At 41.5% G+C, this 72,089-nt stretch overlaps 1 protein-coding gene across 2 annotated transcripts; it reads right to left on the bottom strand.

The window, feature by feature from the left end:
- Positions 1-30,144: 30,144 nt before the first annotated feature.
- LOC141511139 (uncharacterized) lies at positions 30,145-47,556 on the bottom strand. Of its 2 annotated transcripts, XM_074220421.1 has the most exons (5): positions 47,495-47,556; positions 45,235-45,314; positions 40,247-40,373; positions 39,809-39,904; positions 30,145-34,841 (listed from the first exon to the last, which is right to left on the bottom strand). In XM_074220421.1, the coding sequence occupies exons 1-5, from the start codon at positions 47,496-47,498 to the stop codon at positions 33,289-33,291; spliced, it is 1,860 nt and encodes a 619-aa protein (XP_074076522.1). In that variant the 5' UTR covers positions 47,499-47,556; the 3' UTR covers positions 30,145-33,288. The 2 variants fall into 2 exon arrangements, with proteins under 2 accessions (XP_074076522.1, XP_074076527.1); XM_074220426.1 differs by lacking the exon at positions 39,809-39,904.
- Positions 47,557-72,089: the final 24,533 nt, after the last annotated feature.

The following is a 72,089-nucleotide window of genomic DNA, read 5'->3' on the forward strand; positions in this document are numbered from 1 at the left end:
TGTCCTGCCAGGAAGAGACAACAGGAGTTCAGATGGTATTGTTCCAAGGATGACAGTCTTTGAGGAGCGCTTTGGCTTAAGGAGCATTTAATTAATTAATTAATGAGTACTTATTGGGCAACTTTCATGATCAGACCACAAAAGGAAATACTTTTCCCTATTCTTTATTTCCTGTGTAAAACTCAACTCTTTCCCAGTTGAAGGTATGGTCATTTTTCCCAATGGCCCCCATCTATACGTTTAAAGGTATGACCTAAGAGAAGAAAACTTAAAAAGTGTCTAACCTATATTTTCCGTGATCTTATTTAAACCCTATATTTTTAAGGTTTTTACAGTTTGAGGGTTAACAACACATGCAGACTGCTACAATCCTACGGCAAGCCTGAGATTTTCCAGTTGTGTTTTTCCCTAAGTAGTTAATTTGCTGAGGACAGGTGTTTTTATTTTTTCTCTTTTCATAATTGTTCCTTTCTAAACTTGTAACTTTCTTCTTTGCTCTGGAGTCACTTCATTCTCTGCTTTTCACTGAGTAAAACAGTTGGAACACTGGCCTAAGGTCATCACCTCTAATTCTTTCATTTTAGAGATAAGGGTGGAGTGTCTGAGAGGAAAAGGATAAAGCTACTGGCCCAAAGTCATCCAACCCCTGTGTCTTTTCCATGTCTCTTCTTTAACTTCCTTTTCATTCGTGAGCTTGCTTCTAGTGTTACAAATATCCAGATGCAGGAGTGTTTTTCTATGATAAAGTCAACATGGCCTCCTGAGACCAAGTGTCCCCTAACCACATCCTTGTATTCTGCCTGAAGCTCCCTCAGGTCTCTTAAGGTCAAAGCCTTCCTAACCACATCCTTGCAACTGTGGAAATCATTTTGTTTCCCCCATCTTATGTAGGGACCCTTAATTATTAAATAAAAAGGAAAAATAAATGCAAAATAATAATTAAATTAAATTTAAGACCCCAAACCCTCATAGCTAGAGCCTTTTCCCAGCCTAATCTACAGCAGTTCAGTGTCCAACCTAGCTCTAACCCTCAGGGCTTGATTCCCTCCCTAAGCCCCTTGGCCCCAACTGCCTGCAATCAAACCTGTCAATCCTGAAACTGTAAAAACCCTTCAAAGTATAGGGTCAAAATAAAATGACAGTGTGAATGGATCCAACCTTGCTAGAGAGCAATATGAAACTATGCCCAAAGAGCAATAAAACTGTTCATGCCCTTTGACCCAACAATTCCAATTCTAGGTCTATATAGAGAAGAAATTGTAAAAAATGGGGAAAGTCCTACATGTTCCACAGTATTATTAGCAGCTCTCTTTGTATTGGCAGCTAATTGGAAATAGAGGGGATGCCCATCAATTGGGGAATAGCAAGAAAAGTTATAGGACTTGAAGTCTATGGAATATTACTGTTCTATAAGAAACCATAAAGGTTCAGACTCAAGAGAAGCAGGGAATGAGTAAGGGGATCTGATGCTGAGCAAAGGGCCTACAACCAAGAGAACAGTGTACACAGCAAACACAACATTATGAGATGAACAACCTTGATGGAAGCAGCTCCTCTCAGCAATACAGAGAGCTAGGACAGCCACATTAGACTGGCTATGGACTATGCTATCCCCATCCAGAGTCAGAAAAACAAAAGAAAACAAAACACACAGAAAAAAGCATAGCTCTTCCAAATCGGATGAACACTTTATAAGAATTATCTCTTATGTATCTCTTTCCCTTAATCCTAATTCCTCATGACAAAATTACTAATTTATAAACATATCCAATAAAGTATGTATGTACAATGCTAACCTGACCCTTCCCTGCTGAGGGGAGGGAGGGTGGAGAGAGATTTTGTAACTTGGAAATATGCATGTACATTTCGATGAAAATAAATAATTTTTAAAACATAAAATAAAGAAAATGACAGGAAATATGGATTAGACATTTTTAAGTTTTATTCTCTAAGACCATCCCTTGGACAAGGAAAGTGTTGATTTTTATACAGAGAACAGAGAAAATTATTACCTCTTTTCGTGGTCTGATCATAAAAGTTGTACAATATTACCATGCCCAAACTGCTCCTCAAAGACTATCCTGCCTGTACAAACCATCTGATCTCCTTTTATCTCTTCCTGGAAGGATAGGGCCCATGATCATTGTCCTCCTGATTTTGTAGTTAACAAAGGGAGAAAAGACCCAGGAATTTTAATTCCTTACCAAGTTTGGCAAGGTGACTGATCTGAAGGTTGAATAGTCTCTACAGAAATCAATCTTTACCAGGATTTTAGTATTGAGAATCTTATACTTTGACAAGGTTTCCTTGGCTGAGAGTCTATCTGAGTCTGTGAACCTTCCCAAGGTACCTCTGCCCTATTCCTCTATCAATAAGACCACTGGTCCTACCTGTCCAATATGTAAAGCTGGGAAATTTCCCCTCTCCTTCCTAAGACCTTTGAAACTGATTGGTAAGTTTATTTCCTGAACCACTGACTCCTGAGGGGGTCAGAGATGTTCTATTATTATTCTATTTCCTCTCTTGCCTCCACTCCCAGTCAACTCATGAAGATTTTATTTTTCTTATCATTATCAAAAGTGAATGAGTTTTAAATTTATATCTATGTAACAAGTAACTGTAAATTCCCCCAGTTCAGAAAGCCTCCGTTTGAAGGGGTTGGATTAGATAACAGAGAAGGATGGAGGAGGTCCAGTCAGAGATGCCAAAGTACCTCTTTGTGCTTGGAGATGACTCCCTAAAATTAAGAACAAAACAAGGACTTGCCTTCTTCTTCCCCTCAGAAGCCCCTCTAGTCTAGATTGTTCTTGCAGGTCTCCTAGAAGGCCAGGAGATAACATGAGTCTGCTGGTAGATCTGCTGCCACAAGTCTCTCCTCACTCTAGTCCTTCCTCCCCTCACTGTTTCTTCAGCCAGCTTTGAGCAGGTCACTCCTCCATTCCATAAATTCCACTGGCTCCTTATCACCTCCAAGATTAATAGAAAAACATCTGGCTCCCACCCTTCATAAGCCATCCTCAGTCACCATTCTCCTTGCATTTTTCCCTTCCCCCACCCTCACCATGCCACCTGGGGATCCAGTGACTTTGACTTCCTTGCTGTTCCTCTAAGGAAACACTACGTTTCCCCAAGAAATGTTCAGCCTCCTCATCCATATTTCCTGGTTTCCAGTACCACAACCAGGTAGCAACAGGTAAACCAGGTCAATGCTTTAAGCCTTCTTGCCAGTACTAATCCATACATGGGGACAATTTTTCTGTTTTTTGGAAACCTAGCCCATCCTGCACGAAAGGGACTCAAATAGACATTTCCCTGTCCACACTGATGAAGGCTAGACTACTAATGTCATTCTGGATCTCTTCAAACTGAGGCCTGACATTGTTCAGGGAGCAGCACAGGGCCAGGAGTCTCCCCTGTGGAGTAGCTGAGGTGGATAGGGAGCTCCCCCTCCCAGGGATCTTTCCTTGTGTGTGGGAAAGGGGGGGTTAGTAAGGAGAGGCATCACCACAAGTTGTTGCCTTCTGGGTCCCTTGAGGCCTGGGGTCTGATTTCAGGCCAGCAAGTTTCTTAAACATTTCTTAAACACTTGCTTTGTGGCAGGGAATCTATTGAATGGTGGTGGCAGAAATATGCAAATAAAGACTGACAGTTCCTCCCCTCTAATGGTTTGCAGTCTAGTGTGAGACGATACTACTCAACAGAAAGCCAAATGCAACAGGGTGTGTATGAAAGGAAGGGGCAGAGGGGAAGGTGCCCAGTGAGGGGCAGGATAGAGAGGTCCAAAAGAAGGGGAGCTGGTGGTCAATGGGGAGAAGACTGGACTGAGCCCCTCAAAAGAAACCCTGGAGTTGATGACTCTGCTCTCTAGCCAGAGGGTCCAATCCTAAGGACAGAGGGTCCTGAGAAGAGGCCAGATAGAAAGTCCAGAGAAGCCCAGTAGCAGTGTGACTGAGAGAAAATGAGAAGACTCTGCTGAGGCCACTCATGAACTAGAGGCCCAGGGTGGTCATTTTGGATAGAAGCAGTGTGTCTAGACTGCCAGAGCAACCACGACTATAGGGGAGCTCACACTGGCGTAATCCAGATAGGGACCAAGTTTGTCAACTAGTCCAAGTCTCGGTCCTAACAGCTCTGATAAAATGATGGGAGTTTGTTGGGAACCCTCAGAAATCAGAGAGAAGGCATTCTCAGAGGTTGAACAGATCCCTTTTGTCAACCTGTGGCCACTGTTTAAAGGTCAAAAGGCAGCATTCGGAGTGTTTCAGCTTGGATTGTAGCTGGTCCCTGCTGCCTCTCAGGCTTTCTCCCTTTTCAGGCCCAGCAGATACCTGCCTCCATAGGGTAGGGTTCTGGGGGAGTCTCCAGGGACAGCAGGTAATGGAGAGACAGCAAGGCGGGAAACTTACCAAGGGGCGCTCAAGAGGTTCACAGAATGATTTGAAACAATAAACTATAAAGTTCTTCAACCCAGAACCAAGTTTTGTTATTCTGTATCTCCCCAGGCCTTGGGATAATTCCTGGACACATGGCAGGTAGTTATTGATTGACTGACTGCTAGGGAGTAGAAGATGATGTCAGCGAGATGCTTGTTCCTTTGCCCAAGAGAATTCGAAATGACTTGAAGGGTTGGACCTCAGTTGAAGGCACCCCCTCCAATATCTTCCCATGGATCTGTAAAAAAAATCAGTTGCAGGAGAGAGGGGGGATGGAGAAGAAAACAAGGTCCAAAGGGGCTGCTGTCCACCTGGATGTCTGACCAGATGTTCATTGTCTTTTCCTTCATTTTAGTAAAAATGCATCATTTCTTAATGAGTCATTCTTTGAGATCAAAATAAGAAGGGAAGAGAGATCTGAGAAACACATGAGATGAGGGCAATGAGCTGCCAGGCTACAAAGTAATAGGAAAATATGAAAATTTACAGAGTTTAACACTGGAGTCAACCAGGGAGTGATAGAGACCAGGGGCAGATATCCAGGGACTGGGGCAACCAAGGGCATTCTCTCAGGGCTGGAGTAATGGGACTATATGGTTGTAGCCTAGCTTCCCCCCTTGTGGCTATGTAAGACATAGCATCCTGAGTAGCTATTCCAACTGCCTCCTCAGCCCCCAACTCAGACTCCAGGCAGGTGGCTCCCAAGCCCTTCTTGTCTCTGTGTGTGTATCACAACTATAAGATTAGGAAGTGGAAGGGACCTTTGAGAGCCCCCCCACCCAGTACAACTCTCTTATTTTACAAATGAAGAAACTAAAGCAAAGAATTTGTCAATGACTTGCCCAGATAATACAATCAGGACTTGATTTCTATCCTATGCTTGAACTGTCAATCCAGGCAGTTTGTCAGTAAGCCAATACCCAGCACCTAATATGCTCAAGACATTATGCTATGTAATAGAGATATAAAGCAAGGCAAAACCAGTCCCTGCCCTCAAGCAGCTCCCAGTCTGATGACAAAGTCAATATGGAAACCACTATGGGCATCAAAGATATAAACAGGACCAGTAGAAGGTCATCTTCTGGATGGGTAGGATACCAAGAGAGGTCTCTTGCCGAAGATGAGGTCTGAGCTAGGTCTAGAAGGGTCTTTGGGGATTTCTTTCTATAAAACTCCTCCTGCTTGCTCCCCACTTGTCTAAAGGGACAATCTGCCTTCATGTCCCTATACCAAAAATTGCCCCATAGATACTTTGGTTGAAGTTAGGGAATGGGCAAACACCATCTGGTTTTGAGAAAGTAGGCAAGTCAAGGCATTTATCACTTCCCAAACTCACTTCCCATATTTCAATAAGAGTGACTTCTTTAAGGTAAGGGGAGGACACTTTTAATCCAACATTTTTTTTTTATTTTTAGAAATGAGAACCTCAAGGTCCATATGATCAGGCCACTAATAGTGAGTTAGTGGTAAAAAAGGGACTGTTTCTTCTTTCATGTTTGTCTATCTTTCAATAACTCTACCATAGACCTCCCTCTAGTTCTCTTAACATCTTGATAATAATGTTCACCCATCTGTTATTTCTCATTTTCACTGCATTATTGGCCATGTTCCTTCTCTTCTCTCTGTCTGTCTGTCTGCCTCTGTCTGTCTCTGTCTGTCTCTATGTCTCTCTCTCCCTCTCCCTCTCCCTCTCTCTTATTTCAGTCAGAGGAAATGGTCTTTAGCCTGGCAGGTATGATTCTGATGTTAAGGCTGATAGCACAGAATCATAGACTGGAGAACTCTAAGGTAGTTTAGGCACCTCCTCCAGCTCCTACCTGAACAATAACCCCTTCTACATCTTAACCACATGGTCATCTAGTCTCTTCTTGGAGACATCTAAGGAGAAGCAAGGAAGATGTTACTTCCAGAGGCACCATTGCCCTTCTCCATAAATCTAATTCTTTTGGAGTGAAATCAGCCTGTCTACAATTTTCACTCAGCTTCTAGTTATATCCAATTGGCTTCTTCTCAGTCTGTTTCCAAACATTCCTTCAAATACTTGAACACAATCATCTTATTCCCTCAATATGTCTCCTCTCCTAGGGAAACATCCCCAATTCTTTTCATCAGTCTTCTATAGAAAGCTTTCTGGTGCCCTCACCATTTGGGTCCTTATCTTCTAGACACATTGTTCACACCTTTTCTAGAATATAGTGCTCCAGGCTGAACAGAATTCTCCAGCTGTGACCTAACCAAGAGAGAGTATTTTGGATCTATAACCTAGGGGAGTCTGGGGAAGGGGGGTAGAGAACAAGGCAGATTCCCAGGAAGAACAGTGTTAACAACTGAGGAAGAGAAAGGCAGAGGAGACTCAGCAGAGCTGAGATGGCACTGCAAGATGTAAAAATTTAAGGAGTTGGATACATTTTCTTTTTTTAATACATATATGTTTATTTTTATTCATTTGTACATGCATATTTCCAAGTTACAAAATTTCCCTCCACCTTCCCTTCCCACGCTCCTCCCCTCAACAGGGAGCAGTTCAGTTAGCATTTTACATACATATTTTGTTAAATTTATTTACAAATTAGTAATTTTTGGTATGAGGAATTAGGATTAAGGGAAAGAGATACATAACAGATAATTTTTGCTCATCAGATTCAGAAGGGTTTTTTTGCTTTGTTTTGTTTTTCTTCCTCTATTTGGGAATAATATATTCCATAACCAGTCAAATACAGTTATCCTAAACCTCTGGACTGTCCAGAGGAGCTACTTCCATCAGGCTTGTTCATCTCATAATGTTGTTTATGTGCACATTGTTTTCTTAGCTCTACTCCCTTCACTCCATATTAGATCCCATAAGTCATTCCTTGCTTCTCTAGAGTCTGCCCATTTATGGTTTCTTATAGAACCATAAAATTCCATAGTATTCATATACCATAACTTGTTTAGCTATTCCCCAATTGATGGGCATCCCCTCAATTTCCAATTCTTTGCCACTACAAAAAGAGCTGCCATGAGTACTTTGGAACATGTAGACTTTTCCTATTTTTTACAATTTCTTCTGAATATAGCCCTAGAATTAGAATTGCTGGGTTCAAGGATTGGACATGCTCTTTGATCATAGTTCCATATTACTCTCCAGAAAGGTTGGATCTGTTCACAATTCCACCAGCAATGCATCAATGTCCCATTCCACACACAACCTCTCCAACATTTATCATTTTCCCTTTTTTTCTCATCTTGTCCAATCTAATAGATGTGAGATGACACCTCATTGTTGTTTTAATTTGCATTTTTCAGATCAATAGTCATTTAGACCATTTTTCATATGATTATATCTATAACTTTAATTTCTTCATTTGAAAACTAAATGTTCATATCCTTTAATCATTTATCAAATAGGGAATGACTTGTGATCTTATAAATTTGATACAATTCTCTATATATTTTAGAAATGCAACCTTCATCAGAACTCCTGGTTGTGAAAATTGTTTCTCAGCTTTCTGCTTTCCTTCTAATTTTGGCAGCATTGATTTTATTAGTGCAATTTTTTTAAATTTAATATGCTCAAAAAAACCTTTAAATTTGCAATTTAAAGTTTGCTTTAATAATGTTTGGTCATAAGTTTATCCCTTTTCCATAGATCTGTTAGAGTAATTTTTGATTTATTAATTTACCTATAGCATCGCTCTTATGTTAAAATCCTGTACCCATTTTGACTTTATTTTGGTATAGGGTGTGAGATGGGGATCTAGGCCTAGTTTTTGCCATACTGTTTTGCAGTTTTCCCAACAATTTTTGTCAAATAGTAGCTCTTATCTCAGAGGCTGATATCTTTGGGTTTGTCAAATGGCAGATTGCTGTAGTCATTTACTGCAGTTTCTTTTGAACCCATCTTAATCGACTGATCCATTATTACTCTATTTCTTAACCAGTACGGGCAGTTTTGATGACTGCTGCATTATAGTATAATTTTAGATCGAGTAGAGCTAGGTCACCTTCCTTTACATTTTTTTCTCATTGGCTCCCTTTCTATTCTTGCCTTTTTCTGGCTCCAGATGAATTTTATTAATGTTTTTTTCTAGCTCAGTAAAGTAATTATTTGGTAGTTTGATGATTATGGCACTGAATAAGTAATTTAATTTGCATAGAATTGTCATTTTCATGATATAAGCTCAACCTAACCATGAGCATTTGACCTTTTTTCCAGTTATGTAGATCTGAGTTTATTTGGATGAAGAGTGCTTTATAATTGTGTTCATACAGTTCCTGGGTTTGTCTTAGGAGGTAGATTCCCAAATATTTATTGCTGTCTACAGTTATTTTAAATGGAATTTCTCTTTATATCTCTTTCTCTTGGACTTTGTTGTTCATATATAGAAATGCTGATGATTTATGTGGGATTATTTTATATTCTGCTATTTTGCTGAATTTGTTCATTGTTTCAAGGAGTTTTTTATATGATTTTCTCAGTTTCTATAGGTATACCATCATGTCATCTGCAAAGAGTGAAAGTTTTGTTTCATCATTGCCAATTCTGATTCCTTCAATTTCTTTTTCTTCTCTTATTGTTACTGCTAGCATTTCTAATACTATATTAAATAGAAATGGTGATAATGGGCATCTTTGTTTCACCCCTGACATTACTGAAAATGCTCCTAGTTTATTCTCATTAAATATAATAATTGCTGATGGCTTTAGATAGATACTATTTATAATTTTAAAGAAAACTCCATTTACTCCTAAACTTTCTAGTGTTTTTAATAGCAATGAAGTTGTATTTTATCAAAGGCTTTTCTAGCATCTATTGAGATAATCATATGGTGTCTATTGGTTTTACTGTTGGTATGTTTAATTATATTGAGTGTTTTCCTAATGTTGAACCATCCTTGCCTGCCTGGTATAAATTCAATCTGATCATGGTGTATTATCCTGGTAATAATTTACTGTAGTCACATTGCTAAAATTTTATTTAATATTTTTGCATCAATATTCATTAGGGAAATTGGTCTATAATTTTCTTTGTCTGTTTTGGTTCTTCCTGGTTTAGGTATCAGCACCATGTTGGTGTCATAAAAAGAGTTTGGCAGAATTCCTTCCTCTCCTATTTTAAAAAATATTTTATGTAGAATAGGAATTAATTGTCCCTTAAATGTTTGGTAAAATTCACTTGTAAATCCATCTGGACCTGAAGAGCTTTTCTTAAGGAGTTTATTGATGGTTTCTTCAAAATTTTTTTTTCTGAAATGGGGTTAAGTACTGTATTTCCTCTTCTGTTAATCTGGGCAGTTTGAATTTTTGGAAACATTAATCCATTTCACTCAAGTTATCCAATTTATTAGCATACAGGTCAACAAAGTAACTCCAAATTATCTCTTTGGTTTCCTCCTCATTAGTGGTTAGCTCACCCTATTCATTTTTGATACTGGTAATTTGATTTTCTTCTTTTTTTTCAATCAGATTAACCAGAGGTTTCTCTATATTATTGTGTTTTTTTCATAAAACTAATTCTTAGGGGTTTTTTTAGATCAATGGTTTTCTTGCTTTCAATTTTATTACTCTCTCCCTTTACTTTTCAGAATTTCTAATTACATATTTAATTGGGGGTGTTTAATTTTGTTTTTTTCCTAGCTTTTTTAGTTGCATACCCAATTCATTGATCTCTTCTCAATCTATTTTATTCATATAAACATTTAGAGATAGAAAGTTTCCCCTCAAAATTGGCTTGCCTGCATCCCATAAATTTTGGTATGATGTCTCATTATTATCATTTTCTTGAATATAATTTTGGTTATTTCTATTGTTTGCTGTTAGAGCTATCCATTATTTAAGGCAAAGTTATTTAATTTCCAATTAGCTCTTGGTTTATCTTTCCCTGACCCTTTAATACATGTAATTTTTAATTGCATCATGGTCTAAGAAGTGTGTATTTATTATTTCTACCTTTCTGCATTTGATTATAAAGTTTTTTTGCCTGAGTGCATAGTCAGTGTTAGTAAAAATTGCCATGTACTGTCAAGAAAAAGGTATACTCTTTCCTATCCCCATTAAGTTTTCTCCAGAGGTCTAAATTTTCTAAGATTTCCTTCACCATCTTAATTTCCTTCTTGTTTATTTTGTTGTTGGCTTTATCTAGTTCTCAGAGAGGGATATTGAGGTCTTCCGTTATAAAAATTTTGTTTTCTATTTCTTCTTGTAATTCACTCAGTTTTTCCTTTAGGAATCTGGATGCCATGCCACTAGGTGCATACATGTTTAGTAATAACATAGCTTCGCTACTAATGGTGCCTTTTAAGAAGATGTAGTTTCCTTCCTAATCCCTTTTAAGAAGTTTGATTTTTAGGGGTGGCTAGGTGACATAGTGGATAAAGCACCGGCCCTGGAGTCAGGAGTAACTGGGTTCAAATACCATCTCAGACACTTAATAATGACCTAGCTGTGTGGCCTTGGGCAAGCCACTTAACCCCATTTGCCTTGCAAAAACCTAAAAAAAAAAGAAGTTTGATTTTTGTTTTTACTTTGTCTGAGATTAGCATTGTTATCCCAGATTTTTTTAGTTCAGTTGAGGCATAATATATTTTGCTCCAGTCTTTTACCTTTACCCTGTGTGTATCTTTCTGCTTCAAATGTGTTTCTTATAAATAACATATTGTATTCTGGTTTTTAATCCATTCTGCTATCCATTTCCATTTTATGGGACAGTTCATCCCATTCACATTTACAATTAAGATTACTAATTCTTTATTTCCTTCCATGCTCTCTTTCTCCATTTATATATAACGCCTTCCTTTTCTCTTATTCCTACTCACCAAAATTTTACTAACTTTTCCCTTTGATTTTTCTTTTAAAAAGTTAACTTTAGTTTATTTTCACTTATACCTTATACTCCTTTTTATCAGTCTTTTCATCCCTTATCTTTTCCTTTGCCAGTCACCCCCCCACCTTGCCTGTAGATTGTTAGATTTTTAAACCCAAGTGGGAATGTATCTTATTTCCTCACTGGACTAAATCTATTGAATCGAATTTACTTAGCATTCATATTCTCCCTTCTTTCCCTCTGAAATTATAAATCTTTGTGTCTCTCTTCCCTAGTGTTATTTATTGCCTTAATATTATTAATCAGGTATCATCAATCACAGTTTGATCATTTGATTGCTTGATAAGCTCCTATTGTTATCAAGATATCATCACAGATTGATGACTTGATTCCTTGAGAAGCAGCATTGACATACATTGCATCAAATTATAATTATAATCATTTTTACCTTAGCCCATTTTAAGTATCTTTCAAGCATATAAAATCCTCCTCATGAGCCAAAGTATCATCCAAAGTCATTTCTTGAACCATTTGTGTCCCTCCCCCAGACCTACTTTCTTTCACACTTTATTTCCTACCCTCCCCATCCAGGGTACTTAACACCTTGATATGTGAAGCAAGGCCTATTGTCTCTACGCTTTACCTCTTCCTCCCCACCCAGGGTGCTTAACCCCTTGTTAAGTGAAGCACCAGTTAACGCAAACCCTGATCTCATTAATTGAAAGCATCTTGAAGGTCTCTAAGTAGTTGAAGATCTCTAAGTACTGGAAATACTGATGCTCTGGAGGTCTCACCTGAGAACTTTACAAATGATTGGGGCTAACAGAGACACTGACTCAGGTCCTTGGATTTTATGATGCCCTCATTGGACAAGGTGCTTAGCACCTTGTGATGAAAGTAAGTCAAAGGATAATGAGATACTTAAGTTAAAGATAACAACCCTGCTTTTTTTCAGGGTTTTTTGTCCCAAACATAGTGATGTTGTCTTGGACCTCTTCAACTGAGAGCCAAGACCCAATTATAACCATATCCTTTAGGGTCATTCTCTTCAATTATATTCTACATTCTATCCTTAGAGAAGTAAAATTCTAAAGAATTAGAAGTGTTATTATCTTCCCTTTTATGCTCGTATACAATCTGATATTTGACCAACATTTGTTTAAAACAGTTTTGTTTTTTCCATTCCCTTTTCATTTACTTTATTTTATGCAACTCTTCAATCCTGTATTTGCCAAGTGAATTCGCTGTTTATCTCTGATCTTTGTGTCAGGAAATTTTGGAAGTTCTGTATTTCAAAGAACATCCATCTTTTCCCCCTGACAGTATATGCTGAATTTTTCCAGGTAGTACATTCTGGATTGTAATCCCAGGTCTTTAGCGCACCAATATATACCATTCCAGTTCTTCTGATACTTCAGTGTTGAGGCTGATAGGTCCTGTGTTGGTCAGATTGTGTTCCCTTTGTATTCGAATTGTTTTCTTTTGGCTGCTTGCAATATTCTCTCGTTTATTTGAGGATTCAGGAATTTGGCTATTACAACATTTGGAGTTTTAATCCTGGAATCTCTTTCTGGTGGGATTCTGTGGATTCTTTCAGTGGTCATATTGTTATCTTGTAGTAGATTTGGGCAGTTTTCCCCTCATAATTTCTTGCATGATGTTTTCCAGGTTCTTTTGTTGGTCCAGGCTTTCTAGTAGTCCAATGATTGATAGATTGTCTCCCCTGGATCTATTTTCCAGGTCATCCATTTTCCCTAGAAGATTCTTCATATTTTCTTCAATTTTTTTCAACCTTTTAATTTTTTTGATGGAATCTTGTAGTCTTATAGATTCCTTGATTTCTAATTGTTGAATTCTAACTTTTAGGATTTTATTTTCTTCAGTTAGCATCTGTGCTTCCTTTTCCAATTGGTTATTTTTTCTTTTTTTAAGGTTTTTACAAGGCAATGGGGTTAAGTGACTTGCCCAAGGCCACATAGCTAGGTCATTATGAAGTGTCTGAGACAAGATTTGAACTCAGGTACTCCTGACTCCAGAGCTGGTGCTCTATCCACTGTGCAACAGAGCCACCCCTTATTTTTGCTTTTAAAGGAGTTGATTTCTTTGGTCAATTTTCACAATTTTCCTGCATGATTTTCATTTCTTTTTTCCATTTTTTTCTTCCTCTCTTCTTTGGTTTTTAAATTCTCTTTTAAACTATTCAATGAGCTTTTGTATTTGAGTCCAATTTATAGACTCTTTTGATACTTCCCCTGTGAGTGATTTTTCACTGCTTTCTTATTCAGACATGGCATTGCTGTCATGTTCATCTGTAAAGTGGTTTTCTTTACTGAGCAGTCTTTCAGCCTTTTTGTTCATCTTTGTTGCTTTAGTTCAGCTCCCGGGACATATGGAGTATAGATCCAAGATTTTGGTTTACTGGGGCTGGGGTCTGATCCCTGGCTTGTTGGCGGCCAAGATCTTTCCCATGCAGTCCAGGCCTTGCCTTTCCAGAGTATTTTTTCCTCCTTTAAGTCCAGATTCTGACTTAACAGTGGATTACTCCTGACCCAGCCCTGTCTTTTACCCTGGTGCTCTCAGGGTTCAGATTTTGTTTGGGGTTGGGATCCTCCCTGCTGGATTGCTAGCTAGCTGCCAGGACTTCTTATTATTAAGCTGTCAGGACCTGGATTGCACTGTGGTTAAAAGCCTCCCGCTGGCTTTCCAGGTCTCCCACCTCCTGGACTTTATTTCCCCTTTTCCCCCAAAGAGACAGACCTTCACTGAAGATCCTCCATGATGTCTCCAGTTGAAAACTTCTTTGAGACTTCTCTTTTTCTTGGTGGGATCTGTAGTGTAAATGTTAGAGTAGAGGCTCCATTTATCTTCGGTAGCAAAAAGCTCCTGGAGCGTGTTAGGTTCTTGCTGCCATCTTGGCTCTGCCCCAGAAGTCCTCACTTGTATGTATTTTCCCTAGCAAAGTGGTGTACCAGTATGGGGAAAGGAAGCACATTGAAAACTGACAAGAGTTGGTGCTTTTTAAGGAGAATTTGTTTTAAAGCTCTATTGGAATCAGAAGAAAGGTGACACAGGACTTGATCTGAATAGTCTGATAGCAGAAAACAGTAAGAAACTGAATTCCTCAAGTCTTTCCCTGCCTTTCCACAGAATGCTGACTTCAACAAGATTGGAAGGCTGGTGTGTGTCCTGCACTAGAGGAGACTTCAGGACCCTCTCTAGACTAGTAGGGCATTGTGGGAAAAAACTGCTGGAAGGTCAAATCTCCATTTTTCTACTTTCTGTCTTTATTACCTTAGACAAATCTCTTCAGATTGCTGGCATTCACATCCCTAATCTGTAACATAAAGGAGATGATCTTCAGATGTTTTTCCCATAAAATTGAAGTTTAATTGTTTCCTATTTGGGAATGAGACAAGAAAGAGGGAAAATTCACACAAATGGACCCTGGTTCCCTGTTTCTGAAAAAAAATTACAGACCTTCAGATTTCAGGGAGTTCGGAACCAATCTTAGGCTGACATAGTCCTCCTCTCCATTTTCATAATTAAGCTCTTTCCTTTTGTTGCAATTGAGTTGTATCTGACTCTTTGTGACTCATTTGGGGGATTGTTACTTTTTTGTCAAAGAAATTGAGGAAGTTTGCCATTTCCTTTTCCAGTTCAATTTTTAGATAAGCAAATTGCCACAAAGAGGGAGAAGCAACTTGCCCAGTGTCACAGAGCTAGTAAGTGTCTGGGGCCTGGTTATGAATTCAGGTCTTCTTGACTGCAGGTCCTGGACTCTAACCACTGTGCCACCGACCTGCCCCATTAATGATGAGGTAAAGGCTTCTGCTCAGATTCCACTCCCTTTCCTTGACTCTGATGGCCCCTTTGTTCTGGAATCCCTAGTCTAGTCATCTAGGAGGCCTGGAGGTTACAAGACTTGCCTGAGTCACGTCTGAGATGGATGAGGTGGGAACCCCCCCTCCACAAATTAGTCTGCAGGTTGCTTCAGCCCTCAGACCAAAACCCTCCAATTGGGGGGGGGGGAGGAGTTTCTCCATAATTTCTAAAGGGAAAAGATCCACAGAAGGCTGGAACGTGGAGGTTGCAGAGGAATGGGGAGGCTGGGACCTTCCTTTGCCCTGGTTCAGACCGGGAGCCCCAGATCGGAGTGTTCCTGGAGTAGTGAGGGCGGGAGGGAGGGTGGATGCCCCTGGTGCGGGGCTGCTCCAGGACCAACACAGGTTTCTTAGGAAACTTTTAGTTCAGGTCCCTGAACCTGTGCCGGGCCACTCTGCCTGCCCGGTTACCAGCGACGTTTGGTGTTTTCCCCTTGCTATTGGTCGGTAGAGACCCGATGCAGCCAATCAAAGGTTAAGGATGGGCCCGGCGTAAACAGACTGCCCTGCTCTTGGACCTGCCTGCCAGAGGCCGTGCAGCACTATGGACAGCTCCCTGCCCCCTCCCCTCCCCCGGGGCCCCTGGCCCTGCTGGAGCCCTGGGCGGCTGCGGAGAAAACAGGATTAAAGGGGCTCCTGCCACTGGACAGCGGGCATCTGGGAGGGGGAAGGGGCTTTGCCCCCGAAAGCTCTGCCAGCCCCGGCCTAGGGCGAGTTTCCAAGGACCGGCCCCGCGCTCCGGGGATGCTGGAGGGAGAAGGCCGGAAGTTATCTGGGGGGGATGGGGGGCGTCCGAGTGGGGGCCGCAGCCTGCCCGTCCCCTCCGGGGCTTTGGCTCGGTGAGGGGGAGACTTGGAGTGGGTCCCTTCGTTTGGGGGGGGGGGGGCTTGGCGGGTGCGTGCAAGGCCAGGGGGTGTGGAGGCAGAGGTGCAGGGGGAGGAGCAGAGCTGCCCGGGACCCCCCCCACCACCACCACCCAGGGGCGAGGATAAAGCCCCGGGGGCAGAGGAGCCGGGGGGAGTGGGGGAGGGCGGGGACCTCAGGTGAGGCCCCTGGGTGAGCCCCGGAGCAGGGCACGGGCTGGGGGAGAGGGGCAGCGTCGAGGCGAAGCGGCTCTGGGACCTGTCTGGGGCACTAGCCGCGAGGGTGGTTTTCGGATCTCAAAGCGCTTTTAGGAAGGAGAATTGGCCCGGCCCGCACCTGCACACTGGGGGTCGGGAGGAGGGGCCTTCGGAGTCCGGGGTGCCACTGTGTCCCCTCCGGACTTGGCCGCAGATGCCTCCCCTGGGCCCCATCTCAGGCTCTCATACCCTGAGGTATTTCCACGCCGCCTGGACCCGGCCCGAGCTCGGGGAGCCCCGCTTCGTGGCCGTGGGCTACGTGGACGATGTGGAGTTCGTGCGCTTCGCCAGCGACGGCTCCAATCCGAGGGCGGAGCCGCGGGCGGCGTGGATGGAGCCGGTGGTCCTGGTGGCCCCCGAGTACTGGGAGCGCAACACGCGGGTCGGGAGGGGCAACGCGCGGACGTTCCGAGTGAACCTGGAGACCCTGCGGGGCTACTACAACCAGAGCCAGCGTGGTGCGTGGCCACCCCAAACTGAATCAAATTAAAAAAAAACCCAAGCCATTTCCCCAATTGACAAATGGTCAAAGGATATGCAAAGGCAATTTACAGATGAGGAGATTAAAGTGATCACAGTCATATGAAAAATTGCTCTAAATCACTATTAGAGAAATGCAAATTAAAGCATCACTGAGATACCACCTCACACCTCTCAAACTGACCAATAATGGCCAGAAAGGACAATGATCAGTGTTGGAAGAGATGTGAGAAATCTGGGACACTAATACATTTCTGGAGAGAAATTGAGAATTTCACCCAAAGGGCAACAAAAATGTGCATATCCTTTGATCCAGCAATACCACTACTGGGTCTATACCCTGAAGAGATGATGTAATAGGGTAAAAACATCCCTTGTACAAAAATATTCATAGCAGCCCTGCTTGTGGTGGCAAAGAATTGGAAATTAAGTGAATGTCCTTCAATCGGGAATGACATCAAATATAAGGTCACAGGTCATTCCCCAGTGGATATATGGTCAAAGGATATGAACAGACAGTTTTCAAATGAAGAAATTAAAGTTATATATAATCATGTGAAAAAATGCTCCACATCATTATTAATTAGAGAAATGAAATTAAAATACCAATGAGGTATCAATCACATCCATCAGACTGGCTAAGATGAGAAAAAGGGAAAATGACTGGGAGGTTGTGGGAGGATTGGGACATTGACACATTGCTGTTGGAGTTGTGAACAGATCCATGCATTCTGGAGAGCAATAGGGAATTATGCCTATACATACCCTTTGACCCATCAATTCCAATTCTAGGCCTATATCCAGAAGAAAGTATAAAAAAAGGGCCAAGTCCTACATGTTCCAAAATATTCAGAGCACCTCTTTTTGTAGACATGGCAAAGAATTACAAATTAAGCAGACATCTGTCGATTAGGGAATGGCTAAACAAGTTTTGATATATGAATACCATGGACTACTATTGTTCTATAAGAAACCATAAATGGTCAGAATCTAAAGAAACATGGAATGCTTACAGGATCTGATGCTGAGAGAAGGGAGTAGAAACGAGAACAAAGTCCACGTTAACAACAACATTGTGGGGGAAGCTAGGTGGCGCAGTGGAGTCAGGAGTACCTGAGTTCAAATTTGACCTCAGACACTTAATAACGGCCTAGCTGTGAGGCCTTGGGCAAGTCACTTAACCCCATTGCCTTGCAAAAAAAAAAACCCCTCAAAACAAAACAAAACAAAACAAAACAACAACATTGTGAGATGCTCAGCCCTGAAGGATGAAGCTAGTCCCGGCAGTTGAGAGAGCTAGGACAAGTGCAGTTGACTGGCTACGGACTATATTCTCCCCATCTAGAGGAAGGAAAACAAACCGAAACAGAACACACGCACCAAAAACCCAGCCCTTCCGAACCTGATGACCGCTTTATAAAAATTATCTCATGGATCTCTTTCCCTGAATCCTAATTCCTCATACCTAAAATTACTCATCTGTAAATTTGTTTATCAACCTGTGTATGTACAATACTACCCTGACTGTTTGCAGCTGAGGAGAGGGGGATGGGAAGGAAGGGTGGAAGGAAATTCTGTAACCTAAAGGTGTACATGTGCATAAGAATGAAAATAAATAATGACTTAAAAGAATAACAAGAGAGAAACTGAGTTTTTTGTCCTTCTCTATCATGCTTTCCACCAGAAATTGCATCAAAAGCCTCTGCTAAATGATTAAAACATTGAAATACTGTCTCCTGTCTTTGAACAACATTTTTGATTTTTGAAAGATCCACTGGTTGGTAAGCTTTTGCCTATATAGTGCCTTTGCTGATCTGCATAAACTACTCAATCTAATTTCTGAAGCTCCCCAAAGATAGCTTGTAGACCTGTGTTCTGTGGGTGCACAAGTCCCTGGAGTTCAGGAAAGAGGCCCTGACCAGGACAGGTTCTACCAGGCCCATCCCGTGTGCTCAGCACTCAAGGCCTGGTGCTGACTCTTTGCGCCCCTCCTGAAACTTCTACCCCAGTTCCCTACACCCTGGGACCCCCAATACTTCAGAGCCTGGATAGCTGGTGGTTTCCCCTCACCCCATTTGGCCTCATGCCCCTGGAGGGGAGGGGAAAGGGAAAGTCTGGCATTGCCTCTGACCTTTGTCCCTAGACCCACCTTCTACCCGAGGGACCTGCCACAGTGCCCTCCATCAGGAGGTAACCCAAAAGTGACAGGTCCAGGACTTTTACCCTGCAGAGATTCATTTCTCTGACTTGACTCAGAGATGGGGAGGAACAGCTCCAGGGTATGGACTTCATTGAGACCACGTCTAGGAGAGACAGAACCTTCCAGAAATACGTAACTGTGGGGAATGACCCCAGGCCAGGAAAGGTGATAGACCTGCTGAGTTCACATGAGGAACTGGCTGAGCCCCTCATCCTGAAAAGGGATAAGAAGAGTGAGGAAGGACTGGATAGAAGGCGCTCATCAACTCCCTCCCCCACAGAGGGATGTGGAGGTTCTGGGGGAGCTGGGAAAGGACTTAGTGACTCTCAGGCTGGGGGGGGGGGAGGCAGGCAGGGCCTTCCACTTTCCTTTTCCATCTTAGAACTACCATACTCATCCACCTGGATCATCATTGGGGTGAGATGATACTATAAGAAATGATGAATCCGTGAAAAGACTTGCATGGAATAATGGAGCAATTGAGTAAAGCCAAGGAAACACTGTATACACTAATATCAATCTTGTTTTAAGAACAACTTTGAATGACTGAGTCATTTTAACTGTTATAATTACCCAAATGAAGGACACAAGGACCTATGAAGGAAGAGGCTATGTGCATCCACTGACTGAAAAATAGAGGAATGTATAAAATGATATTACTTCCCCCACACACACACACACAAACACACAGACATACATGCACATATTTACAGATTTGTATCTATTGGTATCCCTCTCTAGGGCTGGGGGAGAGGAAAAAGGAAAGTTACCTGATAAATTCATTATATATTTAGCAGGAATCCCGTGTTGTATATAACACAGTTGCAGTTTCGCGTGCAATCTTTTTTATTCTACTATGTCATCAAAGTGCTTGTTTTACTTCATAAGGTCAACATAAAATAAATAAAAACTTAAAAACCAATAAAAGCTACACTTGGTTTCTATCAGCTACAGTCTGGGTGTCAGTGACTAAGCCACATGCTAGACCATAACTTGGTTGACATTGGAGGGTTCAGTTTGTCAAGAACATAGTTCACTAGGACCATTCTGAGTGAGGAGAAAGGGAAGAGATAAAAGAAAAAAAGAGAGATAATAGGAAAAAGAAAAGAGATAAAGGACCTGTTTTTGATCATTTTATTCTTTGCATTGATTCCCTGCACTTTCTTGGAGTCCTCAGCCGTCCCAAAGATATTCAGGATCCGGCCCCCTCCTCTTAAGTAAAAGATACTTCAAGCATTATGTTGGGATGAAATGAGGCTCTCACAAATCACTGAACACTTCAAGAGGGTTTACATCACCCTAACACAGCAAGGAGATGCACCAAGGACACAATGATACTTTCTTTGTTGCTCCACTCATCTCCATGTCGAAACTTGTCTGTCAATAGGGCAGGGCATGGTGACTCCAAAAATGTTGTCATGGAAGAAAGAGAAAAAGTCCATTTGTGAGGTTCAGGGTCCTTGTATGATTCAAATGGCATCATCTGATGAATTGGAGGACTTTTTTAAAAAAAGGGGATTCCCCATACTAAATGAGGGCAAGACAGAGATCCCTTCTCTGAGGAAAACAGTTCTCCAACTCAGTTGGAAAGAGGCAGGGAAGTGACATTTCCCTTTTAGATAAGCCCTCAAATAATTTCCCAATAACCCAAATAACCTCCCTCCACTTGAGTTATTAATAAATGAGGAATATTTCCCATTCACATGGAAAAAGTCAATCTTTGTCCCATAAGTCCATGTCCTGTACTTTCCTACCTCTATCCCTTTGACTATACTATTCTCTATGTCCAGAATGCCCCTCTACCACTAAATTAATAGAACTCTCATCCATTCTAGTCAAACCTGCTCCACAAATATCACCTCTTCTAGGATGACTATTTCAGTGAAACATGATGATTCCACCCAGAGACCCCATAGTGTCTTTTGTGGATTCTTCTGTTTGCTGTATTACAGAAGCTTGGAAGTTGGAGTGATTACCTCTTGAAAGACTGGAAGCTTCCCAAGGGCAGGGTCTGTGCTATACTGACTTGATTACTTCTGCCACTACTATCTCTCTACAGAGGTTACACTGGGTTACACTTGGGTTACACTGACCAAGAGAGCTTCAAAGCAGTAGAAGGAGCTCCATCTTCTGGGTCCTTGGGGGATCCCCAGTCCTTGAATGGTGGCAGTGACTGCAAACTGGGGGGCAGCCATCCTCTTGCTTCTTTCTGTTCATCTTTCCCAGACCCTCAATCCATGCACAAAGCCCCCGACTCCCCAAGCTTCTCAAACCTAAGAAACTCCTCCCATTTGGCCCCCCAAGTTGTCTACCCTCTCCCAAGTGTCCTGAGAAACAAATAGTGATTGATGGTTCTCAGAAAGGTCCTCACCACCACCACCACCACCTCCATTGTGAGATTTCACTTACCCAGGACACATTTACTGCAGACACAGATCTCCCTTGCCCAGGCAGGAGTCCTCCCAGACATAGATTCCCTTCATTTTTACCGCAACCTCCCCTCTCTGTGGCACCAACATTCCCCAGTACAGCAAAAGTGAAATGGGTTGGGAGCCTCTTCCCCTAGAAACTAATAGGCAGGTATAGAGAGGAAGGAAGGAAGACTAATATCTCTGATGTGAGGACTGCCAATTCCAGTTCAAGGCTACTTTCCACCTTTTATGTCCACCTGAGCCACCTAACTCTCACCTGTGGCTCTAAGATACCACATACAGTTAACCATTTCAGCAGGCAGACAAAACCAGATTGAGGGTAACCAAAGGAGTCTTAAACTCATCAGTGAGTGTGTGTGTGGTGGGTGTCTACACCAAGCACGTAAAGACTTTAACAGGTGAAATTGGCCAATGAGAACACTTTGTTCCTATGACCATGAAGGCAGCTGAAGCAGGTGCTGTGGAGTTCTTGGAGCTTGGTTAGACAATGAATAAGCCGAGGTCATCCACCTCTGGTTAGGACTCCTGAGCTTCCTAGAAGTGTTGTGCTGTCCCTGACTGAGTGTTGAATCTGACTCTGCTTCTCCTGTTCTTGTTGCCTCTTTGTCTACCTGCTGGATCCAACAAATGAGTGGACAGATGGACACCTCTGTCCTTAGTGAGAAATACAAGTGAGTACACAAGGCTTCCATTTTTCAGTCCCAAACTTGTACTTGGTGATTTCTGGGGACCTTTGAAGGCTAATACTCTGTAATCTCAATGAATGGGTGGATTTTAAGTGTATAACCCGGGAAAGAATGGGACTCTGTGGGTCTGAAGCTCATCTTTTTGTCTCTGTAAGCTGGACATCTGGGCATTTGTCTGGTAGGTATCACCTTTGATAGAGTGAGCTTCTGCAGCCTCCTGGGTGTACAAGATGGAGTTTGTGTTGGTCAGTTGAAATCTTCTAAGGGCCGGAAAACCTAAGCAGTTGCTCAGTCTCTCTGCATGTTAGGACTCCAAGGTTAGTGAGGCAGTCTCAGAATTAACCAAAAGCTCTCCAGATCAAACTTCTTCCTGGGGGTGGCTAGGTGGCACAGTGGATAGAGCACCGGCCCTGGAGTCAGGAGTACCTGGGTTCAAATTTGGCCCCAGACACTTAATAGTTACCTAGCTGTGTGGCCTTGGACAAGCCACTTAGGCCATTTAGCCCCATTTGCCTTTGCAAAAATCTAAAAAAAAAAACTTCTTCCTGCCCATCTTTTCGTTCCCTCCCCCCCCCATAAGTAGTTTGCCTTCCTTTCCAATCTAGATCTATTGCACATTTGACAGACAAATATATTCCCAAAGCATGACCTCTGAGAATTCCTTTGACCTCCATCCCCAAGTTCTATGGAGGAAAATAGTCTCTTTTCTTATAAGGAATAATTTTATACAGACACACACACACACACACTCTCTCTCTCTCTCTCTCCTGCTGTCTTAGGTGGTTCAATAATGAAGCAAGTTCACCATAAAATCTTTTCATTCTCTTCTTCCTCCACCTCTTTTTGCATCAATTCTTCCCTCTTACCCTTTAATTTATCCTCCTGGTTGTGCAGTGGATAAAGCAAGACAAGATTTGAACTCAAGAAAAGGAGATCTATCCTGACTCCAGACCAAGCTTTATCCATTGCATAACTCCATAGTTCCTTCTCTGGATGTGGATGATATTTCCTATCACAAGTTCTTTAGAATTATTTTTATTGTTGTACTGCTGAAAAGAGCAAGTCCATCATAGTTGATCATCACAGAATGTTGCTGGTAATGTGTACAATGTTCTTCTGGTTCCACTGTTTCATTCAGCATCAGTTCATGCAGGTCTTTCCATGCTTTTCTGAATTCTGGTCAATCATAATTTTCTTTCATAGTTTTTAAAAAAAAATTATTTATTTAAGGCAATGGGATTGAATGACTTGCCCAAGGTCACACAGCTGGGTAATTATTAAGTGTCTCAGTTCGGATTTGAACTCAGGTCCTCCTTATTTTGGAGCTGGTGCTCTATCCATTGCACTACCTAGCTGCCCCCAATCATAATTTTTTACAGAATAGTACTCAATCACATTATATATAACAATTTGTTCAGTTACATGCCAATGGATAGGTATCCCTCAATTTCTAATTCTTTGCCACTACCAAAAAAAAGTTGCTATAAATATTTTTGCTCATGTAGTTTTTTTTATCCTTTCTTATGATCTCTTTGACATACAGACCTAGTAGTGATATTACTGGATCAAAAGGTAAGCACAATTTTATTGGTTCTCTTACAAATTACTTTCCAGAAAGGATAGATCAGTTCACAACTCCACCAACATTGCATTAGTGTTCTAGTTTTTCCACATCCCCTTCAACATTGATCATGACCAATCTGATAGGTGTGAAGTGGTATCTCAGAGTTGTTTTAATTTGCATTTATGTCATCAATAATGATCTAGAGCATTTTTTCTTATGACTATAGATACCTTTAATTTCTTCATTTGAGAGTTGCATGTTCACATTCTTTGGACATTATCAATTGTTGAAACATATATCCTTTTGTAAGCTTTTTTCTACCACCTCTCTTCCCTCCCTCTTTCCCATAGTATCAAAAATTCTGATATGTTGTATATACAGTTGTGGTTGGCATATTTCCATTTTAGTCATTTTCTTAAAAGAGGAATTAGAATTAAGGAAGAAAAAACATGACAAAGAAAGAAAAAACATAAGTTTTAAAAAGTCAATGTTGAATGCTTTACTCTGCATTCAGATGCCATAGTTTGTTTTTTTTCTGGCTGTGAATGGCATTTTCCATAACAAATCTCTCAGAATTGGAGGATATGAGATTTTGCATTGAAATACATCATTGATATCTTTGGAGAGAAGTTTCAGTTCAAAGATAGAAGTCAGATTAGAGAAGATTTAGAGGAGAGGAGGTAGAGGCACCAATTACTTATGGTTTTTTTCCTCATTATTACCATTATGTATGGTTCTCTCATTTAAAAAAAAAACATGCACTACCCTTTGATTCAGCAATACCACTACTGACTCTATACCCTGAAGAGATCAGGAAAAAGGGTAAAAATATCACTTTTACAAAAGTCTTCATAGCAGTTCTATTTGTGGTAGCAAAGAATTGGAAATTGAGTGAATGTCCAACAATTGGGGAATGGCTTAACAAACTGTGGCATATGCATGTGATGGAACACTATTGTTCTATAAGAAACCAGGAGAGATAGGAATTCAGAGAAGCCTGGAGGGATTTGCATGAACTGATGTTGAGTGAGATGAACAGAATCAGAAGAACATTGTACACCCTAACAGCAACATGGGGGTTATCAACCTTAATGGACTTGCTTATTCCATCAGTGCAACAATCAAGGATAATTTTGGGGTATCTGTGATGGAGAATACCCTCTGTATCCAGAGAAAGAATTGTGGAGTTTAAACAAAGACTAAAGACTATAACCTTTAACTAAAAAAAAAAAATTATCTTATTATGTAATCTTGCTATCTCTTATATTTTTTTTATTTCTTAAGGATATGATTTCTCTCTCATCACATTCAACTGAGATCAATGCATAGCATAGAACCAATGTAAAGACTAACAGACTGCCTTCTGTGGGGGGGAGGGAAGTGAGATTTGGGGATAAATTTTAAAATTCAAAAATAAATAAATTTATTTTTTAAAAGCATGCAAACAAAACAAACCTTCAATTGATCCCCTCAAGTTATGCCCAATAATAGAAAAAAAAATGCAAGCTTTTGGACATGGATAGAAAGCACCAGTCCTGGAGCCAGGAGGACCGAAGTTCAAATCCAGCCTCAGATATTTAATACTAGCTTGTGTGACCTTGGGCAAATCACTTAATCCCATCCCTCCACACAAAACAAAACAAAAAAGAATACCGGCTTTAAAGTCCTAGGACATAACTTTAAATCCTACCTTTGACCCTCATTCCTTATAACATTGGACAAATTCATAAAGATGTATAAGAACAGGACTTTAAGAGAGGCTGGAATTGTCCATCTTCTCTCTCCACCCTAGAAGCTGGAAGAACTGGGATCTTTCTTTTCTCCACACTTCCCAGTACTGCCTGTCCCTAACACAGGCATGAGAGGTAAAGGAACCAATCTCCACCAAAGAGAGTTTCATGTAAGTGTAGTTTCATGTAAGCCAAGACTTAACAACAGAACTAGAATTCCTATCTGCTCCTCATAGCCAACTTAGTTCTCCAGCTCTTGGAGTCTAGCTTTTAGCTCTATCATGCTATTTGAAGTGCTCTCTCCAAGGCATCCAGAACGCTTGGTTGCCAAAGCCAATGAACAAAGGCCTTTCCTAAGTCTTCATTCTTCTTGATTACTCTACTTTTGTTCTGTTTACTCCCCCCCTTGGGGAATCTTTGCTCTGTCTCCCTCTCACTACTTTCCCCTAGTTTTCCTAAGATGTTGATTACTTGTCTCAGCCTATTTGCTGGGTCATATTCACGACCTCCTCCATCAATTGGGTGGCTCCCAACTTTCTGTTTTAGGCCCATTTTCCCCCTTCTACCACCACCACCTCCCCTCTGGGACTTTCTCCCCAGGCAGTGTTCCGGCAGATCCAGGATGCAATGGCAGTCATTGGTCAGGTGGTCCAGCAGGCAGTGGGAAACCTGAAATCTGGGAGGAGTTTGGGGCAGAATGGAATGAAAGGAGATAGGGAGAGATGAGGAGGCAAGTGGGTCTATCAAAGACAGTTCAATGTGGAAGGACAGTGTGAAATGGACAGACATTCTCTCCTCCTCCCCTGACTTCTATTCATGTACAACTGTTGTCTTGTTGGACTTCCTTCATGCCCAGGGACCTTCCTGCCCTGAATCTTAATATATTCCCAAGGGTCCAGTGCAGAGAAACGGAATTACCAAGATATTGAAGTAAGCTAGCTTCATTGAGGGAAGATGAAGGGCTGTCAGAGAGGATGATGCAAACAAGCCTGCTGGCTCCTGGGTGGAAGTAATCATTATGATAGGATCCCAGAGGGAACAGGGTACCCCCTTCCAAAGTGTGGGATGCAGATGCTGCCAGGTCATCCGCATGAAAGTTCCAGGCAATTTTCACGTGTCTATCTCCCCCTCTATGGAATACCGCCCCCCCCACGTCACCCTTCTCCCTTCCCCATCTCTCTTCTTCCCCTTCACCAGGTCCCAGCATTTTTGGTACAAGTGATCCCAATTTTCCTTGAGATTTCCTTCATCTTTCCAGAAAGGATTTCCTCCCTCCTTTTCTCCTTTCAGTTTCTCTTTATCTTCCCGACCCTCCTCACCCCCGAAATCATTTTTATGACTGAGGTAATGAGGTTCAGAGAGAGAGGCAATCACTTGCTCGAGGTCACACAACAAAGACCTAGATCTCTTACTCACAGCCTTTACCTGCAAGAGGGAGGGTGGAGGATAGGGAGAAGGAGCTGAACGCCTTCCAACTAAGATCTTGGCTGATCTTCCCTCTTGGGGGGGGGGGGGGGGCTTGATCCTTCCTGTCCTATTGGAGTTGGAGGGGAAGTGAAGGGCCAGAGCGATCAGTCACTTCTTAGCACCTCCCGACCCCACTCCCCCCCCCCCCATCTTGGCGAGATGAAGACTACTTTTTTATTTTTATTTTATTTTTTTAGGTTTTTGCAAGGCAAACGGGGTTAAGTGGCTTGCCCAAGGCCACACAACTAGGTCATTATTAAGTGTCTGAGGCCGGATTTGAACCCAGGTACTCCTGACTTCAGGGCCGGTGCTTTATCCACTACGCCACCTAGCCGCCCCTTGAAGGCTACTTTAGTGAACGATTGTTTGAATTTGGTGCCCTCTGCAGGCCAAAGGCAATTGTCTGTTTCGATCTCTTTCCTTGATCTAACGAAGTTCTATGAAAGGGAAGCTTAGAATTCCACTTCCAGGAGCAGTCGCTTCCCTCCTTTTGCTTTTTACATACATTTTGCATCTACAGAAGTTTTTCGGTTTCATGTGATCAATGGATTCCATCTTGCAGAATTGCCTCTCTTCCTTGTTTGGTTAAGAATTCATTCCTTCATGGAGTCTTTCAAATGAATATGATCTCTCCTCCAATTGGAAAGAAAGGGATCTCACCAAGATACATGTGTGGTTAGTACTGAACAAATCCCCAAACTGAAATATTTTAGAAAGCATTTTATTAGGTAAATTGGTAATGGATAAGACCAGAGGCATGTGTGGGGCTTCCTCCTCAATTCTTGGTGAGGTTACATTGCATTGAGAGGGCATGAGAACATTCACCTGATTGGCTACAGGTAGGAAGCAGGTAATTACTGAAGAATCATGCCCACTCACCTTCTGGTCTGTCCAACTATTTCCAACCACCAGTCATGACCCTGGATCCTTTCTTCTCCTACTGAGCCTCTGTGAGTCCATCTAGACCATCTTCTTCATTCCTTCTCCCCCTCCAGTCCTCACTGAAAAGAGAAGGAAGCAGGGTCCAGGATAACCTGGCTCCCTAAAAAAGAGGTTTGGGAAGATGCACATCTGGGTCTCTGGGGTAACAGAGGCAGGGGACAGATCCCTAGAGGGCCTCAGAGCCAGCAAGACATTTAGGACATTCAGGAGATGGTGACCAAGAGTGTCAGATGCCTGGTTTTATGGGGTGCCAAGGACTAAAGACTGTGAAGTGACCATCCCTCCTCCTCTGTAGAGAATAGGACACATAACCCAAAGAGTAAATGTATTTACCCAGTCCCTCTTCCTCTTTTCTCCCTTTCACTTGAATCTTTCAGCCTCTAATCCCTTGTAGGAACCAGGCATTCAATCTGTCCCTGGATCCCTTTGCTCATTTCTTACTCTTTCCCCACTGGAATTTTTCCCTATTCTTTAATGAGAATGGGAAAAAGAGATCATTGATTTCAACTGACCCACTTTCCAGATGGGAAGCCTGAGGTGTAACTCCAGATCCAGGTGGCTGATAATCACTGAGGGCTTTCCTTCAAATTCTTCTGTTTCCTAGGAGAGACCTCTCAACCCAGATACATTTTGAGCACTAGGCCAGACCCTGTATTGACCCTATGGAGAATCACAACTTTGGGGGTACTGAGTGTCACTTTCATTCCTGAGATTCTTCTTGTGCACAGTGGGAAATCCATGAGTCCTCCCAGGAGGGAACTGAGTTTTTCTTTGTAAAGGTAATTGCCCCCTGCTCATGGGGGCAGTAACAGCTACTGCTACCAGATTTCTGTGTTATGGTCTCAGCCAGGTGAGACATCTTATGGGTGAAACAAGGAAATGGAAAAAGAGTTGGCTATAATATTGGGCCTGGAGACCTTGAGACCACCATGACAGTCTCCCCAAAGGAAAACTGTAGCTCCTAGAATCTATGCCCAGAAACCGTTATGACAAGATTAGGCCTGATGGATCTGAGGCCATCAAGATGGTGTCTTCTTCAGGGAGGCTGTAGCTTAGAGAATGTACTCATGGGAAACTATTAAGAATAATATTTTTTTCAAGGTGAGAATAGTTGTGCCCCCAAAAATATTTTGTCTGCCACCACCTTGCTTTTTCCCCTGATACAAACTCTAAATATTTTGCCCTGACCCTGTGATGCTAATTGGTCAGCAAGGGGAGCACTCCAAATCAGAGTAAAGTACAAACACCTCTATTTAAGCAAAAATGAACCCAGTTCTGCAGATCTCTTCAGGATTTACTAGACAAGGACATGACCAACTGCTCCATTATCTTTGCCAAGAAAACCCCAAATGGGATCATAAAAGGTAAGTCATGATGGAACAAGTTTTGTTTTTATATTTAAAAATCTTTCTCCCTCTAGGTCCCATGCTAAAGCTGAAGAAGGACATTGGTTGCAATTTGTAGGGCACTTCACAATGTTACAAATGAAAAGCCTGAGAGTTTCTGGGTAATTAATAATCGGTTCCTTAATTAGACTAGCCAGCAATTTGATGATCAATGGTTTCTCTTGATTAGACATATTAGACACATCTTTAGAGGCTGACCACCTGGGCTTCAATGAAGAAACAGAGAAAAGCCTGGATCCCAACTTAACAATGTTAAAGTAAAATAAGAATTCCCTTAGCATGTGTTAAGAAATCAACATCCTTGCTAGATTGAACTTTTGTTTCCTTAGTTATTTCACCTACCACATGTCACAGCACTCGTTGACTGGATCACCAGGGAATACTTAATGGGTGCTGCATCCTGCCCCTGGAAACATGGGCTTCTGAGCAGCATTAAGGGCAACACTAAGGTAACAGTCTTGATCTCAGCTCAATCAGGGCCACTAAGCCTGTGCAAGGAAATTCAGGCATGGTCACTGTCGTGGAGAGGGAAGCCAGCACCATGGTGAGTGCCTTGGAATCTCCTCGCAGCTGCTCTCATTCCACACTTTCCCTACCTGCAGTACAACACTCTACTGTCCTTCACATCGTGAGGGAGAATGGCCCCTGGATATGGGACCTCACACAACATCGACTGTGGACAAGGGACTCGTGGTATCTCTTTTGTCCTGTTTAGAGCCAGTTGCTACATCCATACTGGATTCTTCCCCAGTGCTCCTGGCCCTCGTCACCAGACCATATCTTGACCTGGGTCACTTTGTGACCAGGTGCCAGACCTTCTCCAGGCCTCCTGCAGTGACATAACCACTGCTCCTAGTGGAAGGAGGAAGCTCCTTAAATGAGATCACATTTTAGAATTTTATTTTAAATTAATTTATTCTGAACTTAAATAAAATAAGCATTTTTTATAACAGACCAGGAAAAAAAAGATGATTGCACATGAAACTGCAAAACTATTCGGTACAATTTGCTGCTTCTTCTAAATATATAATAAAATTATCATCTGTCTTTTTTTTCCTTTTTGCTCTTATCCCTCATCTTAGAGATGATGGCTACTACATGAAAAAAATGTTTAAGATCATTACTACCTGGATAAGAGCAAATAAAAACTTTGAAATATCACTTTTGGCTAATGTGACTGAAGGGGAAGGTGACAAATGTCAGAGGGGATGTAGAAAAATTGAGACTGGGAACCATTTTGGAGAACAATCTGGGAATTATGTCCAAAGGATTATTAAATGACCTATATACCCTTTGATGCAGAAATACTGTTACTATTAGGTCTATTTCCAAGTATGAGTAAGAACAAAGGAAAAGACTCCCTCTGTTCTAAAATATTTATAGCAGCTCTTTGTGTAGCAGCAAATAACTAAAAAGTGAAGGGATGGGGTGGCTAGGTGGCACAGTAAATAGAGTACCGACCCTGGAGTCAGGAGTACCTGAATTCAAATCCAACCTCAGACACTTAATAATTACCTAGCCATGTGGCCTTGGGCAAGCCACTTAACCCCACTGCCTTGAGAAAAAAATCTCAAAAAAAAAGTGAGGGGATGTCCATCAAGCAAGACTAGCTGGACAAGTTGGGATATATGATCATGATGGAATAGAAATAATGAGCTGACATCACATTTATTGCTAACATTTTATGGAAGGCACAAGCACCTAAGAGGAATTCAAAGTGCAGCTACAGGGGCAGAAACTGGAAGGCAGCAGGTCGGGGTCAGAACTGAGAAATTCTGCAAGTGTCCCCTGGCAATTCCAAGAGTCCCAAGCAATCTCAAATTCCTCCAATTGAAAGACCCAGGGGAGAAATCAGAACCCAGAATCAGGCCTAAGATCTAGATTTCTATGGCTGTAGATTCAGGTGCTGTCCTTCTAAGACCCCAAATATTGGGAACTACAGTCTTCACAGCTGTGTCCATTCCTTCAATCATATCAACCTTGGGAACACGGGGGCAAGAAGCTCTTCCTCAACTGTCCGATGTGAAGTGATGAGCTCAACACTCTATACAGGCACAACTAAGGGGCTATCCTGACTCATATGCCTGCCTCCACCCCCTGGGCACCTTCACATGCATCGGAGAATTTGACAGGCAGTCTACAGGACTAGCCAAGGTATGTTAAGGCCCAAACTATGTCAACATTTTCCAATTTCCTCAACTTTTCTTTCAATAATATCATGAAATGATTGTACTTGTCCCCTTCTGGTTGGCATAACTATAGTCTCTCCCTGTTAAAGAGCAATCTTCCCAAACCATTCTCTTGTTATGTAATTTTGTCATCTCTTATATTTTATTTTCCTTAAGGATCTGATTTCTCTCATCACATTCAACTTAGAAGAATGTATAGCATGGAACCAAAGTAAAGACTACAAGACTGACTTCTGTGGGGGGTGGGAGAAGGGAAGCAAAAATAAATATTTTTTTTTTTAAAAAAGAGCCATCTTCCCGTAGCAAGGGTAAATACAGCTGCCTCTAAAATAATTTCTCTCCAAATTAGGTATGCTCTAACTTTCTAGAATTTGGGCATTGACAATTTACCACCCCAGCCAACTCCCACATAGCTAAACTCACTAAAAGCTTTACAGCCAGAGGGAGGAAGATTCCAAACATCTCAACTTTCAGTCAACCATTGCCTAAGGACTATGGGCCCAAAGCCCTGGATTCTGGGGAACAGAGGTTTCAGAAATTGCTGTGTAAGGCCTGCACAGGGTGTCTCCAGTTGAAGATATAAATCCCATGGTCTGATTAGGTGGACATCAATACCTCAGAGGACACCTGGCAGGCAGCACCAGAAGGGACATGGTGAGTGAGGGCACCATTAGTTCCCCAGGACTTTATTCATCTGTATCATCATTCTTGCACCCTAGGAACCTCACCTTCTATAGGGATGCCTCAACAACACCCACCAGATACCCTTAGACATCACATATGCTGTGGAACATGTTCTGATGGGCCTGAGAGTCTTTACAGGGTTTGTAACCTGGAATGCTGTAGAGAAAGACAGCCATTGGAAACTGAGAGATGCAAAGGTATCTATTACAGAAGAAAAGGACCACATTAAGGGTATTGCCAGAGAACTTGACACATTGGCTGAAGGACACTGTACTTTGGCTGCTAGGGTGATGGGCCACGGACTGGCCTAGGGAGCCAGCGTTAATCAACTCTTCCTACTGCACATACATTGTTCCACTGTGAGAAATGGCTTTTGTCCTGGACTGGAGACTGTTGATAACATCATAGACATCAGAAACATCTAGCCTGAGCCTATGAGTGTTTTCACTGATCTCTCCTGGAATATTCCAGGTAAATGGGCAGGATCCCTGCAAAGGAGGATTTATGATTTGAGATTAATCTGAAGACTTGGTGGTGCATACTGGTGGTCAGGGGATCAGAGGGAGGACTGTGTTAAAACTGAATAGTTAAGTTTTAGCAGGAAATAAGATGGCAAAGGGAGGCCTGGAAGTCAACTACAAATTATCCCAAGGACCAAAGGGATATAATTTCCAAACAGTATTTTATGTTAGCTAAAATTCACATCCTAGTAACATGTGCTGACTCAAGAGAAGTCATTGATGGGCAATTTGATTTCTTCCCTTCACCAAACATTCTTCCCCAGGTGACGCAATATTAGTAAGTCATTTTCCTCATTCTAAAGACATTCAATTTTCAAGGAAATACAGAGGTCTCCTTTCATCTAATCTTGCCATTTGGGAGCAACTCTATTGCCTTCTTTAACTATTTTGCAACTTGGAGGGTTGTTGGCATGAATTATTTTTCCTTATTTCATGATTCTGACATGGTCATAGAATGAAAGACAAAAATTTATCCTTTACCAATGACTTCCATCCAAAGGCAAGTTCCTATTGAGCCCCTTCATAAGGATTCTTTCTCGTATGAATCCTCTGATGTGAAATTAAGAAATAACCCCTGGCTAAGATGGAGTCCATAATATGGTTTACACCCAGAGAATTTTCTACTGTCCAAGAAGCTTTGAATTTCATTTGAACGAGCTTTCCTGGTCATTGCAGTCATAAGATGACTATGTAGTATGAATTTTCTGGGAAGTAAGGGATGACTTTGGCCTGAAGGATTTATGATGTTGGTTATTTGTAAGGTTTATCTCTCATGTGGGTTCTGTGATGTTTAGCAAGAGAGGAACTCTGTGTAAAAGCCTTTCCACATTGATTACATTTATAAGGTCTCTCTCCAGTGTGGATTCTCTGATGTATAGCAAGTGTGGAGTTGTGTGTAAATGTCTTTCCACAGTAATTACATTCATAAGGTTTTTCTCCAGCATGAACTTTTTCATGTAAAGCAAGACAAGAGCTCATTGCAAAAGTCCTTCCACATTGATTACATTGATGAGGTTTCTCTCCCTTGTGGATTCTCCGATGTACAAGAAGATGGGACCTCTGTGTAAAAGTCTTTCCACACTGATTACATTCAAAAGGTCTCTCTCCAGTATGGATTCTCTCATGAGCTACAAGACAGGCTTTCTCTCTAAAAACCTTTCCACATTGAGTACATTCATAAGGTTTTTCTCCAGTGTGTCTTTTTTTATGTAAAGTCAGAGAGGAGCTTGTTGCATAAGTCTTTCCACACTGATTGCATTGATGAGGTCTCTCTCCCCTGTGGAGTCTCTGATGTACAGTAAGATAGGAGCTCGTTGGGAAAGCCTTTCCACATTGATTACATTCATAAGGTTTCTCCCCAGTGTGGATTCTCTCATGGAGAATGAGGTAGGAGCTCTGAATGAAAGTCTTTCCACAATGATTACATTCATAAGGTTTCTCTCCAGTGTGGATTCTCTGATGGACAACAAGATGGGACCTCTGAACGAAAGTCTTTCCGCAGTGATGACATTGATAAGGTTTCTCTCCACTGTGGATTCTCTGATGGACAACAAGATTGGAGGTCGCTGTGAAAGTCTTTCCACATTGATCACATTTACAATGTTTTTGTCCTGTATGGATTCTCTGATGGACAGCAAGATTGGAGCTACACATAAAACTCTTTCCACACTGATTACATTTATAAGGTTTCTCTCCAGTGTGGGTTCTCTCATGTATAGCAAGAAAGTTACTCTGTCTGAAAGCCTTTCCACATTGATTACACTGATAAGGTTTCTCCCCAGTGTGGATTCTTTCATGTATAGCAAGATGGGTATTCTGAATGAAAGACTTTCCACAATGATGGCATTTATAAGGTCTTTCCCCAGTGTGAATTCTTTTATGTACAGCAAGCTGGGCCCTCTGAATGAAAGTCTTTCCACACTGATTACACTGATGAGGTTTCTCTCCACTATGGATTCTCTCATGTACAACAAGACTATAGTTCCTTTTGAAAGTCTTCCCACATTGATTACATTTATAAGGTTTCTCTCCAGTGTGGATTCGCTCATGTTCAGCAAGACTGGGCCCCTGCATGAAAATCTTTCCACACTGATTAGATTTATAAGGTTTCTCCCCAATGTGGATCTTCTGACACACAATTAAATTGTGTGTCAACTCATTTTGCATATTCTTATGCACAGCACAGATTTCTTTCCAAATGAAGTCATAGTGGACATCATTCATCCATCTTTGCTTGTGTGTTTTTTCCTCTGAAAGGTTTATCTCTGCAGGAGTCTCTTTTATTTCAATCCTGATCTCTTCTTCTAAAAAAGATACATAAATATTAAATATACAACACAATCACATATACTTACATATATCCCCTTCCCTACATTGGAAGAATATAAACATTTATATTCTGTTTCCCTATGCAAAAACCTCAAACTTAAATGGGCAGAAATCAACCCTTTGAAAATGTCATTAGCTCACCCCTGAAGGGTGAGTTTATTTATAAAGAGGTTCAAACAAAATCACATTGGATCCCCACTACAGACCTGTGACCCAGGCAGAGCTAGCATTCTCATGATATTCATAACTCGGGCCCGTGAGCTCAGAATGGCTTACAGAGCAGCTGAGACTAGTATGCAAACCTTGTGAATGGGCATGCTTGGTCCACACTTCTAGACAACTGCTGCCAATTTGCATCTTGCTGTTCATTTTCACTTCCATTGTCTGCACTTTCAATCTTTTCTTCATAAATATTATATACAAATTCCAAATATTCCTATTATTTCATAATCTACCTCGCCTGTATGCATAAAGAAATTCCTCTGGTGGTTAGTTTCTATCTTTTTTGTTTTGCTGCAGCATCTGAGACCATATTATGAATGACAGCACTATTTTTTTGTATTTACTTGAGGCTTAGAGATTTTGTTTTGCTTCATTATATTTTGGGGCTATAGCTACTGCTTATTATTTTTTTTAAATTTATCTTTAAAAGTCTCTGTTCAGTAAAAAATAAATTCTTTGCAAGAAACACACTTTAAAAAAATTCATGTTAGGGTAGTTGAATAGAGTACTGGCCCTGGAGTCAGGAGGACCTGAGTTCAAATCCAGCCTCAGATACTTAATTGCCTAGCTGTGTGACCTTGGGTAAATCACTTAACCCCATTGCCTTGTCAAAAAAACCCCCCAAAGTTCATGTCATTTCCAATGTCTGAAAATGTGTCTCATAAAGGTACTTGAATCTATTATTCTTTTCTAAGAAAGTGGATAGCATGCTTCTCCTTCAGTCCTCTTTCAATACCCTCAGTTAGTGGTTCACCAGGCCCCCCCCAGATGTTTTAGATAGTGGTCCAAGGAATTTGTGCTAAAAATGTGCTAATGGAAACTTAAGCAGTAAATAGCCCAATTTTGTTGCAAAGACATTTTCTTTTTAGACATACATGCTTATGTTTCAGCCATATTATTCTTTCTACAGTGATTCCAAACTGTCACCATGAGGCATATGATGCTTTTGGGGATCATGCTGTGATTATATCATATGCTGCTTCAGACTAAATGCAACATATTCTTTCAACCTGATGTTAAATGGTGTCCAAACTTCCATGTGCAAACTGTCACCAACATGCACAGACTCTCCTTATTTGAACCAATCTTCCACTTTTTTACTATGTTTCTGACAGTTTGGCAATATAAATGAATCATTTAATAGTGTCAGAAAGTGGGGTGGCTAAGTGGCGCAGTGGATAGAGCACCGGCCCTGGAGTCAGGAGGACCTGAGTTCAAATCCGACCTCAGATACTTAATAATTACCTAGCTGCGTGACCTTGGCCAAGTCACTTAACTCCATTGCCTTGCAAACACCCCCCCCCCAAAAAAGTGTCAGAAAGAGTGTGGTTGATTTCCTAGCAGTAGAAAAAAGAAACTTAGGTCTAAAGAAATTCTATACTGTCAATGGTGGTTTAAAAATGAACATAGTTTAAAAATAACACCTAAGGGATATGTGCAATTGACCTTTCAGTTCATCTATCATGATCAATAAACTACAAAGGAAGGCAAAAATCAGTCTTGCTGTCACTGAGTACTAACACAGAGATGGTTTGAGAAAAAGCAACAGATCATGAACCTCACTCTTAGTTGATCTATGTCAATAAAAAGTAAGTCTTTTCGGGCAGCTAGGTGAAGCAGTGGATACAGCACTGGCCTTGGAGACAATTTTAAATCTGACCTCAGACATTTAATATATATAACTTAGCTGGGTGACCTTGGGCAAGTCACTTAACCCCATTGTCTTGCAAAAACAAAAACAAAAAAGAGTAAGTCTTTTACATGGTAACCAGAAATAATTCATTTTATTGACTGGTTAGGGAGCTAAAAACAAAAAGAAAAAAGTCATGCATTTCCATCCCACAGCAAGAGAGCTTGCCCAATTCTTTCATTTTCTACCCCATGACTATATGAACCTTTTCAGACTGTTCTGTTTAAAAATCAGAAAACAGCTGGTAGGACAACATAAAGCATGCTGAGTCTCAAGTCAAAAACAATCCAAATTCCAATCCCATCAATTTGTTGTGACTCTGGTTTGCCTCAGTTTCTTCACATGTAAAATGGACAAAATAATATAAGTTCTAGAGTTATTATGAGGATCCTATGAGATGACATTTGTAAAGTGGATGGCCCTTAGTAAGTGCTAAGTAAATGCTAGTTCATTGGGTCAGTGGATGGAGCACCAGGCCTGAAGTCCAGGACTCATCTCCCTGAGTTCAAATATGGTGTCAGACACTTACTAGCTGTGTGATCCTGGACAAGTGACTTAACTCTTTCGGTTTACACTTCTGTAAAATGAACTGGAGAAGGAAATGACAAACCACTCCAGTATCTAGCAAGATCATAAATGGGATCATAAAATCAGAGAAACGACTGGAAAATGACTAAACAACAAAATGTCCATGCTATTTTTATCATCATCATCATTATTTTGATTTCTACTCTTTCCTCTCCAATTCTGCTCACCTTCTTAAACTGTTATTATTGTACTAAATGTATTTCCATTCCACAATACTCTCTTTTGAGTAGATCAGCTAAGAGTGACGTTCATGATCTGTTGCTTCTTCTCAAACCATTTCCATATTTGTACAGTGGACTATGACCTCTGTGACAGTAGGATTGGCTTTTGCCTTCCTTTGTATGCTGAGGACTTAGCACAGTGTTAGAAGATAGAAGGTGTTCCTCAGTGTTTGTTGATTGATAGACTGACTGGGTCCAGAGTTGATGCAAGGCCCGAGACTCTACCTCAGTTTCTGGATTGTTTTCTCTCCTACTTGAAAAATGCATATTTTGACCTCAGTTCTATTGTTGTCTCTTTCTGGCCACCTAATCACCTAAATAATCACCTTATTTCTAATGCAGATGGGACCAGACCAGGTCCAGTACTGAAGATCACAGAAACTTCTGTCTAGACTTCTGAAGGTTCTCTTCTCTGGGACAGCTGGAAATCTCTACCTCCCAGTTCCCTAAACTGAGTGTTGATCACCTTTATGAACTTGGCCAATGATTCTCTCAGAATGAGACCCAGATGGAGCCACAGAGATTAGGAAAGGGCCTCGGGCTGATTATTTATGTAACACTAAGTCTTGGATGAATTCCAAGTATGGCATCAGTCTCTATTCCCCATCATGTGCTGCTGAATCAGAAAGAAAAGAAATCATGAAACCCAGGCTGCCTGGATCCCCTACAAATTGAGGTGACATCATCTCACCTAGATCCTCTTATGGCAAGACAACCCTTTGACATTTCCCTGACTCCCTATGTCACTCATCATAGCAACTTTCCTCAATGTTCCCACTCTCCCTTCGGACTCTTCCCCCATGCAAATCTTCTCACCGGAGCCCTTGGGCCTCATTACTGAACAAAACTGAACACTGATCAAGAACGATCTTCTCATCTCACGTTAATGACACACCTTCATTTCCTTTTTAACCTCGGCATCAGTTGAAAAGGATCCTTCTGCTTGCTAAAGAAAATTCCTTTATGCAGGCAAATAATCCTACTCCAGCCCATCATTTAACTCCTAGTTCTCCTATCACCAAGTCCAAAAGGAAATTCTTTCCCTTTCCCCCCAACTCTCCCTTCTTCCTACTTTCCCAATGCTCCCAGTAGGGCAGGCTCTGCAATGAACAGTCCTGCCCTCCTCATCCATTCTCCCACATGCCCATTCCCAGCCCTGTGTTCATTCTGTTCCAAAGTCCTATGATTCTGCCTGGGTCACATCTCTTCCAATACCGTCACCTCACACCTGAGATGTTTAGGAGCCTGTGAGTTGGCCTGGCTGTCTCTAGTCAATCCTCCACCCAAATGTCAAACTCAGCTTCCTGAAGCTCTCACCTGATCATGTCAACACCTGCCTACTCAACAACCACTGGTAGCTCCCCAGAGGATCAGATAATCTGCCCTCTGTAGGGCTGCAAAACCAACTGAGCCCCTCCTGACCCTCCTGCTTCTTTCACCATTTCCTCCAGGGCCAGGGGCTTCCTCTCAGCTCTATGAACAGTGTCTTCCACTTGCTGACTCTGAGGCTTGCCCTAGCTTTTCTTTTCTTTCTTTTTTTTTAGGTTTTTGCAAGGCCAATGGGGTTAAGTGGCTTGCCCAAGGCCACACGGCTAGGTCATTATGAAGTGTCTGAGGCCGGATTTGAACTCCGGTACTCCTGACTCCAGGGCTGGTGCTCTAGCCACTGTGTCACCTAGCCGCCCCTGCCTATCTTTTCTGAAGCCTCAGCAAGAACCTACCTTTCACAATCAGACTTTTCCAGTTCTTCACTTTATGGTCTTCCCCCTATTGAGTGGATCCAATTTATCCCATCTATGATGGATTTCTACATAGTTGCTGGCAAGCTGTCTGCCCCTCCAGATGGTGAGCTCCATGAGAACAGGGGAAGGCCCTTGCACATAGTAACCTCTTAATAAATGTTTACTAACTTAAAGAAGATCTAAGAGAGAGCTCATGATAGTCTAACCCCTTTTTATACTTTTAGGAAAGTTCCATGCTCCCGCCCCCTCAAATTTCAAATAATGAATTCTTAAAAGATCATAGATAGATCACTGGAAGGGAGTTGATAAGCCGACCCCCTCATTACACATGGGAAAACTGAGGCTGCTCACTGGTTTGGGGACTTGCCCTGGAAGCTACTGCTAAAACATCTTGAAAAGAATTGCAAGGCAACTTTTGCTGACCCTAAATCTTACCACAACGCAAACCTCTTGCATTTACCTGCTTTCACCTCACTCACCTAGACTGCGGCTCCTCAGGTCTTCTTGCTTCAGCATCCATGGTGTTTGCCTTTGCTCAAAATAAGAGATCACATCTTCTCTAGGAACTGGAAGCCCTAGGCATGAGGGACCAGTTAAGGATGAGCTTGGAGCAAACTTGTAATTTAGTTCTCTTTAGGGAAAGGGCTATGGACCCAGAGTACATGGTTAGTTTACTATCTGAGATGCTTCCAGTGATTTCATCTTTGACCTGAAGCTGCCTAGAACTTCAGAAACCTCAAAGGAAATCCTCAGGTTCCTATCACAAAATGAAAGGGCAACTGGACAGTAAAATGTTCATGTCTCTTGGATACAAAGAATTAAGAGACCAGCATTTTTCTTTCTAATGATTGGTAAACGCTGCAAATCCTACATACCAGGGAATGGAGACACAGAGTTACCAAGGGAAGTGTTCTTACCCACGGAGAGCAGGTTCTGGGCATTCTCCAGCATGACCTTTTTGTACAACTCCTTCTTAGGATGGTCCAAGAGGTCCCATTCTTCTTGGGTGAAATGCACAGCCACATCTTTGAATGTCACCAACTCCTAAATTTTCAAAAGTATAGGATGGAGTTGGGTAGCTTGGTGGCACAGTGGACAGAGCACTAGCCCTGAGGTAGGACCTCAGGAGGACCTGAGTTCCAATCCAGCCTAATTACCTAGCTGTGTGACCTTAGGCAAGTCACTTAAACCCCATTGCCTTGCAAAAAAACAAAAGTATGTGATAGAGAGCTGAAGGACACTTCAGAATTCCTTTAGTCCAATCATCATCAATTTACAGGAGGAAAACTAAAGCACAGAGACGGGATTTACCCAAAAGGCCTATGAGAGAGTCAGGCAACACCTGAAACTATCATCAGTTGGAAAAAAAGCTGAAAAATGTCTCCCTATGGAATTAGGGAGAAAATATGTGTTCTATCTGTGAAATAGGTGGATCAGAGGGGGAGAAAGGGAGGTGATGTGAAATTCCTTTCTTATCAGACCTGATATGAATATGTTCTAAAAAAAATTCTGTGAAGTTTGTGAGAAGCTGGCTACTGGGGAGAGGGGGGCAGATTATGTGATACATAAAAGAGGAAAAAGGTTAAAGAAAGCTCACTCTAGGGATGAGTGTCATAACCTAAATGGCTTATACTTTTGTTTTATGATTGCTTTCATTTCTCTATGGTGCATATTATAATATTTCATTACAGACAAACAAGAATGTGATGGAGATGGGAGGGTGGCTTTGTTAATTAAAAAAGTAATATTTAATCACTGAGTTTTGTCTGAGCTAATTCATGAGAAAAATATTGCCAGTTTCTTTGTGAAAATAAATGATCTCGGGGCGGCTAGGTGGCATAGTAGAGACAGCTAGGTGGCATAGTGGATAAAGCACTGGCCTTGGAGTCAGGAGTATGTGGGTTCAAATCCGGTCTCAGACACTTAATAATTACCTAGCTGTGTGGCCTTGGGCAAGCCACTTAACCCCATTTGCCTTACAAAAACCTAAAAAAAAATAAAATAAAATAATAAATGATCTAAAACATACCCCTAACATTCTAGAAACTTGGAAGAACAAGAGTCAAGAGAATGAGTTAAGAGGCCAAATGATGAGCCACATTCTGGAGAGATTGGCCAGATCTAAAATACCTTGATGCTTGGGAGGGGTCATCTCTATTTCCCACTTAGTACATGAACATGTCTTTTGCCTATATACTCAAAATTTGATGGTTTTCCATTTCATTTCCTTCCTTTTCCATCCTAAGGATATGAGAAAGGCAGAATAGAAGCAGCTCAAGGGAATCATGAGATGCTCAAGTTTAGAGAATCTACCCCAAATATTCACACAGTCCATTTGTGCCCCTGAACTTGTATTGGTCAGATTAGCCAGGAGGATACACTGGAAAAACTGTCTCCTCTTTTAATTTTTGGACTCCCTAGAGCCTGTAAGTGCCTTGGTTCTTTACCTGATTCTTAATCAAGTTTGTTGCCCTGACTAACTAAACTCATTGGAAAGTGAGGTCCTTCAGGGCAGAGATTTTGATACCTCAGTTTTTACCGCAACAGTTAAACACACTGCTTGCCACATAACCAGTGCTTAAGAAAAGTTTGTTGAATAACCATGGGAGAGCCCCCATGTCCTTCTCTGATTTTTCTGAATTAAGTTTGGGCTCTGTTTAGACAGTTGACTCAGATCTGTAACATGCATACATGTTATTCCATGGGTGCTTTTCTAATTTTCTTAAACCACTTCATTACTTTATTTAGGCAATTTCTTTTCAAGGTTGCAAAGAATCTATGATCTCGCCCAAAAGAAGGTCCTAAGATACCTACATGATAAGTCACCAAAGAACTTCTCAGGTAAGATTATAAAGACACCAAGGTCAAAAGAAATGCAGTAAATTGGGAAATAATTTTTACAACTATTGTTTCTGACAAAGGACTCATTTCTAAAATATACAAAGAACTGAGTCAGATTTTTAAAAAAACAAGCCATTCCCCAATTGACAAATGGTAAAAGGATATGCAAAGGCAATTTACAGCTAAGGAGATCAAAGTGATCCATAGTCATATGAAAAATTACCCCAAAGCATTACTTATTGGAGAAATGCAAATTAAAGCATCTCTGAGGCACCATCTCACATGTCTCAGATTGGCCAATATGACCAGAAAGGACAATGATCATTGTTGGAAGGGATGTGGGGAAATATGGGACACTAATACATTGTTGGTGGAGCTGTGAACTGATCCAACCTTTCTGGAGAGCAATCTGGAATTATACCCAAAGGGCAACAAAAATGTGCATGCCCTTTGATCCAGCCATACCACTACTGGGTCTATACCCTGAAGAGATGATGAAAAAGGGTAAAAACATCAGTTGTACAAAAGTATTCATAGCAGCTCTGCTTGTGGTGGCAAAGAATTGGAAATTAAGTGAATGCCCTTCAATTGGGGAATGGCTTAGCAAACTGTGTATATGTATGTCATGGAACACTATTGTTCTATTAGAAACCAGGAGGGATGGGAATTCAGGAAGCCAGGAGGGATTTGCATGAACTGATGCTGAGTGAGTTGAGCAGAACCAGAAGAACACTGTACACCCTAACAGCAACATGGGGGTGATGATCCACCTTGATAGACTTGCTCATTCCATCAGTACAACAATCAGGGACAATTTGGGGCTGCCTGCAATGGAGAATACCATCTGTATCCGGACAAAGAATTGTGGAGTTTGAACAAAGACCAAAGACAATAGTTTTAATTTTTTAAATAAAAAAGTTGTCTTATGCACTACACAATTTTTCTATCTCTAACATTTTATTTTCTCCTCAAGGATATGATTTTTCTCTTAACACATTCAATTCAGACAATGTACAATGTGGAAACAATGTAAAGATTATCAGATTTGGGGGCGGCTAGGTAGCGCAGTGGATAGAGCACTGGCCCTGGAGTCAGGAGTGCCTGGGTTCAAATCTGTCCAACCTCAGACACTTAATAATTATCGACCTGTGTGGCCTTGGGCAAGCCACTTAACCCCCATTGCCTTGCAAAAAAAAAAGATTATCAGACTGTCTTCTGTGGGAGGGGGGGAAGATGGAGGAAAATTGTAAAATTCCAAACCTTATAAAAAATGAGATGTAGAAATCACTATTGTATATCATTGGAAAACAAATAAAATATTTGCATAAAAAAGATTATAAAGGCTTATACTTTTCCCCCAAACAGGATTGTTAGTATTACTGATTTAAAGCAAAATCTACCTGATTACCTCCATTAATAAACAGTGTAACCATCTACTCCAGAACAATAAACATTACCATAATATAACTTGTCTCTCAAGTAACATCAATTTAGTTGAAGGTGATTCTGAATGATCTTCCACAGAAAATCACCATGATTTACCGGTTTGACACTCTAGGCTGATTGCCTTCAGATACCAGGACAGAGTCACTCTGATCCAATGATGCCCCCAGCCCTTCTCTTCATCATTTATAAACATGTGGCCTCAATGCCAAATTTGAAGAATATGAATCATTAAGATATGACGCACAAGGGGCAGCTAGGTGGCCCAGTGGATAGAGCACCGGCTCTGGAGTCAAGAGAACCTGAGTTCAAATGCAGCCTCAGATACGTAATAACTGTGTAGTTGTGTGACCTTGGGCAAGCCACTTAACCCCGTTGCCTTAAATAAATAAAAATTTAAAAAACAGCTATGATTCACTTATAACAGTTAAGCTTTCTCAGAACCAGAAGAGGTCTTTGATGCCCTGCCCTCTCCCCCTTGCCCCCCAGGCCCTGTTCTCCATCCTGGGAGACTTCTCAACCAACCCAGCCCTTCTCCCGCACCTGCTGCTCTCCAAGCTAGTTTTAGGTCCCACCTCCCAACATCTTTCCTCCTTTTACTCTGGGAGGTGTGATCTCCCCAACTCTGACCATGAGGCTTTCCTAGAGCTATTGGGGAATGGTTTCCAAAAGTGAATTTTGGAGCAAACTTCATGCCCTCAAAGTCCCTTCCCTACATCTCTCCCCTCCAACAACAGAACGCCTAGACTCATTTCCTCTCCAGGTCCTCTAAGGGAAGCAGCACCAGTTCCCTTTGAACTGGTATAAATTTCTACCATTAAGAGACCTTTCTAAGTCTAAATTCACATTTTTTTCTTTTGTTAATAATGTCCTGTTTCCTTTCTCTGTGTCCTAACTCAATCTTACCCAAAGGTTTGCCTGCCCGATATGAGGTCACGGAGCTCTGCTTCTCCCTCTATCATCTGGGGAACTGTAGGGCACACATGCCCACCGCTCTCTGCCAGAGTCTGTCACCACCTTCTTCTGACTGTCCCAATTCTCCCACTAGGCCCCGAGGAGACACCATTTCTAGGGCTCCTGGTTCACACCAGATACCACAGGACTAGTCCCAAGCCCTTCCCAGTCTTCTTCCCCCTTGGTCCTCCTTCTCTCTGACCCAAGGACACTGGCCTCCTGCCTGGCCCCTGACTCTCCCCTGCTTGGGAGGCCCCTCCTCCCCTGGGCCTCCTGGCTTCCCTCCCATCTCAGCTACAACATCATCTGAAAACCAACTTCCTCCCACCACAGTGCTGGAGCGTTGGCTCTGGGGGGCCTCCCATCTCGCTGGAGACGGCCTGCCCCCCATTAAGACCAGAGCGCCTGGTGTTGTTGGAGCTTCCTGTATTGCCCCAATAGGTCAGTGCAGGGGTGGGAATAGAGGAACCGCTTTCTCAATGCTCTTTGACTTGGCCTAAGAAATGAGAGATGGGAGGGATTCAGAGACCTGGGGAGGAAGATGGGAGTGACCCAGGAGGACACATCTCTGCCAAGGTGGGCCTGCCTTCCAGGGGGAAGCCCCCTGGGCTGTCTTGGGTGCTACCTTTGCTGATGCTGGCCGGGTCTGGGGATGGACTGCACTCACCTGGAGAGGGGGGGTCTGGGTCCCAGGGGCCATTCTGTCTGGGTATGGGCTCTCTCCTTGGACCAGGCTTGCAAGCTGACCTAGGAGGGAGAAGAACCTCAGCGTCGGGGAGGCACTGTTTTCTTGTTGCTAGCCTCCTCTTCCTGGGGGGTGCTGGTCCCCCTGGAGCAAGAGGAGTCAAGTGCCAGAGCCCTTCCCTGGGGGAAGCAGGGCAGTGGGGAGGGCCAGAGCCAGCGGGGGCCTTGGCACCCCTCCGAGTCCCCCACCCTGTTACTGAGACCCGGGATGCTGGAATGAGAGTCAGGAAGAGGAAAGGGAGTTCTGGAATCCTGGGGGGAGAACTAACGACACTCAGCCAGCTGAACGGAGGAAGGGCGAGGCGGGAGAGGAGGGGGTCGCCCCCAGGAGGAGACGGGGAGCCTCAATCCCCCCAGGCCCGGGCTCTCCCCTCCACTGGATGCCCGCTGTCCCAACGGTCAAGCTGGGGAGGGCCCCAGGGGCCCCGGGATGTGACTGGAGACTGGATCAGGGGCCCAAGGGGGCCAGGGGTCACACTGGGGGGGCAGCCAGGAGAAGGCCAGGGGGGTGGGCCAGGCCCACCTGGCACTGGCATGGGATAAACCGGCCCCCAGAGGGTGGGGAGAGCTGCACTCCGGCCCCTTCTGCAAGCCAACCTACTCTGGGGGTCCCAAGAGCCCCCCACCCGCCTCCTGTCCAGCCCTGGGCGGAATTCCACCCAGCCTGGCCAACCCTCCTCCCCGGGCCGCCCCTCTTCCTAGGGCAGGGCCACCCTGCTCCCCCTTCCCCTTGCCGCCCCCCACACCCAGTGCTGCTCCCCCCGAGGGAGGTTCTGTCCCTGGAGGAGAGTTGGGGCCTCCTGGGGGGCTGCGGCGGGGCCCCCGGCACCCCGGGGCCCGGGTGGATGGCACAGCTGGGGTTGGCAAATGTCTCCATCTCCTACGGAGGAAATCCAGCCCCCGGGGGCCCCAGTAACGCCCCCTTCACCCCCAAACCTGGATCCTAATGGGGAGACGGGGGAGGGGGGGCTTTACAGATCGGGAAACCGAGGCACGCGGGCTGGTCGGAGGCGGGAACAAGGCCCGGCCCCCTCCGCTCTCACTGCACCCCGCTGCCCCCCGCGGGGCCTCGTCCACCTTCCCCATGACGCCTGGGGTCTTCATCATGCCCGCGGGGCACGGCACCCGCCTGGCACGGCACCGCGGGGCACACGCCACTCTCCGCCCGGTGCTGTTTTACTCTTTCATTTTTGCGAGGCAAATGGGGTGAAGGGACTTGCCCAAGGGCACTGGCTGGGTCACTGGTGAGTGTCCCGGGGGGCCTTGAACTCAGGGCCTCCGGACCCCCGGGGCGTCTGTGGGGCCCGGGCCTGCCAGGGGCCCCCCGCCCGGCCCGCCTCCTCTCAGGTCAAATGGAGGATGAGGAATGGAGGGCTAGCCTCGACCCGGAGGGCCAGCCTCGGATCCCCCCCATGGCCAGCCTGGGACCCCCCCATGGCCAGCCTGGGACCCCCCCATGGCCAGCCTCGGACCCCCCCAGTGCCAGCCTCGGACCCCCCCCCATGGCCAGCCTCGGACCCCCCCCCAGGGCCAGCCTCGGCCCCCCCCCGTGCCGGCCTCCGACCCCCCCGTGCCGGCCTCGGACCCCCCCGGGCCAGCCTCGGACCCCCCCCCCAGGGCCAGCCTCGGACCCCTCCCGTGCCAGCCTCGGACCCCCCCAGGGCCAACCTCGGACCCCCCCGGGCCAGCCTCGGACCCCCGCAGGGCCAGCCTCGGCCCCCCCCCCCCCCCCCGGCCAGCCTCGGACCCCCGCAGGGCCAGCCTCGGCCCCCCCCCCCCGGGCCAGCCTCGGACCCCCCCCCAGGGCCAGCCTCGGCCCCCCCCCCCCCAGGGCCAGCCTCGGCCCCCCCCCCCCCCCGGGCCAGCCTCGGACCCCCGCAGGGCCAGCCTCGGACCCCCCCAGGGCCAGCCTCAGACCCCCCCCCCCAGTGCCAGCCTCGGCCCCCCCCCCCGGGCCAGCCTCGGACCCCCCCTCAGGGCCAGCCTCAGACCCCCCCCCCCCCCGGGCCAGCCTCGGACCCCCGCAGGCCTTGGCCCCCCAGGGGTGGGGGAGGCGGGGCGGAGCCTGCGGCCCCCGAGCCCCCGTGGGGCGGGGAGGGGAGGGGTCAGGCCGGCCGCACCGGGCCCACGGCCCCGGCTCCGGAGGGGCAGCCCCTCCCCCCGGTCCGGTCCGGTCCACTCACTCATTCATTGCCCGCTCCGTGGGCCGGGCCGGGGGAGGAAGTGAGGCGGCGGCGCCGGGGCCGGGCGGGAGGGCGCCCGCCGTCACGTGGCCCGCAGCCGGGAGCCGATTGGCGGGAGGAGGCAGGAGGGAAGCCGCTGATTGGTGCCCCGGGAGCGAGTCCCGCGGGGGGGGGCTCCGTCCCGGCCCCGGGGCTGCGCGCCGGCTGTGCGGCCGGGGCAGGAGGCGGGGAGGCCCTTAAAGAGGCCGCTCGGCGGGGGCGAGTTTCCAAGGGGGAAGCTGCCGGGAGGGGCGCCTGCTCCTTTAAGGCTCCACTCGCGTCCCGCTGGAGGCGTGTCCCAGCCGCCCGGGGGGGGGCGGGGACGCCGGGCCTTAAAGGGCAAGAGGCCCCAGCGGGGAGGCGCGGCCCCCGGAGCGCGTGCGCCCCAGCCGTGGCCTCGGGCCGGGCCCAGCCCCGCAGAAATGCGGCCTGTGCCGGGGGAGCTGCCCAGCCTGGCCGAGAAGGGCCCGCGCCGTGGCGCAGCGGACGCGCAGAATGCGCCGAAGGACCGCGAGCCGCGTGGGCACCGCGTGGGCACCGTGTGGGCATTGCGAGGGCGAGCCGCGGGGCACCGCGTGGGCACTGTGTGGGCGAGCCGCGGGGCACCGCGTGGGCACTGTGTGGGCGAGCCGCGGGCACCGCGTGGGCGCCGCGGGCGGACCTCTCCCCTGCCTTCCCTAAGCGAGGACAAGGCCCAGCCAGCCCCGCCGCTGCGCTGCCACCACATTCAAACACTGTTTCGTATCTGCGTTTTATTTGTTAAAAAATGACCAATTTGGTGTTAAGTTTTTGTTTGTTTAAGGCACTGGGGTTAAGTGACTTCCCCAAGGCCACACAGCTAGTGTCCGCAGGCTGAATTTGAACTCACGGCCAGTGTCCTATCCACTGGGCCACCTAGCTGCCTCCAAGTTATTTATTTTTTAATTTTAGTTTTAGTTTTCAACAATCCTTTTTTGCAAGGTTTTGAGTTTTTCGCTTTTCTCCTTCCCTCCCCCCCAAGAAAGTAATTTAATGTAGGATCTACCTGTAGGACCAAGCCAAACATAAATCCATATTAATCATGTTGGGAGAGAAGAATCAAGTCAAAACGGGGGACAGAAACAAACACATTTTAACAGCTAGATGGCCCAGCTCTGGAGTGCGAAGGACCCAAGCTCCAATCTTACCCCAGACGCTTGACAGTTTGCTAGCTATGTGACCCTAAGCAAGCCACTTAATCCTGATTGCCTCCAGAGTCGTGTCTGGCTACCAGTCCCACATGGCTCTGGAGAAGAAAATGAGGCTGCTGACTTAACCCAGCACCCCCTCCCCCAGATCTCATCTAACTCATGTGCTTGTCATGACCTCACCCCTCTGACTTCAGAGTCTTGGAGAATGAAGGACAAAAATCAACTTGACTCAAGCAAACTGATGTCATTGTGGTCCTCTTTGAGAGTGAAGTGCAACAACCAATCCAATGGGCTTCAGGAAAATGGTGGAGGGCAGAGGAACAGGCAGGAGTAGAAAGAAAAAAATATTGAAGTGGGCCTGACTCCAGGCCTAGAGCTCCCTGCACTGTACCAGCACCAGGTGGGCATTGCTAGGAATTCCATTGTCCTGGTCACCCAGCTTGAAACTAGGGTACCATCCACAAATTCTCCTCTACCTCCTCCACATCACATCAGGAGAAAAATCCTATGGATTCTCATTTCATTGATATCTCTCATCCACCTTGTCCCCACTCTCATCACTCACATCTTAGGCTCCCCTCCCTCACAGGTAGCTTTTCTGCATCTCCTAACCTAGCTCCTGACCTCATTCTCCCAGTTCTCAATCTGTTATCCATGACTTCAGGAATACTTCTGAAGATATTTGTCTCACATTATTCTTAAAATATTCAATAGATAACACAATCCATGCCCATTATCTAACTTTTATTCTAGTATCTAAGGCTCTTCACTCTAGAATCTCAACCCCTTTAATTCCTAATTCAAAGCTTTGGTTCCAGACAATAAATCTACTCATTGTGCCCTCAGTAGACCTGGGGTGGCAACAAGTGACTCACAACATTGCTGTTCTACCTGTTCCACATTATGTTTATATATATATATATTCTCTTTCCTCCCCACCTCAATGCTTCCCTTCCCTCACTAGTCCATGGACTTGACCCTGAAGGGGAGAGAGCTCTCCATAGGGGACTCCTGTGGAGAAACAGAGAATTCACTTTGCTGATTGTATTATACACCTACTTTGGGCAAGGTGAAGGATATTTTGGGGGAGTGAATAGAAGGACCCTCTTGAAGAACTCTGTTAAGTTCAAGTCCCAGACACAAGTCAGCTCTATGAACCAAGGGCCAAGTGTTCCAAGACTCATTGGCTCATGGGCTCCCTAAGCCTCTAAGAAACAGCCAAGAGATTTATCTGTATCATGAAAAGATTTATCAAGCAAGGAAATTCTCTCCAGCAATGAAATTACAGGTTAGTCCTTCCCATCCTCCCAGTGACACCAGTCATTGTACTAGTTGCTGGGAACACCCCAGAATGAATGAAGTATTTCTGCCCTTGAGGAGTTCATCTCCAACCTGGGGAAATCTACACATAGTGACATAAATGGAATAGGCGTGTAAAGTGATTAGGAATAACTGGAGAATCATGAGAAGTCTCTCAGTAGAAGTAGCATCTGAAGTGAGCATAGAAAGGAGCTAGGGATGGGAAGATGGGCAGCACCTTGGGCACAAGTCTCCTACTTGATTCTAGTATTCTAGTACATCTCTGCCCCAAAGCATGGAAAGGATTTGTAGTAATTAGATCAGGAATGGATCTCGAGCATGGCTCTCAGAATTATTATTCCAGTGGCAACTCCTAAATTATCTACTTATCAGAGTTGGAGGTGATCAACGTGAGAACCTAGACTCCTGTGGATCTCTGGCCTTGCTTTATGTGATAAAAACCAGACTGACCTTTCTTGCACACTTCAACAAGGAGATGCTTCCTTTTTTTCCTCTCCCAGCCACTTATTCTCATTTCTCCTGGTCGTTCTCCTGGATGAAGCAAAATGAATCTAATTTTTCTATATAATAACTGTATTCAAGTATTGTAGAGACGACCTTGTCTCCCTGGACCTTCAATCCTTCAAGTTAAACATCCTTTATTCATTCAGTGGATTTTTTTAAAATTAGATTTCTGCCCCTGTATGTAATAGAAATATTACAATTTAAATGAATCCCTATTAATTTTTTTCTGATTTTTCTCATCATTTAAGAACACATTGGATAGCACTCAAAAACAAAGATTTGTGGATTAGCTATGGAAATTAGCCAACCTACCCGTTTTTCTCTGCATCTCAGAGAAGCTGCTTGTCAACCCCCACCTCAACCCCACTCCCAACTCTCCACCTGATAGCTTCACTTCTTTGTGTGTAGAGCTGATGTACAACACTTAGTTGAGGATTGTTGGTATCTTTAATGATTAAATCACACTGTTCGCTTTTTCTTTCACTACTTCATTCAAATTTACCAGGTGTTCCTCTATTATTATTTTGTAAAACTATTTCACAAAAGTCGCATAAGCGTAGACATTCAAATAGCAAAACAAGAACCATGGACCTAACAGACTCATTTTTAGTTGATTCTCTAATTTAAAATTTTAAAAAGTGGAAAAAAACAACCTGTATTTGAAGTGACATCACTTTTCAAAAGCAGTAATTGTCTCCACTTGTGTCTAGTTCTAGATCCCAGAGACTCATTTTATTTTAGTGCCAGTAACTTTCCCAGGGTCCTAATCATTTCTAGTCAGAGTCAAGGACGTCCAACATGTCTATGGCCACTCTGCTCTGGCTCCTGACCCTCTGGTCACAATGAATATCTGGGGGCAAGCTGGAAAAATGCATATACAAAAAATGGCTGAATCTTTTGTTGAGATAATGATAACATCCAACATGATTTTAGTTATACTTCTCATTTTTGAAAAACTTAAAAAGTAAATGGTTTGCTTTCATCTAAGTCATTGGAAAAGTTGGCACAATACCAAGGAAAAAAAAATCCCTGTGAGATTGTAATAGAGACCATTCTAGGTTCTCATTATCACAGCAAAGAACACTTTTCCTTCGATCATTTAAATAGTTCCAAATTCATCTAAATTTACTAATATTTTCTAGTGTAGCATGAAGAGATGAAAGTTCCTTTAAAATATCTGTTTGCTTTAGTTATCTTGATTCAAGATACTAATTATTATGACTTCTTTCCCCTCAGACAAAAATCATAGTTCTTTCCCTCAAGAAACTTATATTTTACTAGGACGATACATTGGGAGTTGATACAAATCTATACAAAATAATTTAAGGGAAAGATAATCAGAAACAGAGTTGCTCATCAATAAACATTTATTAAGTGCCTCAAGGAACCAGGTCCTGTACTAAGTTCTGGGAATACAGGGGTGGCTAGGTGGCACAGTGGATGTGACACAGTGGATAGAGCACCGGCCCTGGAGTCAGGAGTACATGGGTTCAAATCCAGTCCCAGACACTTAATAATTACCTGGCCGTGTGGCCTTGGGCAAGCCATTTAACCCCACTGCCTTTCAAAAACCTGATACATAAATAAATAAATAAATTCTGGGAATACAAAATGAGACAGAACATAGTCCCTGACTTCAAGGATCCTTCAGTCTATGAGGGGACAATACACAAACAAATGAATACAAAGTGATGTACATACAAGATAAATAGGAAATAACAAAAGTAAGGCACTAGAATTCAGAGGAATTGGGGAAGGCTTCTGAAAAAGAGATGATCTTAGTTGGGACTTATAGGAAGCTAGGGAGAGTGGAGAAGGAGAGGCACTCTAGGGAAAAGACAGGGAAAGATGTTACAAAGGAATGGACCCCAAAAATGGGGCATTGAAGGTTATTGAGAATTCCAAAGGGGCAAAGTGAAGAGAGATTGTATTCTGAGAATATATGTTAGTTTGTAAAAAAGTCATAGATGTATGAAAGAGGGTTTCAAATGTTGCTAATAGCTAACGAGCCAGTTTGACTGGAATATATACTATAGGGAGAGTAATGGAAATAGTGATAGAAAAAATAAGTAATGGAAATAAATCTGGGGAAAATATGTGGAAGTTGGGTTGTAGAGGGCATTCAATGCCAGACACAGGTATGTGTATTTGATGTTAGAGGTAATAAGGATCCAAAGAAGATATTTGAGGAGAGGACTGTCAAAGTTAAAAGGGTTTTTTTTGTTTGTTTTTTGCAAGGCAAATAGGGTTAAGTGGCTTGCCCAAGACCACACGGCCAGGTAATTATTAAGTGTCTGGGACTGGATTTGAACCCAGGTACTCCTGACTCCAGGGCCGGTGCTTTATCCACTGTGCCACCTAGCTGCCCGGTTATGAGTTTTTATTTATAAGACATTTATATTTCTTGTCCAAGTCTGCTTCTAATTAAGGATTATAAATCTGAATGTTGACTCTGTCTGAGTCCCTATTGCTTGGTGGTACAGTGGATAGAGCACTGGCCTTGAATTCAGGAGTATGGGAGTTCGAATCCAGCCTTAGACACTTAGTACTCACTAGCTTGTGTGACCTTGGGCAAGTCATTCAGCCCTGATTGCCTCACATCCAGGGCTATCTCCAGTTATTGTGATCTGTATCTCACCACTGGACCCAGATGGCTCTGAAGAAAAAAGTAAGGCTGGTGACTTAGTACAGCCCCCCCTCACTCAAATCCAGTTCTTACAATTCAGACCAATGGCTGGACGGGAGGGGAGCAGAAAATCTCTCAAACTGCATATAAGACTAGAGATTGTCTCAATTTGGGGCCTTTTCTGCTAGGGGAAATGGTCCTTTTCTGCAGAAAAGTTCATCAATAAAAGCTATTTTTAATCACTCCAGATGAAGTTTTTATAATTATGAGTCATCTATAACAGAAAGTCATAAATGTATGCTATGACATTTTTATGAGAGAATACATAATCTCATTGTCTGTGACCAGAAATTTTATGTTTGTCTGTTTTCCATATTAAAAAAAAGTCCACTTACGTCACATTTTGGGTGAGTTAGTAGAATTGGCCCTGCTCATGAATTATTCTAAACCTTTGAGAAATAATAAAAATAATAAATATTTTAAGTCAAGTCAATGTGTTTTTCTTGTTTAGGGCTAAACTCTGTGAGGTTGGACATTTGTTGAAAATTTAATTTCTGTTTATCTTATTTAAGGCAAAACTCTGGAAGGTTTCGCATCCTTATGTTTAATGTCTAAATTTTCTTTTTTGTCTGAACCAAATTCTGGTGAGAATATATTTTGGCTTTTGATAGGATAGATAAGGTCAATCAAGGATTTGTTAAATGTTTTCTCTGTCTCAAACACTGTGCGAAACATTATAACAAAGACAGACCAAAAAAATTAATTGTTTTGAGGAGCTCAAAAGCTACTGTGGAAGATAGCATGCTAACCAGTAAGCACAAATACTGGAAAATTAGACATCATCTCAGAAAGAAGAGAATAGCATTCAGAGAGATTAGGAAATTTTTCAAGCAAAAAATGGTATTTTAGCTGATAACTTGAATGAATTCAGGGATTTAAGAGGTAGATTTGAGAAAGAAGAAAATTTCATATGGACAGTCATGGAAAAGGCAGGGACTGCCATATGTGAGAAACAGAAAGGAGACCAATGTCACTAAATTAAAGATCTGTGGAGGGGAATAGATTGTAACAAGACTGGAAAGAGTAGAGGAATATTAATTTATCAGTAACATGGAGGATAAGAGACAAGGGAGATTGAAATCGGGAAAACTTTTCAAATGATCCAGGTGACAATACCTAGGTGATAAGGGACTGAACTTAGGTAATATCTCTACAAGTGGAGAGAAGGGGGCTGAATAATGCAAGTCCACAAGAGTTTTCCCCATTGTCTTCTTCTTTCACCCTTTCTAGAGAGATTTATTCCATAGAAATGCTGATTTTTTGTCTTTATAAACAAGTTCATTATGTGAATTTATTATATATCCATCCCAAACTGAACCTTTAATTTTTCTTACTATTGAGGATACCACGATCATGCCAGTCACCTAGATTGACAAAGGAGTGTCCTTGACTCCTCATTTTTCTTTCATCCTCCGTATCTGATATGGAGATAGACCTAGTCATTCCTACTTTCCTAACGTCATTTGATCTTTCTTTTATCTTTTTTGCCCAGTATTTAGCATGGCATCAGGCACATAGTAGGCACTGTTGGGCAGCCACCTGGGCAAGAAGTCAGGAAGACCTACCTGAGTTTTGTATTATAGCCAAGAAAACCCTAAAATGGGTTCAGGAAGAGTCAGATACAACTGAAACAACTGAGTGTGTGTTGACCATAGACTAACTTGGGGGGAAGGGGAGGTATATGCCCCACTATGAAGGAAAGAGACAATTTCTGAGAATTTTGGAAATACTTGAAAAAATGGATACAGCGTGAGATGAGCAGAACCAGGAAAAGAATCTATATAAGACTGACACCACTGCAAAGAAAAACAACTTTGAAATTCAAGGAGCATGGCAGCTAGGTGGCACAGAGCACCAGCCTTGGAGTCCAGGAGTACCTGAGTTCCAATCCAACCTCAGACACTTAATAATGACCTAGCTGTGTGGCCTTGCACAAGCCACTTAACCCCATTGCCTTGAAAAAAAAATCTAAAAATCTAAAAATAATCTAGAAATTCAAGGAGCAAAGGAATGACTAATCTGGACCCATAGGACTAGTGATGAAGTTTGATGCCCACCCTCCAGTCAGAGAGATGATGAACTCAAGATGCAAAGGCAGTCAATCAATAAACATTTAAATACTTACTATATGCTGAGCACTCTGCTAAAGGTTGGGGATACAAAGAAATGCAAAAAGCCAGTGCCTGCCCTTGACAAGTTGCAAATTGAATGGAGAAGACAACATGCCAACAACCATATACAAACAACAAGATTGGTTTTGTTTGAATATACCTATTTTTCAGTGTTTTTTTTAAATTAGGGATGACTGGATTTGAGTAATTATCTAATGTTTTCAGATTTGAACTCAGGGCAGTTAGGTGGTACAGAGCATTGGTCTTAGAGTCAGGAGGATGGGTGTTTGAATCCAGCCTCAGACACTTGCCACATACTAGCCGTGTGATCTTGGGTAAATCATTTAACCCTGATTGTCTCACATCCAGGGTCATCTCCAGTCATCCTGATCCATATCTGGTTCTGATGGTTCTGAAGGAAAAAGTGGAGCTGGTGACTTAGCACAGCCCCACCCCCCTGTTACTTGATTTTTTTCATACCTGATATCATGGTCTTCTTTGAGAATGAAGGACAAACATCATTATCATATGTTTCCAAAATCAAAAGAACATAAAAACAGTCTATTAAAGATGTTTAAATGTACAGAAAGGACCTAAGGAAGGTTGGAAAGAATCATAAATAAGCATGATGGTGTTGATAGTAGTGAAATTTATTCTATTATTTTTAAAAAGCAAAACATATGGAATAGAGGTGAACAGATTCATATATAGTCTTCTTTTATATTACTTTACATATGGAAATGCTCTATCTTCTTGTTGAAGTTTAGAGTGTTTTTTAAGTTGAAGAGATCTCTACAAGCCAATGTTGGCTTTGCTTCAATGCCATGATGACAGCCTCCCCTAGCCCACTAGTGATGAGTTTCTCCTTTCCTTAGCCAGACATTCATCAGAAAACATAATTAATGACTTGGACCATGCTGAAGCTCTTCCACTATGGTAGCAATTGCCAAGATTAATGCTAACATACCATAGGAAAGGAAAACAGAGCCAGGGACTACAGAAAAAGGATATGTGTTTGTGGATATGAGGGAGACTTCTGGGTCGGTGAGCAGAAACCAAAAAGTCCTACAGGAAATGGACACAGAAGCTTCCTTCTTCCTTCTGTGATGGTCTGTTCTTCATCCATCCCCTCTCTGGGAGCCCAGAAAGTTTCCTCTCCTAACTGCATGTGTTGACTTGTTTGGCTGTTCTCATTAAGCAGAAGAAATTGTTTATAGTGATTTGCCTGTGGGACCAATCATTTGACTTTATTAGGACATCCTTGACTCCCTTTGCAGACAGTGTCAAATCTTCTTTAGGTGACATGATAATCGCAGCTGTGGGACCAATCATTTCAGAAGGCAGATCTCTATAACCAGGACCCTCGCTGTATATACAGACACACAATAACACACATGAACCATCCCAACAGGATGACCTCAGCCAAGCCCGTCCATCCCAGTAAGAACTAGGAGCCTGGTGAGTTTCCTTCTGGTATCAGCCTCAAGTACCAAAACTCTCTTCTCATGGGAAGAAGGAATATTCCAGATGAAAGAAGATAAAGAACTTAGTTCCAGTTGGTCCTTTGCTAGGGAAGGAGGGAAGCAGGTAAGCAGCCATGGAACAGACTCCAGAACTTTCCCAGTTTTTCACCCTAGAACCTAAGAAGAGCCCCCTGTCTCTCCTATGGCTCCCCTCAACCCAGTTTATCTTCTTCCTCCCCCTCTTCTGCCACCTTGGGTCTCTTTGCCACTCTTCTAAATCTTCAGCTAGTTTTCTTTCTCTTAATGAATTGAGGTATCATGACATTCACTGTATATATTTTATTGCTTTACTTTCTATGGCACCTCTGAGAATAATGTACGTCCTGGTTTTCTCTCTTAATGTTAAGTTTTTTTATCTTTCCTTTATCTAATTTATTTGCAACCTCTGCTTTATGGGAATCAGTCAAAGGAAGAAAAGAAGGAAGATGTAAACATTAATCAAGCAACTACTATAAGCAAGGAACTGAAATGGGAGCTTCCCACATATTCCATTATGTAATTCTCACAACTCTGGAGAGTAGGAATTATTATTATTCCCATTTTTCAGTTAAGGAAACTGAGGCAGATGAAAAAACTTGCTCAGGGTCATGAAGCTAGTAAGTGTCTGAGGCTGAATTTGAACTTCACTTTTCCTGAATCCAGATCCATTTCTCTATCTACTGTGCCACCTGGTTACCTAAATGAATCATGGATTTTGTTCAAGGCTTCCATTTTCATTTGGCATGTATTCTGATTTGAAATGGGTTTCCCATATACCATAAACTCTTGGGGTTTGTTTCCTTATTTATAGTGCCATGTTCTTCTCTCTATTTTTTTAATATTTTGTTTTTTTCTCTTTTTTATTGTTCTTGACTTTTAATATTAAATTATATAGTTTGTATTATGTAAAGTAGGAAAAATTACATAGAGATATATTATATATATATATATATTCACATATGTATGATGCAGTGTAAAACAAATCCAGGAACTAAGATGTTTGGATAAAAAAAGCAAACCTTGGGGTGGCTAGGTGGTACACTGGATAGAGCCCTGGAGTCAGGAGTACCTGAGTTCAAATCTGGTCTCAGACACTTCATAATTACCTAGCTGTGTGGCCTTCAGCAAGCCACTTAACCCCATTGCCTTGCAAAAAAAAAAAAAGCAAACCTTTTGAGAGAAATGGTTATTTCTTTCTTGTATTTAATACCTAATTATTGAATTAGGGTCAAGATTTCCCCCCATTTTTTAGCTTCCTTGTCCAGAAATCAAACAGTTTGGAATATCCTGGGACATTAAAAGCATTAAAGAAATTCTAAGTTTTGAGGCGGCTAGGTGGCACAGTGGATAGAGCACCAACCCTGGAGTCAGGAGTAACCTGAGTTCAAATCCAGCCTCAGACACTTAATAATTACCTAGCTATGTGGCCTTGGGCAAGCCACTTAGTCCCATTTGCCTTGCAAAAAAACTAAACAAAAAAAAGAAAGAAAAGAAATTCTAAGTTTAAGCAAATGGGTGGATTCCTGCTCTTTGTGTTTACTCAGACTGGACTGGCAAAACATGAATCTTCTTGGTGTTAGATTGCCCATCTAATAGAGATCTCAGATATCTTCTGGTCTTAGTATAATGGGTTGTTATCCCCCCCCACATAAGTCTATCTAGATGAGGTTCACAGGGAAGCATGAATAGATGAACGTCTCTAGGGTCTTCTCCCCACCCTCCGCTCTTCTCTAAGGGAAACTAATTCTTTATAGGAATGGAGGTAGGAGGTTGGAGATAGGCTATCCACTCTGCTTCCTTCAGAGAGAGGGGGTACAAGACTAGAATTCTATCTATTGCTCCCCTAAATATTTTTTAGTCCAGGGAGTATAATTTTACATTCAAGTTGAGCCCTTATCACAATCTTTTAATGTGAAAGGAATACTCCAAGTTATATATACAAGATGACTCCCCTCAAATTCTAATTCTGCAATGACCAAATAGTAATTATAGAGTAAATTCATTTATCATAACCAATAGCAAACAGAAATCAGTGAAATTATATATATATATATATATATATATATATATATATATATATAAGAGAGAGAGAGAGAGAGAGAGAGAGAGTTATAGTTATATAGTTGCATAGTTGACAATATATAGAAATTCTTCATTTGGAGAAGAAATTTCAGTTTAACTAAGAGGAAAGCTTCAACATCTCATCCAAAGAGAAATCCCCTAAATTCTTGAGGCTAATAAACGGGACATAAGGCTATAATTGAGATAGCTCCTTTACATGTCCGCTTCTTCCCAGAGTCTTTCTTTTGCAGAACCTGAAGTGCTTAGAATGATGTAGATTCTCTTTTGAAGCTGGAAGCCTACCTAGCCATGTGGCCTTGGGCAAGCCACTTAACCCTATTTGCCTTGCAAAAACCTATTAAAAAAATGGAAGCCAAAAGATCAGATCTCAAATCTAATTCCACACTCTCATCAACTCTGCCCTTCATTCAGGTTTGGAACAACAGGTGTGGAACAGGTGTGTAAGCAATTTCCACAGATAGGAGTCCCATGGAAATGGATTTGGAGGCATATGCTTGTACTTAGAATCTCTATATGTTTAGGTTGACACAAGGTGAATATGACTTAAGCCACATATAGAGATGCCAGATCACAAGATGACTATCAACAATTTTCTGAAATCACACTCCCCTCCCTTTTTTCAATTCTCGGTGTCTTTTCTGCTCTTGAAATGCTCTATAGCTCTCTAGAAATTCCTCTTTCCCCTTTCTTCCTATCAGTATAATCTCTACCTCCTCTCCTCATTCTTCCATGATGGTCTTGTTCTTTCCCCCCTGCTCTGAGGTGCGTCACATTGCTCTGTCTTCCCTGTTCTTAGCAAATGACTGAGGACCCTTCTCTTCAATCAAGGGACAATGGCTTGGCTGATCTACAAACTACACCTTTCCATTCTTGGCTTTGGACATTATCATTGACTGTCCCCCATGCCTGGCAGGACCTCCTTGACCTCCTTGAGCTCCTTTAAGTCATAATTAAATTTTTACCTTCTAGAGGAAGCCTTCCCCAGTCCGTCTTCATTCTAATTCCTTCCCTGTTATTTCCTTTCTTCCTGTAGATAGCTTGCTTTGTATTGACTGGTTAGCATAGTCTCCCCTATTTGTAAGGTCCCTGAAAAGAGAGACCATTTTTAGTTTCTTTTTATGTTCTTAGCTCCTAGAATAATGCTTGCCACAAGAAAAATGTTTAATAAATGCTAATTAATTGATTGATTATTGATACTCAGCAGCATTGCTGAAGCTGTTAATTTTTTGAATTAGTTTTTAGTTGACTCTCTACATAATACTAATTAAACCATGATATCATCTGCAGAAAATGATCCTTTATGTTCTCTTTTCCTTTAATTATTGTTTTAGTTTCTTTTACTTGTCATTGCTCTAGATAGTATTTGAATGCAATATCAAATAGAAATTGTGATAATAAATAACCTTCTTTTACTCCTATCTTTTTGAAAGTGTTCTAATTTTTCCCCCATTACAAATAATACTGATTTTTTGTTTTGGTTAGAAACTAATTATTTTTGAGGAAAGCTCTGCTTATTTCTATGTTTTTAGTGGGGGGGGTTTTCAATAGTATGGGTGTGAATTATATCCGAAGCTTTTTTTTAATTCAGTTGAAATATTCATCTATTTGTTGTTTCTAAAAAATAATATAGATACTTCCTAGCTGTGTCTACCTAGGTGTGACTACCCTGGGTAAGTCATTTATCCTGTTTCCCACAGTTTCCTCACCTGAAATATAATGGTAGTACTTACTTCTGATGCTTCTTATGAGGACCAAATTATATAATAATTGCAAAGAACTTCACATAATTTCTGGAACTTTGGAAGCGCACTGTAAACATTAGCTGTTATCGTGATTATTAATATTGTCAGTTTTACTGAACCAGTTTACATTCCTGAAACAAATTCAACCTAATTGTGCATGGTTCTTGTGATAAAATACTGGATCTTTGCTTAGATTTAATTTAATTTTTTCAATATTCATTAAAGAAAATGGTTATAAATTTCTACTTGTTTTAGTTCTCCCTGCATTAGGTATTGTATCACAGAAATTTGGTAAAGCTTTCTCTTTTTAACCTTTTACTAAATCTATTTTTCCAATTTGTTTACCTACTTTTAGAAATACTAAATGTTCGTAGAATTCACTTGTAAATCCATTATGTCCTTTTTTTTATAACCGTGTGTTCAAATTGTTTTTCTGAGATAGTTATTTAAGTGTTCTATTTTTTTATTCAGTTAATTTTGGCAATTTTTATTTTAGTAAATATTCATTTATTTCATTTTAGATTTTTTTGGCTTATTTAACCAATTTTATTGGTTTATAGTTGAGTGAAATAGGGTTTTTTGGTTTTTTTTGTTTTTTTAGATTTTTTTTTTCAAGGCAATGGGGTTAAGGGGCTTGCCCAAGGCCACATAGCTAGGTAATTATTAAGTGTCTGAGGTCGGATTGTGAAATAGGTTTTAACAATTGCCTTTATTTCTGCTTTGTTAGTTGTGACTTCATTTGTCAGTTTTAGTATTATTAATTGGTCTCTTTTTCTTATTTAAAAATTAAATTAACGAACCATCTATCTTTCTGTATTTTTCTTTTGAAATTAATTATTAATTATTTTAAATATTCCTTTTTCCCTAAATTTTAAGTTCCAGTTCTCTTCTTTTTCCACCCTTCCCACCTACTGAGAAGGCAAACAAGCTCTCATTTCATCTATACATTTAAAAATTAAGGAAAATGTATTTCAATATTAGCCATATCAAAAAAGAAAAAAAAGGGGCAGCTAGGTAGTGTAGTGGATAAAGCACTGGCCTTGGAGTCAGGAGTACCTGGGTTCAAATCCGGTCTCACACTTAATAATTACCTATCTGTGTGGCCTTGGGCAAGCCACTTAACCCCATTGCCTTGAAAAATCCTAAAAAAAAAAAGAAAACAAAAAAAGGAGAAAATTATAATTCAGTTTGTACTCAGGATTTATCACCTCTATGTCTGGAATTTGATAATATACATATACAGATATATATATATACATATATATATATATATACACATAATATATTTTTCATTATGAATTCTTGAGAAGTTTCTTACATCATTTTATCAGTCAGAGGGATCAAGTCTTTCACAGCTGATCATTATTACAACACTGTTGTTATGAACAATGCTCTCCTGGTTCTCCCTTCACTTTGCATCAGTCCATGTAAATCTTGCCATGTTTTTCCTAAACCAGCTCCCTTGTCATTTCTTATAGCACAATAGTTCTCCATCACCACCATTTGCCACAATTCATTTAGTCTTCCCCAACTGATGAACATGCTCTGAATTTCCAGTTCCTTGCCACCACAAAAAAAAAGATGCCCTAAAATTTTTTTTTTAGGTTTTGCAAGACAAATGGAGTTAAGTGACTTGCCCAAGGCCACACAGCTAGGTAATTATTAAGTGTCTTAGGCCGGATTTGAACTCAGGTCCTCCTGACTCCAGGGCTGGTGCTCTATCCACTGTGCCACCTAGACACCCCTCTAAATATTTTTGTTGGTGTTTTTGCTTTTTAGTGGGAATTTTCATTTAGGGATCTCTTTCAGGAGGTGATCACTGAATTCTTTAAATTTGTATTTTACCCTCTGGATCTAAGATATAAAAGCAATTTTCATTGATAATTTCTTTAATTGTGATATCCAGACTCTCTTTTAAAGTCATGATTTTCAAGTAATCAAGCCTTGTAAAAATTATCTCTCCAGGTTCTACTTTTCAGAGTGGTTGTCTCCTGATAAAGTTTTTCATATTTTCTTTTTTAATTCCTTCGACTTTGTTCTATTGCTTCTTGAGGTCCCAGTCATTTCTTTCCATTTGTCAGATTTTAAGTTTTAAGGAATTTTTTTAATTGAACTTTTCCCATTTGATCAGTTCTGCTTTTTGTAAAATGGAATTTTTTTCATCAGTGAGTTTTGCGCATCTTTTACTATTTGACCAATTCTGTTTTGTAAAGTGTTTTTTTTTTTAGTTTTTGCAATGTAATGGGGTTAAGTGATTTGCCCAAGATCACACAGCTAGGTGATTATCAAGTATCTGAAGCTAAATTTGAACTCAGGTCCTCCTGACTTCAGACTTGTTGCTCTGTCCACTTTGCCACCTAGCTGCCCCTTAGGTGTTAGTTTCTTCAATATTTTTGGTTCCTTGTTTATCATTCTTAATTCTCTTTTCATAATTTTCTCACATGATTTTTACTTCTTTTCCCATTTTTCTTCTACCACTCTTATCTTTTTAACTCTTTCAGGACATCTTTTTCAGCAAAGATCTAATTAGCATTTTTCTTCTGCTTGTCTTCTGAATTTATGACTTAGACGTCTCTGTCTCTATAGTAGTTTTTTTTTAGGTTGTTTTGTTTTTTGCAAGGCAAATGGGGTTAAGTGGCTTGCCCAAGGCCACACAGCTAGGTAATTCTTCAGTGTCTGAGGTCGGATTTAAACTCAGGTCCTCCTGACTCCAGGGCCAGTGCTCTATCCACCGCATCACCTAGCCGCCCCTACAATAGTTTTTTAATGGTCAAGTTCTTTTTTTGTTGTTTGCCTTGACTTTGGACTTTATGTTAAATTTGGACTCTGCTCATCTGAGGATGGAGAGGCACCATCCCAAATTTCAGACAATTTTATGCTGCTCTTTTCAGAACTTCTAAAGTGGTTTAATCTAGGAAGAAGTGTGGTCACTACTGTTCTGATCTGAGTTCTGGGTGTTACCCAGGAAGGGTCCCTGCTCCCCTGCAGCCACAAACTGCTCCTTTTGCCCCTGAAACAAAGTGATCAATTACAAAACTCCTCTCTGCCCTGAAAATATGACCTAGAAGTTTTTCAGGATTTTTTTTGGCTCATATTTTATTGGGGTAATTTGTAGGTTTTCTAATTATATTAAATTCATGTCCAAGTTGTTGATATGCTATTTTTTCGTTCTGTTGAAGAAATAATATAGACATTTCCCCCTAATTCTATTTCAGCTGCGTCTTACAAAGTTTGGCATGTTGTCTTATTTTTGTCATCTTTAATGAAATACTGATTTTTTTTCTATAATTTGTTCTTTGATACACCCATTCTTTAGTATTGTTACTGGGTTTCCAATTATTTTTTAATCTTTGCTACAAAGTCCTTTATTGAATTATTTTAGCGTATTAAAGTTTGCAAATGATTTATTTAATGTTTATATTTTTTACATTTCTTTGTGAAGATTTTATTCCTTGATACATGGTCAATTTTGTAAAAGTGCTATTCCCAGCTGAGAAAGCATTCTAGTACTTTCTGTTCTCATTCAATATTCTCCAGAAGTCTACCATATCTAATTTCTCTCAAATTCAATCCAGGTTCTTAATTTCTTCTTTATTTTTTACTAAATCTAAATCTCAAGGGATAAATTGAGTTTATTATTATAGTTTAACTGAGTATTTTTTTCAATAACTTATTTAGTTTTTCTTTTAAGAATTTGAATGCCTTTGTGTGGTTTTCAGATTCATTCATTGCCTATGGTATCTTTTTTTTCCTTTTGGTAAAAATTTAGTTTCCCAGTATACCTATTAAGTCTATTTTTGATTTTGCTTTGCCTGACATCATGATTGCTATCTCCTCCACACACACAGCCCAGCCCCCATATTGTTTTTTGCTTCAGCTGAGGCATAATAGATTCATCTCTTGCTTTTTATTTGAACTCTGGGTTTCTTTCTGTTTCAAGAATATTTCTTGTAAAGAATATATTGATGGATTCTGGTTTCTAATGCATTCTTTTATTTTCTCTATTATGGGTGAGTTAATCTCATTTACAGTTACAGTTATGATTATTAACTATATATTTCCCTCCATTCTATTCTCTTATTGTTTTCTTTCTTCCCCTTCCCTTTAGGGAATTTACTTATGATTAATGTATTGAGTCCCTTTCCAGACTCATTTAGCCTTTCCCCAGGCAAATGTTGAAGGGGCGAGAGACAAGAGAGACAAGTTCTCACTGTACACCAAGATCTCCAGGATCTCCATTTATTGAACCAAATACAAGTGCTTATATATTCTCCCCAGTCCCTGGTCCACTCCCACTCCCATGGCACTTAGTAAAATAACACTCTGGTGCTCAAGGACACCAGGTGATGAAGATTTACGATACTCCTACACATTATGATTAATGCTTCCCTTAAGAAGCTTCCCTTGGGTTCAAGAATATACTGCTGCCCCATTTTTTAAAAAAATTCTCTTTTCACACCCCATTTATGAGATAATTTCTTCCTTTTTTTTTCTTTCCTTTCTCCTCTCTCCCAGGATGTTTTTCTTCCCCAAACTTTAAATTCTTCTTTGGAGATAATCAATACGTAACAGTTATTTCAAGGTCTTCTAATTAGGCTCTTCCTGCAGTCTCCCATAATGATAGACTTTTGAGGGACTATATGTATCATCACTCCATATAAGAATTTAAACAGATTTACTTTGTTTTGACTTTTATGCTTGCTCACTAATGTTTATCTTTTTTATGTTTCTCCCATGTTTTTATATTAAATAAGGCTTAGATGTCCTCTATTTAATTAAAGATCCATTTTTACCTGTAGAATTTTACTTAGTTTTCTGGATAGATTATTCTTTGTTATAAGCCTAAATCCTATTTCTTCTGGAATATCATATTCCAAGTTCTACTCTCATTTAAAGTGATGGTTGCTAAATATGTAATTCTGATTAGTTCTTCCTGCTACTTGAATCCTTTATTTCTGGATTCTAGCAGTAATTTTTGTCTGGGATCTCTGGATTTTAGCTATAATATTTCTGGGACTTTTCATCTTGAGTTCTCTTTCTGGAAGTGATGGGGGAATCTTCAATTTCTACTTTAAGCCTTTGTTCTAAAAATATCTGATCAATTTTTCTTTTATGATTTCTTTTTACTGTATTTTAATTTTTTTTATTTATTTAAGGCAATGGGGTTAAGTGACTTGCCCAAGGTCAAACAGCTAGGCAATTACTAAATGTCTGAGTCCAGATTTGAACTTAGGTACTCCTGACTCTAGGGCCAATGCTCTGTCCACAGCACCACCTAGTTGCCTCCTATGATTTCTTTTTATATGATGTATAGACATTTTTTGCTTTTCAGATACTCAGTGATTATAAAATTATCCTTCCTTGTTTTGTTCCCTAGTTCAATTGCTTTTTCTTAATAGTTATTTCATACTTTTCTCTTTTTAGGTTTTTTACTTCCTTTTATTATTTCTTGATATCTTATAGAGTCATTATTTTACATTTGGACAATTTTAATTAACTTTTTTTTTGTTTTTTTGCAAGACAATGGGGTTAAGTGACTTGTCCAAGGTCACACAGCTAGGTAATTATTAAGTATCTGATTTGAATTTGGATTTGAACTCAGGTCCTCTTGACTCCAGGGCCGGTGTTCCATCCATTGAGCCGCCTAGCTGTCCCTGGACAATTCTAATTATCAAGAAGTTATTCCCTTGGGTAAAATTTTATATCTCTTTTTCCAAGCTATTCCCTTTTCATATCTTTCTTCCCTACATCACATTTTTAAAATCATATTTTAGCTCCAGCTCTTGCCTTACCTCTTCTAGGAATACTTGTCTCAGAACTGGTGTTTCAATGATATTTTTCTTGTAGGGATCACTCGTTTTTGTTTTGAGCTTCCTTGTCATCACAATAGTCCTTTTGGTGAGGTTCTTTTTGCATTTGTTCAATGTCCCAACCTACTCCTTGATTTTGCTCTTTGTTCCTTCTGAGCTCTATGCATTTCTGGGAGGCAGGTCTATGTTGAACTTCTGTCCTCCTAAGCCCTTCTGCTCCTTTCTCCACTCAGGTTGGAAGCTGGCAAGTTTTTAGTGCCCCCCAAATACTGTGATCCTGGCTAAGGCATTTCACTAACCCCCTGGTCTGAGTCCTGCAAGTTCTTGACTTGAAGTTTCACTATGTAGCTCTTAGACTCAGTATCTATTAGTTCCTCAGGAAGTTCCCATGTTCAAAACAACTGAGCTGCCGGATCTGCCTTCATTCTATGACTCTCCAGTTGGTTCCACTGCAGGACTACACCAGGCTAAAGGCTAGACCCCAGCTCGGCTCCAGGGATTTGAAAGCTACATGTTTCTCTAACTTGTTTCATGCACCTTATACTGGTAAAGCCAAAGGTCCTCTCCATCCTATATCTGTGACCCAAAACTGATTAGTAGGAGACAATGTTGGCTGAAAGCATCCATTCTTGCATCCAAAGCTTCTTTGGGGATGTGTTTGGAACTCTTTCTACTCTTGTGCTTCCTGAATTAGTGCCTAAACTAGTTCCAGTATCTTTTTTCTGTTCCAGGATATGAGAATATGCCCTAGCCACCACCCTGTAGGCTCCTGGCCAGGACATGTATCTTTGGACTTCTTGTTCTATCTCCCTGAGGTACCCTGGACTAGAAAATGACTATCTGACTTTTTTCTTGGATTTCTCTATTATAATTCAGTCTGGTATATTTCCTAGATCTTTGAGGAGGAGGTGGTCTGAGTAAGTTAGGGTAAAATGCTTTATCTCATTTTCCCTTTTAATTCTGTACTCCTTTTCAATCTTACATTTTATGATTGCCACTGGCCCCCCTTGATAGTCCTCAAGCAATGTTCCATCTCCACATTCTGGGCATTTTCCTTAATTGTTACAAATGACTTGAATATTCTCCTTCTTCACCCTTCATCCCTGATTTTCTTCAAGTCTTAACTAAAATCTTACCTTCTAAGGAAACATTTCTAGATTTCCCTCCACCCATTCTAGTGTCTTTCCTTAGTTAATTATGTCCAATTCATCCTGGCTATAGCTTACTTGTGTATAATTGTTTCCTCTTCTCCCCCCTCCCCCATGTGACTATGAGGTCTTTTAGGTCAGAGAATGTTTTTTTCCTAATTTTTTTTTGTTTCTTGCTATATAACACAATGTCTGGTAATATAGTAATTGTGTGATATATGCTTAATGACTTATTTGTTGTGTCACATAATATGAAGGAAACCCATAGGTCACTTAGTTCAACTAATACCTTTACAGGCAGCTACTAGAAAACATACCTGAGAAGTGAAGGACCAGTGTGTGGGGTCTGAGAAGAAAAAGCTTTCCTTTCTCTGTTATTGGAGGATTTCTTGTTCAAATTCTGTTTGAAATGGATGGTTTCAGAACTCTCATGCAACTCAGATTCTGGGATTGTGTTCCCCAGGTCACTCTGTTCAGTATTTGGATGAGAGTGTTCCAAAGACTGAAGTCTATCATCTCCCTCTCTTAATTACAAATCCTAACCCAAAGTAGAAGAAATCTTTGGGATTTCCTAAAAGAAGCATGCGTTGAAGTGGCTACTATTCTAACAACTTGGGGCTTGTAAGGGTCAGAAATAGGGAGAAAAATCTAAGGTTTGTACAGAAATGTCTTGGTGTTCTCTGATCTTAGTGAAGATTAAGAAAGTACATGGAATGTATCATAAAGCAGATACCAACTAAATCCTTATCATCTGACTGTCTGACATTTAATGGGAAGAGAATTAAATATTTGAAAGAGGAAGGGAAAGAATTAAGAATTGACTATGAATTCAGAATGAAATCCTTCGGTGCTTCCACATTTTCTCCATTTATCTATTAATTCTATCACTTAGCTCCTATACAAAGTCTTCTCCCTTCTGTTTTCTCAATGATTATGAAGTTGGGCTACCCAATGTGGGAAGAGGGATTTAGGTGGTAATCAGACATTCATATGCAGACATAAGATTTCATTTCCATTTATATACATACATATATATATATGTATATGTATATATATATATATATATATATATATATATATATATATATATATCTTTGTTCATGTGGCACAATGAATGCAATAGTTACACAAATACAAACTGAACCTTAGAGACAGTTCAAAATTATTTTTCTCTTGAGGATTTTTTTTTAGGTTTTTTTTTTGCAAGGCAAATGGGGTTAAGTGGCTTGCCCAAGGCCACACAGCTAGGTCATTATTAAGTGTCTGAGACTGGATTTGAACCCAGGTACTCCTGACTCCAGGGCCGGTGCTTTGTCCACTGTACCACGTAGTTGTCCCTCTCTTGAGGATTTTAAGGTCATCTAAATGAAAGTGTGGAAAATCAGCATGGGCCATCTTCAAGCTTTTGTACTAGTTAGGATGATCAAAGACTTTTCCTTCTTCCTCCATAAATATTTCACTCTCACTTATTTGTCCATCAAAAAGTTATATGAGTACTCTATATGAGCTGTTTAATAAAGGATATAATGATTAAAAGAAAATGAACACATATAAAAGAAATAACCTATAACACTGCCCCCCTCCTCCATGACAAAGCACAGATTCTGAAAGGGCTCTGTTGCTTCCCTCAACCTTCTTAAATGTCATCATCTTTGTTAGGTAAGAATTTTTCTTGACAGAAACAAGTCATAATGAAGTTTAGAGGCCATTCTAAAGTCCCTTAAATAAATCTGAATCATATTGAAAAGAATTAGCTATCCATTAAGTAATGGTAATCTACTAGGGTGCTTGGAAGAGTTATCTCAAAACCAGAGATTCCAAGATTCTGGAAGTAAGGAGAAAAAAGTGAGTCTTAGCGAGCTGAACTGGAAAGAACCGATAGTCCAAAGCCAATCAAGAAAGGGAATTATTATTACCTTATTATTATATGGTAAAAATGAACAGAGAAAGAAGATACTGGGGAAGGTCCTTCATTCATCTTGGAACAGAAGACTTGAAGTGACACTATCCTTTCTTGAAGCCACAGGAAATTCTAAGAGAAAGGTCTTTGCTTTACTAGCCTTCTCCTTTAAGTCCCTCTCTTTCCAAAGAGACAGAAATATAATCTACTATTTCTTTTCCTAAATAACTGCAAGAATCTGAATTTTGCACACATTACAAAGAAGTTAGGGATTTAACTAATGATATAATTGTAAATTAAGGTACAAAATATAACCTCTCCCTAAATGTTGGTAATTTTCCTGATTAATGTTTTGAAAACAGTTGTTTTTACTCATCAACATTTTCATCAAATATTCATAAATCTACCTTAAGTTAAAGAGGAAGGACCTTAATGGTCATTAAATTGTCTCTAGGTTTTTTAAGTGACCTAATTATTGTCTTGGAATTTTTTTTCAGTCTTTCCTGTTTCCATTTGATATTTTAAATAATGTGCTAAATTTTTATTTCTTTTGTGGTAGTTTTGTTTCACTTCCTTTGGAGAAGAAATTTTTGCAATAGTATTCGAGTTTTATTTTAAGCTTTATTAATAAAGAACATTAATTCTTATCTATGCTATACAGAATGTAAATGTGTGATAATTCTTTTAATCTTCTAATCACTTTAGTTAACTGTGATAATTGCTTTGCAATTTTCCCTGCAGGAATTGATCTAAGTATCGGATCCATTGTAATATTTCTTTGTTATGTTGCCAAATAATGCTATTCAGTAAACAACATGAACAGTGAAAAAATCAATTTTAATTTATAGAGGTGAGTTTGCCTAAAGGCTTGCTATATAGAAGGGCAGTTAGGTGATGCAATGCCCAGAGTGCCATGTCTAGAATCAGGAAGGCCTGGATTCAAATCTAGCCTCAGACAACTGGTTGTGTCATTCTGGGCAAGTCACTTAACCCTGCTTACCTCAGTTTCCTTATCAGTAAAATAAGAAGCAGAATGAAATGGGGAATCACATCAGTATCTTTGCCGAGATGACCCAAAATGTTGGAGACCATCAAGTACCAACATTTTATTTTATTTTTCTCTTTTTGTATTTTCATTTTCATTGTCATTGGTGATGGGATTATCTGTCACCCTTATCCTCTAGTTGAGTCTGACAGTACTGAATTGAGACAAATTGATCAAGATCATTTCAGAGTCACAGGTTCAGACTTCAGTTATTGGGCTAGAAAGGAAGTCTCAATCTTTTTTTTCAATCATTTTTGATACTGTTTAGGGGTAAGTTTCATAATCCTGACATCTACAAATAACTTTCTTCTGTCTTTCCTTAAGAAGTCAGTCTTATAAAAAAAAAGGACAAAGGCCCACATGTACAAAAATATTTATGGCAGTTCTTTTTTGTAATGGGAAAGAATTGGAAATTGAAGAGATGCCCATCAGTTGGGGAATGACCAAGCAAATTGTGGTATACAAATCTGATGGAGTACTATTTTTTCTGTAAGAAATTATGGGGTTGGAGCAGGTAGGTGGCACAGTGGATAGAGCACTGGCCCTGGAGTCAGGAGGACCTGAGTTCAAATCCAGCCTCAGACATTTAATAATTACTTAGCTGTGTAGCCTTGGGCAAGTCATTTAACCCCATTGCCTTACAAAAACCTAAAAAAAAAAGGAAATTATGGGGTTGGGCAGCTAGGTAGCACAGTAGATAGAGCACTAGCCTTGGAATCAAGGGACCTGAGTTCAAATCCAGCCTCAGATACTTAATAATTACCTAGCTGTGTGACCTTGGGCAAGTCACTTAACTCCATTGCCTTAAATAAATAAAATAAAAGTAAAAAAAATTATAAGGGAGGGGACATCAGAAAAGCCTGGAAATATTTTCCTGAATTGATGCTGAGTGAAGAGAGCAGAACCAAGAGAACATTGTTCACATTAACAGCAGCATTGTGTGATGATCAACTATGATAGCTCCTCTCAGGAGTGCAATGATCAAAGACAGGATGGAAAATGCCATCTATATTCTGAGAAAGTACTGTGGAGTCTGAATGTAGACCAAAGCAGACTATTTTCAGTTTAAAAAATTTGTTTTATGCTTTATGGCTTTTCTTTCTCATGGTTTTTCTTTTTTTTTGTACTTAATCTTCATTCACAATATGACTAATATGGAAATATGTTTAACATAGTTATACATATAAAACCTATATCAGATTACTCACTGACAAGGGGAGGAGGAAGGGAAGAGAAGAGGGAGAAAATGTTGTACTCAAAATCTTAAGGAAAAATGAATATTGAAAACTGAATTTTCATGTAGTTGGAAACAATAAATAATAAATTTATAAAAAAGTAGAAGTCAGTCAGTCTCAAGTAGTCTTTTTCATTGTCTGTAACTCAACTTTTAGAATAAATGTGCACATTTGCCAAAGCATATTTCAATCAAGATTCATTAGTACAATGACAAAAGATCCATTAGTACAGCAGCCCCTAACCCTATCACTAAAGGGCAATCCTTAGTGCAGAAATATTTTATGTTGTTCACACAGCTGAA

This window comes from Macrotis lagotis, chromosome 1, assembly GCF_037893015.1.
Source record: "Macrotis lagotis isolate mMagLag1 chromosome 1, bilby.v1.9.chrom.fasta, whole genome shotgun sequence".
NCBI lineage: Eukaryota > Metazoa > Chordata > Mammalia > Peramelemorphia > Peramelidae > Macrotis > Macrotis lagotis.

Excerpts from the sequence above, each read along its gene's own strand:
- LOC141511139 (XM_074220421.1), bottom strand. Across the intron at positions 40,374-45,234 it reads CCCAGACCCCCCCTCTCCAG|GAGTTGGTGACATTCAAAGA; the intron begins GTGAGTGCAGTC and ends TTGAAAATTTAG. Across the intron at positions 39,905-40,246 it reads CCAGAACCTGCTCTCCGTGG|GGCTTCCAGTTCCTAGAGAA; the intron begins GTAAGAACACTT and ends CCTCATGCCTAG.